The following is a 72,089-nucleotide window of genomic DNA, read 5'->3' on the forward strand; positions in this document are numbered from 1 at the left end:
GTTTCTAAAAGAAATATTAATGATTTTCTTGCTAAAAAATTCAGTTACTTGCATATTGGTCTTGTTCAAGTTGCTGTTAAACCACTTACTAGAAAAGGAATTAATGCTTCTGTTCTCATGTGTTTAAGAGATGCTAGATTCAAGAACTTTTCTAATAGCATACTTGGCATGATTACTGCATCCTTGTATGATGGTCCTGTTTATTTTAACTGTTATCCTGGTATTTCTCTTGCTTTGGATGATCCTAATATTGTTAAAGCTTTGACATTAAAAGTGATAACATTAATCTTAAACAAGAATTATTATTGTTAAGAATTGATAAAAACCTTGATAAACATCAATCTAATAATGAACAAGATGAGCACAAAGATGGAGATGAATCCAGCGAACAGGCTCTTCTTTCTAATAAAGGTATTACTGATGTTTTCACTGATTCTCAGATTAATCTTGTTAAAAATACACACACACACACACACACAAATATATACATATATACATAATTATATATGTATATATTTATATACACACACATATATATATATATACATATATACATATATATACACATATTTACATATTTATAAATATATATATATATATATATAAATATATATATATATATATATATATATATATAGATTTGGGATAGACTATGAATAACCCAAAAAAAAAAGTATCAATTAACTTTAATATCCTAAAGTTTTCTTCTCTGAGGTATATATATATATATATATATATATTTATATATTTATATAAATATTAATATTAATATATACACAAATAAATATATGTGTATATATTTATATATATATATATATATAGATATATAAATAAATAAATATATATTTATATATATATATATATACATATTTATAAATAAATAAATATATATAAATATATATATATATATATATATATATATATTTATTTATTTATATGTAGGGTAGAAAGTGAATGGCACCGCATCAACGTGATTTAAGGATTTGGGATAGACTATGAATAACCCAAAAAAATGTATCAATTAACTTTAATATCCTTAGCTTGTTTTAAATCAAAATATTTTTCTATTTATATTTGTTTGTTTGCATGTAAAATGTGGTTAAACTTATAAAATATTTTCTATTGACCCTAAAATGTTTTGTAAAAAATTATAAAACGTTTTATCTCTAAAATTTGGTAAAATATTTTACAAAACACACCGTTGCTAAGTCGTTGGTCTAGTTGCTGAAACCGCTGCTCAAAAGGCAAGTGCCGGCAAGTCATCAGAGATGGCGGTTTCAACAGTCTAGTCAATTTATTGCTAAAAGTATTGTAGATAAAGGTAAAACTTAGTTAAAATAAAACAGTAAGACCCATGAATAGTATTAAAAAGTGTAGTAGGACTCATGAATAATAGCCAAAATAAGTTGAATAGTGAAATAATTTTCATTTATAATTTGTATCTAAACGGAGGCTAATTGTCCCTAAACATATGTGTATTTTTATGGTATTTATATTCAATATAAAGATATATGAAAAATTTGAAAAGTTTATTTCGAACTAGTTTGGAGAGAAACTTTGTTCACTAAAGTTAATTATCATATAACAAAAAGCTACCAAAAAAAAAAAAACTTAACACAACCATTTCAAGCCGTAGAAGTAAACATTTCTTGAAGGGTAAAAAAAATTAGCAATAAGAATAATAAATCAATGAACAAAAGAGCATTCACATCTATCTCCTCAGATTTTTAGTTAAACTAATCTAAAAAACTCTAATTTTTATAGTTTAGCTATCCATGTTTTTTATACATAGACATTAGACTTAATACTCTATTTCTTACTTCATTTAAATAACTATTTTGCTCTCTCCTCTCAACATATATAGCCACCACCGCACACCACCACCATCCACCAAAGACAACACCACCATCAATCCAAGGTTAAACCCGAGCACAACTACCACCACTCAACCACCGCCACCACCACCACCAAAGACAACACAACCACACCAAATTAGACAATTAGATCTATCCATCATGGCATAACACCACCTCTGCCAGACCAAAATCAAAAACCCAAGATCAAACCATCATGACATTGCACCACCACCACCAAAAACACCATGCTAAAAACTGTTAGGTTCTAAATGTTTAGAACAATTGGCAAATCGTGAACACAAACTTGTCTAGATATAGATCTTATAGTCTATAGGTATTATTAAACAATGTTCAAGGTGATTCAAGTTAAGATTCAAGAACATGCAAGCTGTAGAAATAAGATTTCATAATCTACCTGGCTCGATCAATCGAAGAACAGACTCGACCGATCGAAACACGTATCTGCAGATTTTTAAGTCAGCCCAAACAGTAGTTCAAGCCCATTAAGGATTAGGGTTTCAGATCTATTTCTTCTAGTATATAAAGGAAACCCTAAGCACGTTTGTAAAAGGCTTTTGAAAGAAATTAGATTGCATCTTGTGCCTCTTTTGTAGATCTAGGATTTTGTACCCAAAAGCTCTCTAAGGTCTTTGTTGAGTTGTGTGTTGAATCTTTTGTGAAATCTGAGAGGTGTTTACCTTCATACACACACATAGAGCTATCAAGATCAAGATTTGCATCAAGAATTTGATGGTGGTTTTAGTTACTGCATAAAGAATTTAAAGAAGATCCAAAACCTTTGAGTGGAGTCTCAAAGTCACAAATAAGAGAACTTGTGGTTGCTGTAGATCAAAGAAAGAAGTAGTCCATGGACTCAGAGCTATCATGGGGTCGTGGTAGTAAGTTTTCTTCTCGAGGTAGCAATAAGATGTTAGTGGTCTAAGTTCTATTGCACAAATTTCAATTCTTTCATAGTGGATCTGGTTTACCTTGAGGATAGCTAGGTTAAATCCTCCCCAGGATTTTTACCGGTTTGGTTTTCCTAGGTCATCATATTGTTTTGTTATTTATTTTTCCGCTGCTTTACATGATATGATTGTAATTGTTTTAACCTAGATCTGAATAATAAACCTAAGTATTCACTTGATTAATAAATTAGGTTAAACAACTTGTGTTTTAAGGGGTCTAAAAACGTACAAAAACTATAATAAAAAATTAAAAAAAAAAAAAAAAAAACCAAAGAACATTGTGAAACAGATGGATTAAAGCTGAATCTCAACAGAGCTTTAGATCTAGTGAAGGTCTAACTTACCGGAGAATCAGATCGATTCATCAGATCCAACAACAATCTGACTCATCGGAGCAGCAGTAAAATTTTCTCCACTTCTCACTGGTACACATAGATATGGGAGAGAGAGAGTTGAAGCAGAAAAATTATTTGAAAAAATAAAATTTTGACTTTGGCAAGGAAAGCGGTGTGTCACTGTAAATAGGTATACTAATGTGAATGCCCTAATTCATTAAATGTAAGCTAGGTTAATCAAGTTCTTATAATGCACAGTGATGATAGTGTACATCAAGGCCTCCTACTATTAAAATATGTGTATTTTAATACGCATAAAATTTCCAATTCAAGAACCTAGATACTGTGTTGAAAAGCATCTTACTATTCTAGACTGCAATAATTTTTTTTTTTTTTTTGGTATCCTTCCAACTTTAGAAGAGAATATTGTAGTTTCCAAACTCCCAAAAGTAATATATATTTCAATAGTTAATCTTATCAAAAAAAATAAACAAATTCAATAGTTAATAGATCAAACTATTGCAAAGCTGACCATTTTCCAACCAAACAATTCTTCTTTGAACTTGGTTCGCAATATTATCACGGCATTGATATAATTCCCCAGGTACAAAACGTTGTCCATCTTCTTCATTTATTTTATTAATTTTACTATTTTCAAGTTCAAGCCACCACCGTCAATTTTGTTCTTCCAGTTTTCAATCATAGAAAATTGCTTCATCCAGAGAAGACCCCTTCCTCCTCAACTTGCATTGCATGTTTCATCTAATAAGAAATTGGGTGGCTGAATTTAGGCACAACTTTTTTGGCTGATTATGAAGCCGTCACTAATGTTCATTGAATCTAAGAGACGCAAATACAAAGCCAAATAGCTCTAATAAAAGCCTTCATTCTATGATTCTATTATTTGGATCAACCACCGACATCCAAGGATACATAGAGTAAAAGAAAGAAATACGTTTGCACAAAGACAGATATAAGATTAAGAGAGCTTAGCACGGTGACTATACTAATGCTCTTAGATCAACACATTTGTTAGCATGGTGACTCTTATTTAAATCATCTTATCATTTTCTGTTTAGGAAGAAAAAAAAAAAGGGAAATTGCTCATTGTATTTGCTCTATTTGTTTTGAAGTAAAATATTTTATTTTACTTGCAAAAACTTTTACATGTAAAACATTTCCAGTAAAATATTTTCAAGTTTCTTGGTATAATATGTAAAAAAAATTTAAAACAAACAACCAAAATCAGCGGCTCAGCCACAAATGCCAAAGGTTCGGTCACCAAACCGTCATTTTGGTATATTGCCCACTGCTTTCAAAGCATCTTTCCACACTTGCACATTCTCTTTGTTAACCTTGGCATCTTTTTCATGCTTTGCAAAGGCTTTAATAAGAGGACCTGTTTGGTTTTGTACATGAGAGGAATCCACATGGTAAAAGATTGGTAAAACTATCAACCCAGCCTCTATTATGCATACAACAATCTTTGCTAGTTCAATTGAGCACTGCTTTGAAGAATGATAGTTTTTTGAGAGAACAATGATTGCATACTTGGACTCTTTTATTGCTTTCAAGAGCTCTAGAGAAATATATTTTCCTCGCTCAAGTTTCTCATCATCTGTGAAGGTGACAATACTCTTTTGTTCTAAAGTAGTATAGAGACAATCTATAAAATTCTTGCTGGTGTCAATACTGCAAAAACTGAGGAAGACATCATATTTCCAAGGAGGAAAGGAAGCTGTTTGAGTGACGCCCATGGAAGGAATTGAAAATTTACTAGCTTGTAAAACGATGTACCTAGCTGAGAGAGTTTTGCAGACTAAGAGAAATATAGGAACAACGTAACAGACTTCGGTTTCTATATATAGTTGAAATTGCAGGTGTGACTGAAAAAGTTCAAAAGTCCGTTGAAATAACGCTGGAAGCTTTTTTTTTTTTTTTTTTCTACGTTGTGTTTTGAATTGCACTGTGAGACAGACTAATAGGCACCGACGACAATCACAGGTAAAATTTCATTAATTTGCTACTAAAGTTGGTGTGCAAGTGGCCCTATGACCTTTCTTCTTCAGATCTCTTCCTGACCAGATAAGTCAACAGCTACGTAACTTTTGTCAACAACTACTTCCCGTCCCAACAACTCATTTTCTACACGGCTTTAATTCTATCTTGTATTTTAACGGCATGCTAGAATCACTCGTTTTAAAGAAGAATTGAGAATCTGAGATGGTCTTTCTACGATGAGAGAAGTAATAAAAGCTAGTAATAAATATATAAAAGGTTATGTTAATGTATGCCCTTAGGTAGGGCACACACTAATCATCTACTAAAATTTTATGGAGAGTTGAAAAAGCTATTAAAAAAGTTAGTAATTTTTTTATTTTCTCATAAAAAGTTTCTGAAAATGAATGATTAAAGTATATCCTAAGAGCACATGGTAGTGAAGCCCATAAATAAATATCAATTTGATTTGAAAGTTGTGCAATCCAACATAAGCTGGTTGATTCAAAATTTCAAACCAAAACATAAGTCGGTTGTTTCTATAAATTTTTTTTTTTTTTTTAAAAGGTTCAAACCAAAAAAAAGGAAAAAAGAAAAGAAAAGAAAAAACCAACTTTAATTAACCAATGTACATGTACTTAGGTACTCATTAACTGGAGTTACCGGACAGTTTGTACCCATGATTTATATGAAACTTCTGAGATCAAACAAAGCCATGCTTTTTTTAGTAATTTCCAAAAAATATAAAAGGCTTGTTTAAAGTTATAAAAGAGTATTGTTTTTGTTTTTTAATGGAATAAAGGGAGATATAAGCCACTCACTGCACTTCTAGGTAGGGGTGTTCACCAAACCATAAAAACCGCACCAAAATCACTCGCAAAATGGCATAACCGCACAAAAACCGTAAGTAACAGTGCACCACATTGCATGGTGTAATGCAATTTGTGATTTTATAATAAGAAAACTGCACAAACAACACCGCACTGCACCCTCTCTATATATTAATATATTTATTTTTAATATTAAATATATTATTAATAGTTTAATAACCCTAGTTTTCAAACAAAAAAAAAAGTTTAATAACCCTAACAAGTGTAGATTAGGAAAGCCAACTGCCAACCCAAAATAAAGAAAAACTAACTCAATAGTTTAAAACTTGACCCAAAACAAAAGGAAAAATCAGTTTTAGATGGGCAAGAAAATCCCAAAATTTAAAAAATATACCAATTTCAAACCACATCTTATACACCGCACCGCACCGCACCGCACATGTGATCGTAAAAATGAAGTGCGGAGTGGTTATAGTTTTGGCTAAACTCTAAACAGCACCACACTACACATGTGACCGCAAAAATAAGGTGTGGTGCGGTTATGATTTTGGCTAAACCGCATCGCAAAGTGCGGTGCTAAAAATGACCTAAAATTGCACCGCACCATGAACACCCCTACTTCTAGGTATTTCCACGATTGAAAAATGTTTCAATCCTGAATTGGGATGAATGAAAAGTATTGATATATATATATTTTTTTAAAAGCCTCCTAAGTCTAAACTTGCATTGAAGTTTGAAGTTTTATATGAAGCTTCAAGGGTTTTTATTAATGTGTGCCCTTTGAACATACATTATTAATGTATGCCATTTTAGAAAACTTTTTTTGAAAAAATTAAAAAAAAAATTACTAATTTTTTTGATAGTTTTTTCAATTTCCCATAAAATATTTCTAAAAATTGATAATTAATACGTGCTACATACATTAACCGACCCAGGTTTCAAAGCTTCAACTTTCAATGGTCCACTGTTAGACTTAGGGGTGTCCAATCGGCCTGCCGACCCGCCCAACCTGCCTGCATCTAACCCACTGCCACCCAATCCGAAGACTCCGGCAGTTGAACGCGGGTTCCGAACTCTCTAACCCGACCCCAATGGGTTGGTTGTCAGTTTTCCATTTCAAAACCCGTGAAACTCGACCCAAACGGAAAGCTTTAACATTTTCGGTGATGTATTAAGCATTTCAAACCAAATTCAGCGAGATCTCATCAGGATCTAGTCCAGATCCGATGAGATCTCGTCGTTATCTGACAAAATCTAGGCCAGATCTCGACGGATCCAACCAAATCTTGCTGGATCCGGCCAAATATTGGCCCCGATGATAAAACCTGAGACTGACTCGATCAAACCCAAAACCGACGAGACCTAAACTGAAAAATCTAACCAGATCGTCCGGGTCGGTTTCGGGTCATACTTTCATCCACCTGAATCATTCGAGTCGAGTCTGGGTTGGGCACAAACACAACCCGGTCCAACCCGTGGACAGCCCTAGTTAGACTTAGGAGGTAGGACTTTCAATTTCGTCCCAATAAAGTCTACAGAGGACAAAACCATGTTGATAAGATGGATAGCTATTTAGAAACGCTCAGAATGTAGCATTGTTCAACGGTTATGACTTATGAGACTTGTAGAAGTGATGGGTGATTAGCAGGTTTGGTTAAGTATATATTTTAACTGGGGCTTAAGTAGCTAGGTAGGTAATTTCTTTTGTCAGCTATGAATTTAAGTGGTGAAGCTCTGTACTATACAAACACTTCCACCATATGTAGCATCTACAAGAATCCACATCCAATATTTAGCTCTATCTTAAGAGAAGATCGATGCATTGCAAGCATTGTAAGATTGTCCACATCTACAGTTGTGTTAATTACATAACATAAAATAAAAATATCTCAGGAGGTAGTCTTGAGACTCTTTTTAACACTGATAACAATAAAACACAAACTCCTACATTTGGTGGTTCTCGAAAGTGAAACATAAAGAATTTTTTTTTTTTTTGAAAACTTGGTAAAAATTCTAATACATAATATCTAATACACATTGAATTTTCTCAAAGGAGAAACATGTAGCTAACTTTTTCAATGCCATAAAAGGTTAGGGATTGCAAGACATTCACCCTGCATGTTTTCCCTGCCCCACCAAGTGGATAGGTTGGGGACAGTGGTTGATTTTATAATCAAGCCAGGTTCGAGTCATGTACACAAAATGATCCACAGATTTAATAGCTAACAACTTCATGATTCACACCAGTATCAGGAAGCATCCTTTAAAAATATATTAAAATAAAATAAAAGGATATTTTAGATACTTCTGTTTGTTTATAAAGAAACCTGGAAGGCTTATTGTAGTGCAGAATGTGTTTGATCAGATGCATAAACCACATCTTTTCAAGGGCATTTTAGCCAACCCTCCTTAAATTATTGTCAAGAGCAGCCAATAGCAAAACTAAAACAGCTTCACTTGTGATGCCCTGTATCATTCCACCACCTTGTCCTACACCAAGATTTGTAACATAATTTTGTATGCTTCAGAAACTGAAAAACAGTCCAATTCCAAAATATCGAAACCCTCATATGCCTAAGTTTGAGGTTTAAATGTAACTTCCAAAAGCAGTCCAAATTCAATTTAAAAAAAGAGTTCAAGACCTCAATCCAACTCATTACAATATCTGTACACCATGTCATCAGCATGTAAAAAACCTAATTTGACTCTAACCACTCCATTAAAAAAAGCATATATCCTGCAAATTTAAAGATCCTTTAATTTAGCTCATACACCTAAGGTCCGAGTATATTCCTAATTCTGATATTTGTTCAGAGATATCATATTATTTCAGCAATCTCCATAACCCATGATTTAATAAACTACATTCTATTTCATTCCATTCCAACACTCCCAAATATTCAGCATATAAAGCTTAAAAATTAAAAAAAATAAATAAAAAAAATAAAAAATAAAAAACTGTAAGTTCAGTATTGGGAGACTCAAAACTTTGACTTGAGAAATAAAGAACAAGAAGCTACGACTTTACACTGTATTAACCCTTACCTGCTGAAAGGAAATCATCAGGCAATTATCCAGGACAATCATTTCACTCTCTGTGCTGCAGGAGAAGTTATCCAACTGAAACATACAATGTAAAGACCAGCACTGAGCATTTCTCCTAAGAATCTAATGATGCTGCTAGATATGCAAAAAACATAGTTCATGCTCTGACAATGGGTTACTCCAGGTAATATCTTTGCCTGTATGTCTAGAAGCACACAAAATTTGTACATGACACATGTTTTTACCAAAACATACCACCGCGGGGGGTGGTGGGGGGAGAGAGAGTTGAAGGATTGAATTTTAGAGTAGACAATTTAGCATGACTCAATTGCATTTGACCAAAAAAAAATAAAATAAAAGAATAAATAAAAACTTACATAATTGTGCTAGAAATTACTTTTCTATTAGTCATGCAGTAATAGAAAAACAAAAAAAAACTAGTTAACGTCACCATTAAATATATTTTCCAATGATTCTGGATGACTAAGCACAAAATTTGGTAACATTTTACAAAGATAACCAGGCTGCACAGAAAGACCCCATTCTTAATACCAAGGGAAGAAGTCACTACAAAAAAAATGCCTATTAGCGACCAAAAATTTATGACGGACCCAAAAAGCCCTCTCAAAAAATCTTATTTGTGATGGCAAAATAAAGTCATCGCAAATACTTGATAAAATGTGAAATATTTGTGACCAACAAAAAAAGCCGTCGCAATTATGTGTTATAACCGTCACAAATGCTAATATTTTGGAGGGAAATTTTCCCTCCATATTATTTGCGAGGGACAATTAAAACCTCTCGCAAAAAGTGTATTATTTGTGACGGTTAAAAAAATACCATCACTAATACTAAATTATTTGCGAGGGCTAAGATTGACCTTCACAAATAATTATTAAAATGTAAAAAATTTTGGAGGGAAATGTTCCCACCAAATTATTTCCGAGGGACAATAAAAATTCCTTGCAAAAAGTTTATTTTTTGTGTGAGTTAAAAATATACCCTCACTAATACTAAATTATTTGCGAGGGCCACAATTAGCCTTCGCAAATAATCATGAAATTATTAATTTTCTTTGGAGATAAGAGTTATTTTAAAATTCCAAGAATATAATGATTGGTGAAACATAAAGTGATAGGAAATTTGTATTCAAAATTATGCCTATTAAAATTCATAATATCTTGTTTTTCATCTCTGGTTTTCAATTAGGCCACCAACTTATAAATGGTTTGCTCAAATTCTTTGAAACCTTTGGACTCAACTTGACTTTGAACTTCATAATTCTAATTTATCCATCATTTTCTATCTGTGTAATTAACTGCTACAAGAACTACATGATCACTTCTTTGGAAAGTTGCATGAACTAGACTACAGAGAAAATGTAATTTACGTATCCACAACACATAGCAATTAGTGAATTCCAATCACTCAGTACTAGGAAATAAAAAAAAAAAAAAAAAAAAAAATCAGTTTTAAAATCAATGCAAGGCAATTAAGTGGTGAGAATTGGAGGCAGTAATTTAGACTTGGATCCAAGAACTTTAGCCTTTGTGTCTGGGGAGAATTCTGTCTCAGGTAGCACTTTAACCTCTCCTTTTTTAGTGATATGAATGGGATAACTGAGCAAATGACCTGGCAAGTCATGGTTCAAGCTCAGACAGAATAAAAATAGATAATATAATCATATATTAAACTCAATGGGGTTAATGAGAGCACTCTATACTAGGTAATAACCTTAGAGAATTAAGAAAGAGAGCAAGAGAGATAACTGCCCGTACCTTATCTGTGACTAAATTTCTATTTCAATAAGCATCCTTAGTATTATGCACATGGATAACTAATCTAGATGAAGCCAAATACGGTGATGGAGTTGAGCCTGTAAGCCTTTGAAATCACTCGATTATCATATTCTCAACACCACTCCTTCTCCAATCTATATCATCATCCTCATTTTCTTCTTGCAGCACATTTGCATTACAATGTAAATTGTCTTCTTCTTGGTATGGCTCTTCTTCATCTGATGGCATTTCATAAAGGTTTCGTGGTTTGGTTTCAATCACAACATTCCATGTGGGATCTTTTATTCCATTAACATAGTAAACTTGAGTTGCTTGACTTGCTAATACAAATGGCTCTACGGTTTTCAACTTTCGTGATGTATTAACAATAGTGGTTCCGTGCCGATCTCTCTTATAACCAATTCCTTCACGAGATACATCATACCAATCACATTTAAACAACACAACTTTGTTCCCTTCAGTATATTGAAGTTCAACAATGTCTGTTAGTTGTCCATAATAAGGCACATTGCAACTTTGATCCTCCCCTCTCACCATAACTCCATTATTTTGTGTTCTTTTACTTTCATCGCATTGATTTGTATGAAATCTAAACCCGTTAACATTGTAACCACGATAAAAAACAGCCCTTTTCTCAGGACCCCGAGCTAATGAAAGCATATGCCCATCAACTTGCTTTGTATTATATAAGTCGGTGATCTACAATAAAACCTAAATAAGGTTAAACTCAAGTTGTAGTAATTAAAATATAAACAAACATACATTTTCAAAATAAACCACTATCTTACTCTTTTTTCAAACCACGCAATAAATTCTTGTTTATGCACCTTGTCAATGTCAAGAACACCTCCATTTGTAAGGATGTTCTTATGTTCTCTGCACACAGTTAAATATTCTAATCAGTTTTAATATCATATCATGAGAATATCAAAAAAGTAATTTTTGTGAAGATCATCTTACTCAACAAATCGGTCAGCTTCGACACAATTTTGAAGAACATAAAATGTTGCTGCATTGTGAAGATCATCATTCAACTCACACCTTATTGCTTTCCCTAAATGTCGTCCAGGTGTTGAGAATATGGACAATTGAGAAGTATTTGCACATGCGGAAGTACCTCCATCATAATTTCGCTCTACCCGATTAAATTTGGTTTCTATTCCATGTAAATAGCGAGAACAAAATGTTAGACATTCATCTGCTAAATACTTTTCTGCAATAGACCCTTCTGCGTGTGCCTTATTACGGACATAATTCTTAAGCTTGCGCAAATACCTATATTTGAAGGCATAATATGAAATTTTATCAAAAATAAAATATTAGTGTGCAATTGTAATTTAGATTATAATGAAATTTTGTAAACTTTACCTCTCAACTGGATACATCCATCTGTATTGCACTGGACCTGCAACTTTAGCTTCCCAAGATAGGTGAATGGCCAAGTGAACCATTACATCAAAGAAAGAAGGTGGAAAAATTTGTTCTAATTTGCAGAGGGTTATTGCAATTTGGGTTTCAAGACGATCCAAATCATCCACTCGTAACACTTTAGAACACAATTCTTTGAAAAAGTTACTTAACTCAGTCAAAGCATCAGATACGTTTTTAGGTAAAAAGTCACGCACTGCAAGTGGGAGTAATCTTTCTAGGAAAACATGACAATCATGAGTCTTCATACCAGAAATTTTTCTCTCCTCAATATTCACACATCGAGATAAATTTGCAGAATAGCCATCTGGAAATTTAAGATTTTTTAGCCATAAGCATATGGCCCTTTTCTCATCATTTGACAGTGTATAGCAAGCTGGGGGTAGCTCTATCTTCCCATTAACCTCTATGGGGTGGAGCGTATGTCGTATACCCATTTCTTTTAGATCAAGACGAGTGCTTAAAGAATCCTTCGTCTTATCTTTAATATTCATAATTGTCCCAATCACATTGTCAAATATATTTTTTTCAACATGCATCACATCCAAATTGTGACGTAACAAAAGTGTTCTCCAATATGGCAATTCAAAAAAAATGCTATGCTTCTTCCAATTATGAAACTGCCCATGCCCTTCTAGAAATTGCTTTTTCTGGCCTTTCCCAAATATAATTGGCTTTAATGGACGAATTTGTTTTAACACATCATCACCAGATAACCGTTTGGGTGCTGTCTTCCTTTCTTTTTTACCATTAAATTGTGACTTCTTATTACGCCATTTGTGGTCTAAGGCCAAAAAACGACGATGTCCCATATAACATATCTTATATCCATTTCGTAACCTGCAATGAGTAGTTTCATTATGACAACAAGGACACGCCAAATTTCCCTTTGTACTCCAACCAGAAATAACAGCATATGCAGGAAAGTCATGGATAGTCCACAACACTGCTGCTCTCATCTGAAAGTTCTCCTTTGTTGAAGCATCATATGTACACACCCCATCTTCCCACAATTCTTTCAGCTCATTAATCAACGGCCTCAAGAATACATCAATGTCATTCCCAGGACCCTTTGGACCTGGTATAAGTAATGACATCAATGAGTAAGGCTCTTTCATGCACATCCAAGGGGGAAGATTATATGGAAATAAGATAATAGGCCAGACACTGTATTTAATACTCATATTTCCAAATGGGTTAAACCCATCTGTAGCTAGTCCAAGCCTAACATTACGGGGATCCATTGCGAATGACTCATGAATTTGGTCAAATTTTTTCCAAGCTTCACAATCTGCTGGATGTCGTAACACTCCATCATTAACACGTTTTTCATGGTGCCATTTCACATCCGCAGCAGTCTTTGTTGACATAAACAATCGTTGTAACCTTGATTTAAGTGGAAAATACCGCAAAACTTTCCATGGTACCTTTTTATTTTTCATGAATTAGAAAGCAAATTAGGTTGCAATATATATAAGACAGCAGAAATAAAATAAAAAATAAAATAAAAAATCAAACATTTACATCTTTTTTTTTTTTTATAATCTGGATCAACACTGAGCAAATAAAAAAAAAAGTTGGGCCTTAACCTCCACCCAGTTCTTATGGAGAGAGGAGGTTCCATTTGAAAAACAGGTCATTGTCACCTATTTCCAATACTCATGCTGAGAAACAGAAATCAGTATGCCTTTCAAACATGTTGGTCTTTCTACATAGAAATCACTAGTATAAATTCATAGACATGAGAGAGAGAGAGAGAGAGTATTATCCCCAATCATAATACTTTCGCTTGGCAAACAGAAAAATCCCCAATCATATGTTCGATATTACACAAAGTTTCCCATGTTATTAATCAGTTATCAACTAGACATCATCCGCAGCATTAATGCATTATTATCACTACTATTACACATCCTTAACTTTCAAGGCAATATTTCTTCCACTTAAGAAGTTTTCTTTTCAAAGGAAATCAAAAAAGATTCTAAGTATGATGAGTTCCAATGAGTAAACCCTGTATCCTCGGCAAATAACATGAATAACAATTCTGGTCATGAACATGAGTGGTGATTTCTTTCGTTACCAGCCTCCGATCAACAGATTCAACACACATAGATGTTTTGAGTACCATGTCAAACTCATTTAAGCTGATAGCATACAATGTCACTAACTCAACCATCAATTGTGACAAAATCATAACTTACCTTAAATATATAAACCTCTAAAACATTGTCTAAGCTTGTGCAAAATTTAAAATTGGTACCCAACAAATTATTGCAAGAAAATTTAAGTCACATATATGGCCACAAGTAATCAGGCATATCAATTGGCAGCTCAGATTTCAACAATCATAAATAAATAAACAAATAAGAAAGAAGGAAACAGTCAATTATTAATAGAGTAATAATTTGGATCATGTTAAAGCTGCCAAAAGGAGGAGACAGGGATCAAAAGATATTATGATGATGATAAAAACAGAAGGAAAAAAGCTAACATCAAAACTCTTCTATTTCTTAAAGTAGCAGATAAGAAAGAGGGATTAAACTGATGGCAACTTCATGTGCAATCGTTTCACAAAGAACATCAGGCGAAAGGACATATAGTTAGTTTATAATTCCGTTTTTAGCCACCTGCAATTTTTCCAGCTCAATTCCTCCTATCCGTCATTAAACAATAAGCATTTAATCATAACACAATGTATTAACAGTACTTAAAATACATAAATTTGCATATTGTCAGACTGATCATTCACATCTAAAAATTTTATTCAATTGAAAAAATATTTACTAGATATCTAACTGAAACAAAAACAAAGAGATACATAACAATCATATGCAATCTACTTCTTCAAACTATATCTCATATTTCCCGTAAAGATACAGTAATTTTTGAATGTAACAGACCCATGTTCCTTCTTAAACTCTTCTAGCTTTTGGCGAAGGCGACGAAGAATTTCAGGTAACACACGTCTTGGGTTTTCCCGTAACTCATCACCTTTGACATTACAGTGTGTCTCAATGCATTTAATATGCTTTGTATTAAAGTAGTAGTCTTCCACTATGATAGGCTCCTCCAATGACTTACCCTGTATCTCATTCATTAACCACTCTGCACACTCTATTGTTGATCTTATAGGTGTTAGGAACCTATCCCGATCATATTTCAGGTCTTCAAAATCCTCACAAACTTTCTGCTCCTTGCTTTTTTTTATTCTTTTTATAGAGTAATCCAAATTGGCGCACACCAAAGTGCCATTCGAAATCCAGTAACTAGGTGTAGCTTTTGTACACTTAGAGAGGTCAGGTTCATGGTCTTCATCATCCTTAGTTATAAGCTTTTGCCTCTGTTGGCCTTTATGAGATGGTTTTGCTTTTTCACCACTACCACCACCAGCAGCAGACATATGAGAGCCTTTACACTTTTTTTGCGCCAAGTCCAATGAATTCTCACATAATGCTGGAACAGCATGAGCAGGAGCGAGAAATCCACAAAAATTATCATCCCTCACATACTTTTGCCACTGTTGGCCTTTACGAGACGATTTCACTTCATCACCAATACCACAACCAGTAGACAAATGAGACCCTTTACGCTTTTTTTGGCCTGAGCCCAATGAACTCTCACATAATACACCAGCAGGAGGAGCAGGAAACCCACCCAAATTCTCACAATATTTGATAAAATTATGCAATTCATCCACGAAACCCAGAGGACAGCTTCCAAGAACACTATCAAGTCCTATATGTCCAGAAGTGTAGCAGTGAATACGCTCCAAAAAGTAGTTGTAATGATAATCCGACCCACGTAAACAGCTTTGAATCTTCTTGAACAGAGAATTTCCTTGCTGGGACAAAGCTTGCAAGTCAAAAGAACATGACTTATTGGTAGTGGTTTCATTAGGAACCGAATTTGAAACAAAGCTAAAGAATTCATGGAACAGATCAGGGTGGTCCTTGAAAAGATCGTGGATCTTTTTACAAAGCCGACTCATATCCTGTTGCCCTTTACCCTTACCCTTATGGAATGATGTGAGCAAAACCAAGAACGACTCATAAATGCTATCGTCATCTGCGAACCGAGCTCGAACCTTATTAATCAACGAACTTGCTTTCCGAAGCCAGAAATCCAATTCGTTTTTCATGTTTGATTAGCAATAATACACATTGCCAACAGGTCAGTTATAATCACAAAAAAGAAAAAAAGAAAAAAAATGGAAGCCTTAGAGCACAGGGAAAGAGAGAGAGTCTCAGAAAGTGAAAGAAAGATTGCAATTGATAGGATATGAGAATTAGGGTTAGAGGTAATAGTGAAATATATAAAAGAAATTTGGAAGTCTTGGAGCACAAGGAAAGAGAGTGAGAGTCGAAGTTTGGCAACCTTAACCTTAACCGCCTTAAGCTGATTAGTGAAAATTTGAAATCGGAAACGGAAGTCGTTACTTAAGACCATGTAAACTTCCTTTTTTTGGGGGGAGATAGACTAAATTATAGTGTTTTGAGTTTTCCGTTAACCATAAAATAGTCTAGATATTTGTCACCGTTAAGGTTTAGATAAATGTGGTTTTTATTTATATAAAATTAAAATTATGCCCTTCAAAAATATTTCTAGAAAATAACATAAAATAATGGAAAAAATACATGAAATAAGAGGTAAGTTATTAAAACTGAGGTTATGAATTGACGAGTTTAATTTTGAACTTATTTTTTATATAAATTTTTTTTACATTTTATATAATTTTTTTAAGTATTTTAAATATTATAATTTTTATTAACATTTTCAAAAGCACCTGTGTATTTCATGATTTTGAAAACATTCTTTTTTAGATTAACACAAGTGAGAGGAAATGTAGTTTTGATATAACGGCACACTACAAATTTCACTAAAAAAATTAGTAAACTTTTATACATAAAACATACTTTCTTAAGCAGTGTGAAACAGTTATTCTTTTTTTTTTTTTTTTTATTAGAAACAAACACACAAGGGAGATTAGAAAAGAGGGCAATTTTCATTTTTATGGTCGAACCAAGGTTAATAATACAAATAAATATACTCATTTTTATTTATTTTTATGTTATCCCATATGTACAAATAAATATACTCATTTTTATAAATTAAAGCTTTTTATGTTATCCCATATTAAAAAAAAAAATCCCGAATTTTATATTATTTTAAAAAATACATAGTCCAATTTGTTTTCTGGGTTTATTTCTTTAACAACGGAAATGAAAGCAAGAGGGGGAGGGGGGGGGGGGGGGGGAGAGAACACTGGTGTGCATTTTTATAAACTTGTACTCCTATAAGGAAACAAACTAATATTTATAGTAATATGAGTGGCCAAGAACCAAAATTTGAATTACATGAGGATGCCTTAAAATTTGTGTGAAATGATAATTGGACGGATTATTAATGAGCTGCAACTTTTTCAAAGGAATCCAAGCAACGTCATTCAAAATATCATCTATCCATTAGGGCTCATGCCCCCCGCGATTCTAACAAAGAGCTTCGTTTCCCATGAGTGGAACCTACCAATCTTCGAAGTAGTAAGAACTACCCACAAAACTTACAAGATTCCACTTCCTTAACTCGTCTCGAGAAATTGAAAAACCTAATAGTTTAGAAAGAGGAACTACACAAACTTGGAATTGGTAGGCTCAGGGAGCTCAATCCAAGTAGTCCAAGCCTAATGAGTATGGCACAAAACTAGACTTCTTGGTTAACTTGAAGATATTTTTCTAAACTCAAGGCTAGTTAGCCAATCAAGTCCTTAATCATGCCTCTTTCGTCAAGGAAAAGACTAGAAAAACAAAAATCTCACAACTATTGCCACAACTTGCGACATGTCGAGTTATGAATGGTAGAGGTCAAATGGTAAATCCACATCTCTACCACTCATAACTCGCCAAATGGAAAGTTATGACAAAAATTGTGAAATTTTTTGTGTCTCTAACATTACTCCTTTGGTCAAAACTGTGTAGTGCAATTGAATTACACCTAGAACAGTCAAACCTCTTGTCTGAGGTGGTCTGCTTTAGCCCAAACCCCGAAGGTTGCACAGAGGTTAGCTACCAACCTTGTTTGCCTAGAAAGGAAAATTTACGATAGACCATCACCCTTACATTTATCATGACTCACTTACCATTGTTTGTATTTACTAAAAACCATGATAGGGACCTTACTCCTAACAACTATAAGGAAGACTTCTTAATATTAGATCCCTTTATCCAACTAAAGGGTTGGTGTGTTGTGAAGTTCTCCATCTAATTGAATGGTAAAATAGCCACCAAAATCCATTAGGGGAACCCTAGAAATATCCCATAAATCAGACAGAAAGACATTTGCTCTCTATTCTCTACTTTCATTCATTTTTTCTTGAAGCTTATTTTGTGTTCTTTTCACTCACTAGCCTATTGGAGTGCCTTCCACCCACCCATTGATTGGTTTCTAAGAACCCTTATTGTGGTTCCTTTTTCTATTTCACCCATATGCTTTAATGATCTAGGAAATATAAATTGTTAACAGCAATATAATTTAGATTATGAATGTATTACTTGTGGGAATTCACAAATATTTTATCATTTTGACTAATTTAAGTGCATAATCAATCATGCCATGTGTTATTAAATCTATTTTATTATTTGGTTGCATTTTGTTTCAATTCTTGCCAAAGTAATATTCCAAATAAATTGTTTTTTTTTTTTTTTGGTTAAAAAGTATTCCTAATTAATTATTAATGACATAAATTTTGGAAAAATAAATATATATAATTTTACATAAATAGTAAATTTATATCTATAGGTAATTAATACATAAAATAAATTAATTTACCTCTTTAACAAATGGTAATGAATTAAAAGCAAAAACATGGTTGGTTTTTAAATTTTAGAACATGAGTGATTTTACTCCCTAAAATTTAAATTAGGGATGGCAATGGGCAAGGTGCATTTGGATCATGGTTGCCTTGTCCCAACTTTAAGGTGAGGAAAATCCGTAAGGGTCAAGAGCAGGGAAATTACTAGAGTTCAAGGCAAGTTTGAAGGTATTTTACTAACCTTAATGAGATGTTTCCAACATTAATGAGATAAAAAATAAAATAGAAAGAAAAAAGACAGCACTAAGAATTATTAATGAGAAGGATAGGCAAGCATTTTGACAATTTTAATATAGAATGTGTATAGAAAACTAAATTATAACTAGGGTATGTATGCAAAAAATAAATTATATGTATGAATAATTCAAATATATATTAAATAAAATATATCTATATACATTTGGGATGGGACCAGCCAAGTAAAACTCATTCTTCCCCTATCACCTTTTTGAGCGAGGAAAATTCGCTAAGGACAAGGCGGTTCAAGTAGGATAGGGTGATTTTGTCCTCCCTAATTTAAAGTGATTGCTTTTAATGACTTACAAAACATGAACCGACGGAAACTAACAAATTATCATTATTCCAAAGAATCCAAACACAATAAATATTTTATATATATCTATATATATATATATATATTTCAAAACACTACGCTAAACCCATTCGTTGAAGTGAGTTTTTAATAGAAAGAAAGCATTGAGTATTGGATTGGGCTAGACTTACAAGAGAAAAGGGAAAGTCGGTGTGAATAGTGAGGGCCGGCCCATGATCCATGATCCATGATCTTATGTCTTCCATTTATGGCGGCAAAGCAATCAGAGTCCCAAACCTCTCTCGAAGCCATCCACAGCCCCACTCGTCGCTCCACCACCACCGCAAACAAGACCAATGACGATGAGCTCCCTTCTCTTCCTTCCTCTTCCAAAGCCTGACTCTCATCGCTCCGAAACCCAACCATGGCGATTGGATTCTGTTGATGAGGAGGAAGAGGTGGTTGGGCCGCCGAGACCGCCGCCGGGGCTGAGTTTCGGTGATTCGGATTCAGAGGAAGAAGAAAAAGAGAATCGGTATCGGATTTCGCTTAGTAATGATATTGTACCCAAAGCCCACACCAAGGTATCACTCTCTCTGTAACTTTTTTTTTTTTGGTTTTGAAAAATGGCTATAAATTAGTGATTTTACTTTAAAAAAAGAGTAAGGCCACGTGTTCACTAATTAAATTCTTGATAGGGTCCATTATGAATATGAGAGGATCCAGAGTACCTAACAATTTTTCCAATATTTGTTACATTTTTAACAATATCTAAGTTGACAGTTTTTTATTGGTTTTTCTCTAGGCTATTGTACATCACTTTATTATCTATCATTATTAATTCATTACTGACTTACCACAAAATAATTTGTGACACTATATTTTAGAGTTATTGAATTTGCAGTTATGTACTGTTATTTTTATTCTTGAGTTTCATATGTTAAATAGTTGGGATAATGTGTGGTTATGGCTAAATGGAACAATCTGCTTACGGTGTTAGGTATTATGTTTATGCCTCAAACTTGAAATAGAAAGGAACAATCTGAGTATAGATCAATTGTATGTTAAGCTAGCACTAGTATTTTCCATTATAATTTTATAATGGAAAGAATAAACATGCTAGCAATTATCTACTCTTTTCTGCACAATAGATGAAATCTTCAGACTCTGAATTTATCTTCTCAACTGATCTTTGCCAGTTTTCTGATGGACAGTTTTATCTGTTTACCTGACCATGAAAATAATGAAACTAAAAGAATTTGGGACACTGTCAAATTGGATTTTCCTGCTTTAGGTTAGTTTCATTCACATTCTCTTATACAACTCCTTTGTTTCACCCTCTCTGTGTTTCTTTGTATGTGTTTGCATGCAAGTCAGCATATGTGTGTTTTAGGTTCTTATTGTTTCGTCCGTATTTTTAAAAGTTAATACTGAACAATATATGGTCAATTCAACCAAACATAATTTAGTATTACAAATAAATGAAGATTGACCCTTTAAAATGGTTGTATGAGATATACAGACCTGTATGTTTTTCATGTCTGTTCCCTTCTGCTAACAGATTTTGAAAGTGTATTATCTTCATTTCTCTTATAATTATCCTTGTTTGCGTTGTTTTTGGAGGTTCAAAATTCCATTAAATGGAGATAAACTGTAAAATTCCTATGATATATAGAAATACAATGTAATTGATGCATGTTAAATATTAGATTTAAATGTAAACAAACTTATTAAAAGCTCATTGTCACCACCACCGTCTTATGGTTAGTTGGAATAGACAGCAAATGGTCATTCAATGGTATGTGTAGGTTCGTTTTTTCCCCCCTTAATTTTAAATGTAAAAAAGCATATCCATGTCTAATATGTGTTAGTGATGGGGCCATCAATGAGCTCTAACTCAAATGACCTCCTCCTCTTGCAAGAGCAAAGTGGGGAGTGAGGTAGTGATTCCAAAACAAATTGCATACATAAGTAACTTACCAGTAATACACACACAAACACAAAAATTCAGTGATAGGTTCTTTATACATCACATTGAGATGAATACATAATATATACATATAATAAATGGAAATTGGAAGGTTGCTACTAACACCCTAGCAAATATTTAGACCGCAAATTACAAATATTATGACTTAATCACTTTTAACCTAAACTAGCATTTACATCAAATGTAAGTGATTATCCGATTTCATATAGAGCAATATGAAATGCAGAATAAAAATGCAAACCACAGGAAAACACCAAATTTATTTTCAAAAAGGAAACCCCAACCACCTAGGCAGAAAAACCTCTTCACAGCACCATTGTCAAATTTCCACTAATGAATAGTTGTAATACACAGTTACAATAAATACTCAAGCCCTCCAAGCTCTTACTAATAACTGACTTTGTCAAGTACTTTGTTCACCTAGTCTTTGGAGTCCACGGGTTTAGTGGCCAATGGTAAACCCAGTCCTCTTGGGTTTGTGGTTTTGCTCCAAATGTTTTTTACACCAATCAACTCTCTAACACTCAAATATGGTGAAGAATGTGATGGTTAAAATCTCCTTTCTAGGATACGTCAATGGTAAGAGGAAAAGAGAAGAGAGAATGAACCCTCCTTGCTCTGTTTCCCACATCCTATTTCCAAAATGTGCGAGTCTTGGATTATATGACTGAGCTGGCCAAGATAAAAATTAATTTGCTGGAATTCTTTCTCTGAGCTAGTCGCAAGTAAGTCATGAGTTGCACAGTAAAAAAGATTCCTCTTTTATCTGCAGCGTGTCTATGTTGCAATCAGGGCAGGCCATGAGTTCTTCTTTCTAGCATCTTTAACCAGCACTAAAGTACATCTACAAATTTGAACATAGGAATAGAAAATTTCTCTGGAGGAAGTAATTACAAAATAGTTTGTCACAATTTTACACAGGTGTTCTCATCTTCTAAGTGTTGACCCTGCATCCTTCCTAACTTCTATTATAGATATGTATACTCTCTCTCTCTTTTCACCATTTGTAATTCTTTACTATTTTGCATGTATAAAAGAAAAGAAATAAAAATATAACAATTCCAAAAGGTAGCAGCTATTTACATCTTTAAAAAAAAAAAAATTGATAACTAATAAACTTCATTGAAAGCAGCTGCTTACTTCTTAATAACAATGACTTTATCTCTAGTTTGAGACCATGACTACTGAAATGAAAACAATAGCAAAGCACCATACACATCTTTAAGGTATATAATTGTATTTTGACCTGATTGTATTTTAAATTTCTAATACAATTTTTCATTACTTATCAAAATGGAAAAAAGTGCATAATACTTTCATGGCACAAACACCAAAGAAAGGAAAATATGAAGATTGTCTTGGTGAGGGGCGATGGCTAGCCTTTCAGGATGGAGAAGCACTTTTGTTTGCCTACTTCTTGCCTGAAACTGGGATGCACTTTACAAGACAACCAATTGGCCATGACAAAGCTGCAAGCCCAATGCAAGCACCCCATTGGCCCCAATTAAGTCTCTCAGTATTGGCAAACTTCTTCAGAAACTCCACCATCACCAGTTGAAGAACTATGGTGATACCAATAATGGCTAAAAACAGCTTATTTTTAAGTATCCCTTTGAATATGTTCTTCTTTTCCAATTTTCTTGCATTAAATTCATTGAAAACTTGGCAAAGGACAAAAGTATTGAAAATAAGGGTGTTCTTAACATTCTCATTTACACCAAATATGAATTTTCCCCTAAATTGTAAAAACAATAAGGTGGTTACCTGATACATGGCTTGAGCCATGAGATTCCTCCACATAATTTTGGTTATAAGTGGCTCTGATCGACCAACTGATGGCTTTGACATAAGATCATTAGTGGGTTTCTCTGTTGCTAATGCTAAAGCTCCCAATGTGTCCATTATTAGATTCACCCATAATAGTTGAACTGCAGTTAGTGGGACCTTACCAGAAGAAATAGCTGCAACAAGGTTGATGACAAGGGCAGCAACGTTCACTGTAAGCTGAAATTGAAGAAACTTTTGAATGTTGGTATATACAGCCCTTCCCCACCTCAATACTGTCACTACAGAAGTAAAATTATCATCCAAGATGACTATATCTGAACTTTCTTTGGCCACTTCAGTTCCCTGGATTCCCATTGAAAGTCCAATGTCTGCTTCCTTTAGAGCAGGTGCATCATTGGTTCCATCACCTGTGACTGCAACAACATGACCTTTCTGCTTCAAGCATTGAACCATCAGAAGCTTGTCAAAAGGGGATGACCTCGCCATTACATGGATTTTATCAACCTTTTCCATTCTCTCTTCGGGTGAGTAATTCCTGAATTGTACCCCTTCAATTACAGCATCATCATCCAAATCTTCATCAGGATTGAGAATCTTGCATTCAAAAGCTATAGCCTTTGCTGTGTGCACATTGTCACCAGTTATCATTTTGATATTCACCCCAGCAGCTCTACAAGACTCCACAGCAGTACTGACTCCTGGTCGACATGGATCCTTCAAGCCAACTAAGCCTAATAATGTCAGTCCATTTTCTTCAAGCTTCTCAAGAACTTGTCCACTTTCTTCTGCGACTTCTTTGTGGGCAAAGGCAATGCATCGTAGACTATTTTGTGCCATATTCTTAATTATAGTCCCAAATTGCAACCTTTCTTCCTCATCCATTACATTTAGCACCCCTGCTCTATCATAATAAGTTGAACACGTAGCCAATATCATTTCGGCAGCTCCCTTCCAATGAGTATGAATGGTCTTTTCATTGTTTCTCTTCACTAAAACCCCACTTCTCTTTTTCGCCGAATTGAATGCCTCTACATGGATTATGTGATAATCTTGCTTTACTTCTTCAATACTCATACCCAAATTAAATACAGCCCAAGAAAGAATTGCTTTCTCAGTTGGGCTACCTGAAATCTCTAGAACTAATGTAGAATTTGGTTTGTAAATTGTACCAGTTGTGTTTAAGCCAACTGCTTGTTGTAGTAGTTTGAGTATATTACCTGTCAAATTCGGATAATTGTCATCTTCTACGGCCTCCTTTCCGAGCCAAAATTTTGTAACTTTCATTTCGTTTAGTGTAAGGGTGCCCGTTTTGTCTGTGCAAATTGTTGTGGCCGAGCCCATTGTCTCACAAGAAGATAATTTTCTGACCATAGCATGATCAGCCATCATGCACTTCATAGAATAAGCTAGAGTTAGAGTAACAGCCAGAGGCAAACCTTCCGGAATAGCCACTACAATAATAGTGACAGCCGCTGACACAATGCTCACCACAGCATTCATCACATCATCAAACTTGGTCTTACTGCCATTGAATTCCTTGTTTCCCTTGTCATCTCTGGTGTTTCCTGTGAAATACCGAATGAGCATAACAACAAGAACAAGTGCAGCCACCACCAGCCCAACTTTCCCAATATAAGAAGCTAACTTGTTGAGGCGTGCTTGCAGTGGCGTCTCCTCATTTGAGTCACGGTTTATTGAACTCATCATCTGGCCCCACAGAGTGTTCATGCCCACAGAAGTAACAAGCATGAAACCAAAGCCATCTGTGACCTTTGTGCCTGATAACATAAAGGGATTCCCTTCATCAATCTGAATGTGATCACTTTCACCAGTCATGCTAGACTCATCCAGCTTCAAGGAATGCCCTTCCAAGAACAACCCGTCTGCGGGAATCTGATCACCAATCTTTAAGCACACAATATCGCCCACAACAACATAAAATATTGATATAGGTTGGCGCCTCCCATCTCTCACAACTTCCACTTTTACATCACTGCTCTTTGTTGAGAGCTTCTGAAATTGCCTAGATTGCTTGAAATCACTCACTGCTGAAACAGAAACGACCAAAACCACAGCAACAATGATACTCCCGCCATCATACCAACCATCTTTCCAGCCATGTTGCTTGATACCAAAGGCAAGAGACAGCACAGCACATGCCAAAAGTATTAAAATAGTTGTATCTTTCAGTGCCTCATACACAAATCTGAGAAACTTTTTTGCTGGTGGTTTTTGGTATTTATTGGCACCAAAAACATTCTGTCTATGAATAAGATCAGCCTCATCACCATGGATACCACTTTTTACATTAGTTTCAAGAATTAAAGCGACTTCTTTAACCCCACCAAACTGACTCAAAGACTCAAAGTTTTTGTCCCTTACAGTGTCACTAAGCTTTTTTGTATCGACAGTGAGCAACGAAGAAATGGATTTACAATGCATGTCAATGGCAACGTAAGAGAGGGTGCGCAAGAGAGGGCCATCTTTGTCAAAAGCTTTCTTGTTCAAAGAAGCAAGAACTCTGGTGATGTATATGACAGTGAAAGCCAACCGCCATCTCCGCTTGTGGGTCTTGGAGACTGACCAGTCTTCTTCATCGCATATGGCTATCTCGTCAGGTTTTCGAAACCTCAAAGTAGACATGGCCATGGAGTCTAGTAAGTAGAGAGAGAAGGAAAGTGCAAACAGAGGCTAAAAAGCACAAAGAGAATTTAGCCGTTTATGGAAAAAATAATTATCAAAGTGCAAAGAGAGTCGCAATGTGTTTTGGGATGTATAAAAAATCACGAGTGATGCTTATAACAATTTCTTTTGTATGTGTGGTTGTTATTAGGTTTGAAGAACTTATGAATTATGATAGAAGAAATGTCTACTAATGCTACAAATATGGTCCAAGTCTGAGAATAACTTAACTATAACTTAACTTCTCCAGAGGGGAAAAGGAACAAAATTAAAGCATCGACTTGGAGTACAAGACTTTCATAGAATATATATATAGTTATTTATAATTCAATAGTTATAATAGGAAATAGAGATTTGAACTTTAAATGTCTCTATTAAAAATACCAGGAAGTGCCAATTAGTTGAGGTACACAGTTCTTGGCAACTTATTCCTAGTTATAACTTATAACCAAGGAAAAATGCCTATTTTGTTTTGTTCTAAAGTAAGAGATAAATTCCTTAACGCGTTAATATTCCTTAGTATGCTTTCTCTTATATTCCACCAATCTCACTACAATATGATTTCAGGGAACTTGCTTCAAAGCAAAAGGCCGTCTTTTGGAATCATTCACTTATAGAGGGCAAATGACAGCCACTTTTTTAGATTTTCTAGCTTTGTGATCGCTAGTTTAGACTTGTTTGGGAAAACAATGTAGGGCCGACCCAATGCATTTTGGGGTCTTAAGGAAAAAAAATTTAAGTAGGCTTTTTCTTATATTTAAACATTAATTAAATAAAAATTTATTTAACTTTTTATTATGAGCATTGAAATTAACAAATTTGAATGAAAAAAAAAATATATTGATTCTTATTTCTTCAAGATAAAGAGAGAAGGGATGAGTTTGTTCACCTTTCATGTATTTGAAAGATTGAAATTTTTTGCTTTTAAACTGTGACAAATAGAGTAAAACACATTATTATAGTGCACAGCATTAGAAGAGGGGATAATTTCTTTAAAGTAATTTTTGTTGAGTTAACATTTTCAGCCTAAATTTACCTAAATTAACTTTTTATAGTATGAGATAGATAAATAACGCATTCTATTGGCTATTAAAGGAGACCTTAAAAAAATTTCAATTGAGAGGTCTTATTATTATTATTATTATTATTATTATTATTTTCTATATTGTAATTAGATAGATAAACATAATATTTACTATTATATAAAAGGAGCATTCTTCCATTTGAGGTCTTAGGCTATTGCCTATATTGGCTGGCTAAAAGGTTAAGCCTGAGAGAGTATATAATTCATACAGCATTAAGTGCAAACTACTAAGTTTAATGTGAAGAACGACTTTCACAATTGAATATAAGTTGTTGAAATAGCAATCACTAGCTTAGGTTATATATGTCTCTTAAAAATAAATTAAAAATTAAATATTTTTTAGAATACTAAATTTTTTTAACACACACACGGGAAGATGGGAGAATGTCTTAAAGAAACTAACAGTAGTGTATATCTAAAAAGGCCTAACTCTTAGATACACAGCACATTCAGAGCTTGGACTATAATACTTTTTTCTCATTTTAAAATAATAATAATAATTATATGAGTTCACCCAGTAGGTGGAGAAAATATACTTTAATGTCAAATTATTTGGTAAGCACTCTTAATTAAAATATCTTGCTATAATCACAAAAGGTCACAGTGAGATTCGTGCATTCTTTTATGCCACAATTTCCTGTTTTCATAACATTTTTTTTTTTTAAAGAGTAGTACTACGTATACAACATTTTCATAACATTTTCACAATAATTTTTTTTTTTTTTTTTTGTGAGAAGGTTCACAACAAATCCAGTTGACAGGTTGTTGCAGATTTTTAATTTAAATCCACCACTGAAATTACTTTCTTATGCACCAGTAACTACAAATAACAACTTGTCACATAAAATTGTTGTGAAAATATTGTAGACATATCATTTCTCTTTTTGAAAAACCTTTTCCATAAATAAATTAAAATTAAAAAAAAAAATAAAAAATAAAAAATAAAAAAAAGTAATCTCCAGCTTCACATTGTAGGGCATAAATTCCTTCACTTTATGTCATACATTTTCAAAAGAAGACATGCTATAATATAAAACTGCATGAGTAGATTTTGATATATTTTGATAAATAAGAAAGTTAAATCCAACATGATAATCTTCTTTGATACTTCATCATTGTGTTTTCACACTGTAAATCAAAATGTTGAGCATGCATTTATATTCCAGCATATAGGTAATTAATTAATCAATCCGGAGTAATTAATTAAGCCTCATCAGCCAATCCATTAATAATGATGACATTGAAAGGCAATGCCCAGTCCATATTGCAATTCAAGTACTTGAGCTCCAAGAAAAGAATTACGCACGTCAATCAGTCAATGTTTGTATATATAGGAATAGGACCTGTTGTGTTGACTTATCTCCAAGAATCATGCTCACAAAATAAAGTATGGATTTCTATCACTTGTTATGCAAGATTAAAGGCGGTTTGCATGGCTTTAACTTGATCCGAAAGTAACTTCTTTTGACTTTAAGGCACTCCGCTTGAATTCAGTGTATCATTTGAATAGAATTAAGAAGGAAGAAGACCTTTCCTCTCTGTAAAGCTTTTTACTTAAGCCTTGCAATTTCTCTCTCTCTTTCGCGTGGAATTCGTAGTCATCTCTCTTTCGGTTTCAGCTACAGAAGAAACAAAGGAACGAAAGAGAGATGACTACGAATTCCACCAAAAATAAAGAAGGAAGAAGACCTTTCCTCTCTGTAAAGCTTTTTACTTAAGCCTCTTGCAATTTCTCTTCTCTTTCGGTTACAGAAGAAACAAAGGAACGAAAGAGAGATGACTACGAATTCCACCAAAAAGCCATTATCAAAGTCAGGATCCTAAGTAGAACCTAAAAGAAATAGGTGGAATTCATCCATGGATAGTGACTTAATTTATAAGTTGAATAATTATATAAATTATGAATTCATCCATAAAAAATAAAAATAAAAAAGAAAAAGAAACAAAGATTTGCATCGATGTGAAGTAATTTGTATATTATACATAAGTAAATTCCCTTTTTTTCCCTCTAATATACAAACAACAAAAACTAATATCTAACACAAGCAACTCTGAAATAATTAGATTTTGTCAATATGATCAACTGATACATGAAATTGAAGATTTAAGATTATCAAAGTTCAAATCCCTTATGTTTGCAATATATATTCATGCTTACAATGATCAAAATTCATATGGAACACTTAGAATGATGATAAAATAAAATAAAATAAAATAATTAGTTTTTAGTAGGATCGTAAGATCATACGATCCTACAAAGTGGATCGTGATTTTGACAACATGCCCACCCATTTACATGCTGGGACACCACTCCAAGTCTCCAACCCAAAAGATTAGACCAAATGAACTTGGGTCTATGAATTTGAACTTGTCACTTTTCTTCATTTTACCTTACCTGGGACTCAATATGCACGTGTACATGAGCAGGAATAGGAACCAAAAAAAAAAAAAAAACAAGCTAGTTCGACAGGAGAAAAACCTTCGAGAGACATTACTTTAGGCCCTCTGGATGGATGGAAATCCACCTTATAGGCATTAAGTCTTTCTTTGATGTAGGAGCAATCCTATGAGTTACTTGATTTGATAGGCATGATATTGTTAGTGAGCTGCAGAATGTCATTACTTAAAAGTTCTGATTTCCCTTGAACAATGAGCATTATAAGAAGCTTTATTATGACTTTCTTGGTCTAAGGAGTGCATGACTAGCATATTGAAGTGTACGTAGTAGAAAAACAGGTTCATCCATTGCCAATGCTTTCGACACTAACACTGAAGCACCATAAAGAGTGTAATTTGGGACCAAATCTGGGAGTGTCATACATCTACACGTGAGAGGCACTACAAAAAAGATTGCTATTTGCGACAAAACTTTTTCGACGACTACAAAAAGCCGTTGGAAAAACTAGCTTTTTCGATGGCAAGTCTCTTTCGTCGACAATTACTCGTCAAATATTAAAACATTTGTGACAGCAAAATAAGTCTGTCGAAAATGCCTATTATATTTGTCGAAAATATGATTTTTTTTGGAGGGAAGTGTTCCCGCCTTACTTTTTGTAATGGAATAAAAATATTTGTCGCTAATAAAGTATTATTTATGACGACCGGAGAAAAACCGTCGGAACTATTAACACTTGTGACGGCTTTCATGCATCGAAAATACCAAAAATATATTTTTTATGGTGTTAGTATTTGTGACAAACATTCTTCCATCGTAAATATAAAAGAGAATATTAGCGATAGACATAAAGCCATCAAAAATGGTAAAATATTTTGGAGGGAAAATCCCCCCCCCCTTAGTTTTCACATTTGTGATGACATTTATCCATCACAATTATTATTTTTTATTTTTCTAATTGAGTTTGTATTTGCGACGAACATGTTGACCGTCGTAAATAGTTAATTTGTTTTAAAAGAAAGAATGTATTAGTGATGGACTTGGATCCCTCGCAATAAATAAGATTTGCGATGTACCTAAGCTGTCGACAATGATAATTTTTTCAAAGGGGGAATTCATGCCCTTATTTTTCATGTGTTTAACTCTTTTTTTTTTTTTTTCACTATATATTGCATTTGTTATTTGCAACGAACATGTTGGTTGTCGTTAATAGTTAAAATTTTCTTAAGAAAAGAAAGTACTAGTGACGGTAAGGTAAATCCGTCACAATAAAGATTATTTCCAACATACATATGGCCATAAAAAATGGTTATTTTCTTTGAATGGTGAATTTTCCTCAATCTTAATTTTAAAAGCTGCTTAAAAACATCTTTCTAGACCCTCCAAGTACTTAAGGGCTATTTTGGTCATTTTAGAGGTAAAAGGTATTTTGATCATCTTAAAGGTTTGAGGGGCACTTTGGTCATTTTGTAGGTTTTGGGTTGTGTTTTGGTTATTTTAGAAGTTTATGGGTATTTCAGTCATCTCCTAGCTTTGATGTTGTATTTCAGCCATTTTGGATGGTCGGATTGTGTCAATAGGGTTAATCAAAGTTTTCCATTAGGTGGGTACAACAATATGTGTCCATCATGCAACCAGATAGAGATCCAAAATTTGACCATTGGATTGGAAGAAAGTGGTGAAATATTTGTGTTTGTAAATTACAATGACAATCAGATGGCCAGATTGTGAGAACAGAGTAGTCAAATCTTGCAAAAATTCGTCAAAGACTATTAAACTTGTTCAATCTTTGGTCAAACTTCAAAGTTGGTTCTAGGACCACTAGATTTGATCAAATTAGGTTGATCAGGGAGGATTTAATTGGGTTTTGGGTATTAGTTAGTGTTTTAAGGTTTTCTAGATTTTCATGTTTTTATCAGTTTCAAATTTTAAAATAGCAAAACAAGGTAGTCAAAAGTCACATACAAATTCATTATGGTCATTTTGTAGATTTTCGGTTGTGTTTTTTAGATCATTTTCTCAATTCTTAGTAATGTTTATAGAGTATATAACTATCTTGAAAGAGTATTGAATATTTTTAGTGATTGAAGTTTCATGATAGGTGGATACAACAACACACTTTCATCTTATGCCATAATCCGATTTAAAATTTGACCATTGGATTGAAAGAGTGTGATAAAATATTTGTTTTGATGAACTTTGAGCTCAATCAAATGGTTGGATTGTGAGAACGTGACCAATCAAAATTTCTTGATGTGTTGGTACAATGACACATGTCCATAATGTTCTAGACATAAATCCAAAATCTAACCGTTGGATTGGAATAATGTAATGATATATTGGTGTTTGTAAAGTATGACAAAAATCAAACAGTCGGATTGTGAAAAATGAGTAGTCAAAGTTTGCAAAACTTGGTCAAAATTAGTCAATATTTGGTCAAACATGGTCAACATTGAAGTTGGGTCTATGACCCATTGGAAAACTGAAAAATTGTGGGTACATAGTAAGTAATCCCTTCGCTACATCCACATCTTCATTTTTTAAATCATCCACAAGTCACATTCAAATTCAAGCTTTGGACAATGTGAAGAATGTCTCTCATCTCTCTTCCTATTTTAAATTGAGATATTGAATAAATAAACAATCTATCTTCTTTTATCAAAAAAGAAATCTTGATGTAAAAAAAAAAAAATGCAAGAAGTGAGATTTCATAGTGTTTCTATCTTTTATTAACAATAATAATAATAATAATAATAAAAAGTGATATTTCAAAGTGACAACAACAACAACAACAACAACAAAAAAGTAGTGGCGTGGTTGTCATAAATTAAATAAATAGTTTTGTTATAAAAATAAATAAATAAATAAAGTTATATTGATTTAAAACAAACCCAGCCATGCCCCTTATTATTATTATTTTTTTATAAAAAAGAAAACCCCACAATATCTTTTTTACCTTAAAAAAAAAAAAAAAAAAAAAAAAAAAAGAAAAAAGAAAAAAGAAAAAGAGGAAAAGACAAAACCCTAGCACTCTCCCTCTCCCTTTCACTAAAAAACCAGCGCCCCCACCCTTTTTTTTTTTTTTTTCAATCCCCTGCCTCCCTTGCCCCCTCACTCAATTAACACACCTATTTCACTATTCACTAAAAAACAAGCGCCCCCACCTTTTTTTTTTTTCTTTTCAATCCCCTGCCCTCCCTTGCCCCCTCACTAAATTAACACACCTATTTCACTAAAAAAAAAAAAAAAAAAAAACCCCTTATCTCCATCTACTGTTCATTCTCACTCTTTCTCCCAATCATAATCAAACCCAAAAAGTTGGTCTTCTTAGATCCTTATCTTTGGATTTTTTTTTTTTCTTTTTTGTTAATGTATTGTGGTTTGGTAAATTTATTTGCTTGTTTATTTCATTTATCTAAATTTTGAGTTTGGTTTAGATATACCTCTTTCATAATATATCATCTAGTATTGTAGGCAAAGTTCTTGATAGTTTGGTACAAGACCATAGTGTAATGTTTATGTGTATTGGTGGCCTCAACTAATCTATTTCACTATTCACTAAAAAACACCTATTTCACTATTCACTCAATTAACACACCTATTTCACTATTCACTAAAAAACAAGCGCCCGCACCTTTTTTTTTTCTTTTCAATCCCCTGCCCTCCCTTGCCCCCTCACTAAATTAACACACCTATTTCACTAAAAAAAAAAAAAAAAAAAAAAAAAAAAAAAAAAAAAAAAAAAAAAAAACCCCTTATCTCCATCTACTGTTCATTCTCACTCTTTCTCCCAATCATAATCAAATCCAAAAGGTTGGTCTTCTTAGATCCTTATCTTTGGATTTTTTTTTTTTTCTTTTTTGTTAATGTATTGTGGTTTAGTAAATTTATTTGCTTGTTTATTTCATTTATCTAAATTTTGGGTTTGGTTTAGATATACCTCTTTCATAATATATCATCTAGTATTGTAGGCAAAGTTCTTGATAGTTTGGTACAAGCCCATAGTGTAATGTTTGTGTGTATTGGTGGCCTCAACCAATCTATTTCACTATTCACTAAAAAACACCTATTTCGCTATTCACTCAATTAACACACCTATTTCACTATTCACTAAAAAACAAGCGCCCCCACCTTTTTTTTTTCTTTTCAATCCCCTGCTCTCCCTTGCCCCCTCACTAAATTAACACACCTATTTCACTAAAAAAAAAAAAAAAAAACCCTTATCTCCATCTACTGTTCATTCTCACTCTTTCTCCCAATCATAATCAAACCCAAAAGGTTGATCTTCTTAGATCCTTATCTTTGGATTTTTTTTTTCTTTTTTGTTAATGTATTGTGGTTTAGTAAATTTATTTGCTTGTTTATTTCATTTATCTAAAATTTGGGTTTGGTTTAGATATACCTCTTTCATAATATATCATCTAGTATTGTAGGCAAAGTTCTTGATAGTTTGGTACTAGCCCATAGTGTAATGTTTGTGTGTATTGGTGGCCTCAACCAATCTGTTGATTCATGGGAAGCGTTTTTCACTTGATAATAGTGTTTTGTTCAATTTGTGTTTTAACCTTTTAGAGTTTTCCCTGTTTGAGTTTGCCTCTTCTTTGTTAGTAAAGTTCCAAGTAAAGACAAAAGTAGCTTATAGTTATATAATAGGATTGGTGATTATATTATTCTTTTATTATTTATATTCAATATATATTGATAGATCATATTAGACTAAAGAATAAATGTAGTTCAAACACACACACACGTGTATATATAACAATCTCTAAAGTTATATTATTTTATTTATATTTATATTAAAAATGAAAAATACCAAAGTTCTAAATTTTTTTTCCAATATTTTCTATAAATTAACTTATGATATGATAAGTGGTTATTGGAGGGAACAATCAGTCAATTGAAAGAGGTGATAGCTTTTATTATAGAAAATATTTTGAAATCGATGGGCTTTAATTATATGCAAGAAACTACTACACATAAATATTTTCTCAGTATAATCAACATTAAATTTTTTTTTGCTATTTTATTTAGGTTGTCGAAATAAGTGATAAATATGCTCATTATAATTTTCAATTAATTGTTATTGTTGGTACATATGTGATTTCATGTGACTTGTTGTGGTGATGGATATATTGTTAAGGGTGATGGTGATGTACTATTAATATGGTTATTGGTGGTAGATGTATTCTTTTAAGTTCTCATTAACTAGAACACTACAATGTTCTTATATATTTATTCAGTTTAATTTAAAATATTGCAGACCAATGCTAGAGGAGGAGATCACAATGTAAATAATGACACAAGATGACTATGAGGAGGAAGATGACTCTTAGATGGAGGACGACACTAACTCAGATGATAATTGATCTTCCAATATTTATGCTTTCAAGTTTAGTAAAGGATATAATATAGCCTTCGTGTATTATTGAACAACATGCTATTTTGTAGACCTTTTAATATTTTCATTTTTAATGCACTTATTAGTTTTGAACAATTATGGATTTGTGTTTGTTATTTGAATGGAGAAACTTTTATGAACAATTATGGATTTGTGTTTGTAATTTATATATTAATTATTCCATATACAGAAATATTTGATATTATCAAATAAAATAAAAATATCATAAATTTTTTTTCGACAGAGCTATTTTTTTGTAAATAATGTATGAGTGACGAGATAAATGGTTTTTCATAACGGCTAAAGTTCGTCAAAAAAAAGTAATTGGTTGCATTGATGTTATATTTTCAATGAAAAACTAGGTATTTACGATGACTTTTAGTCGTCGAAAAAATACAATAATGACGGTCATTGTTCATCGTAAAAGGTATTTGGTCGACCAACTTCCTTGTTTGAAGTTCTATTTTTGACGACAAGGCAAGTATTTATGATGACTTTTAGTTGTCGAAAAAAATACATTAACGACAGCCTTAGTTCGTCGCAAACTCTATTTGGTCGTCCAACTTCCTCGTATGAAGTTGAATTTGCGACGGCAATTATTAAGTACTTACGACGAAGTTTTGCTGTCGAAAATAAGTGTTAGCGACGGCCTTGTCGGCAATATAGTATTACCGACAAAGCTTTTGCTGACGGACGTCGACGGCTTTTTGTGCTTTTGTGATGAACTTTGACCATCGCAAATAAGCTTATTTTTTGTAGTGAGGGTTTTTTCCCGTCTCTAGGTTTTCTTTGGAAACCATAGAACGGTGAAATATTTTCCTATCTTCAGATAGGCATCTTCCCCTCTGGTGGCTTCCCCTTCATCCTCTCCCTCCTGCACAATCCTACATCTCTCACTATGGAAGATATTACAAGTAAATGGTATAGAATATCATTAAATCAAACTGAAAACTAAACTGTTTCCCTCACTCCCACAGTCGCGAGGAACAGTAAGGTCCTAGTGGCAAAGTTCTTTACAAGAGACGGATTAATATGGAGGCAATCCTACACACGCTAAAGAGTATGTGGAAGACTGAAAAGAGTTTTGACATTCATTATCTCGGCTCTAATATGGTCTTGATCCTCTTCGATGAAGAATGTGACCTCGACCACATTCTGATGCGTGGCCCATGGTCTTTTGACAAGTATCTACTTGGCTTATATAAGGTAGAGCGCAACAAATCAGTGAAGAATGCATAGAAGTTTTTGGGTTTAGATACACGACCTTCCAATTCAACACACGAACAAAGTGAATGCAAAGGCTATTGGTAACTCAGTGGGTTTCATTGAACAGGTGGATGCTTCTCCAATGGGGGATTGCCCGGGTAGATGTCTCCGCATTCGTATTAACATTGATATTGGTCAAACTTTATGTCAAGGTATCAAGGTAAACATTGGAGAATCATCTCCCCAATGGGTTTCCTTCCAATATGAGCGTATGCCAATATTTTGTTACTGGTGCCGATTGTTAAATCATGATGAAAGGGATTGCAAACTTTGGGTCCGTAGTAAGGACACCCTACAGAAGGAAGACCAGCAATACGGTGTGTGGTTGAAAGCCAATTTAGAACGGCCCCAACAACACTCTGTCATTGCTCCCCAAATGCCAGTTAGTCGAGAACCCATTATCCAGGAAGCCTAAGCCAATGTGGCAGCCACCACCACTGGTGCTGGCGAATCTACCACCACAGTCAACAAAGTACGGAAACATCCATAAACCTCGGAAGTTAATGCTAGCCAACATGCCCTGACACGTATGTAGACATTAAATGACCCTGATCTTTTCTGTTCACATCTTGATGGGATAGACCAAGCATTGAATATCCCTCCGCAAAATCAACCGTTACCTTCAACTAACACTCTTTCACTTGCTAGACAAGAACTCCTAACAACTGGCATGCCACAACCAGACATGGAAACATTGAATTCAGCGAAACAGTTTCATGTGAAGCCGCCTCAATTCACTACGCTCAAGACCGATATGGAAGTAGCTAAAACATCAAACAAGGTCAAAGTTGTTGGGCTAAGTCATGGGCCCGCTATTACTGCGCCAACCATCAAGACCCAATTGAAAGGTACATCAACAAGAAAAGGTTCAGCCCAACGCATAACTTCCCCCATGGAAACAGACATATCCCGTTTGGGCTCAAGGCGCAAACCCAGTGGAAGCACATTTGAAGCAGTTCTGAACCCAGATAAGAAACAAAAGGTGGATGAAGACACTATGGCCTTAAGCAAGCTCTTTGCTAAACAATTAGGATCAGCAGTGGCTGCTACGCAACACCGCTGGGTCCAATGAGTACCATCAACTGGAACTATCGGGAGCTTCGGAACCCTTGCACAGTTCGTGCTCTCAAGCGAGCATTACAGAAGGAAGCACCCCAATTCATCTTTTTGATGGAGACGAAGCTGTCACAAGAAGCAATGAAGTACAAACAGAAAGAACTAGAATACACACAAGGCTTAGCAATCTCTAGCCATGGTCAGAGCGAGGGCCTAGCACTTCTATGGAAACCGGACTCGAAGGTAGCAGTTCAAGGTTTCATGCTAGCACATCGATGCTCATGTCACATGCACCATTACAAGATTAACATGGAGATTAACGACCTTTTACGAACAACCAAACACAAGTAGGCGTGAAGAAACATGGTCTATCCTTGAATCTCTTGGACATTTCAACCACCTCTCTTGGCTATGTATTGGGACTACAATGAGATTATCAGTCAAGCAGAAACATCGGGATGTCATATTCATCCAGCCAGGCAACTTGACCGATTCCACCAAGTCATAAATCACTATTGTAACACCCCGACCCAATTTTTATAATTAAGCTATGTTTAAGTAGTTAAGTATTATTAATATTTTAAGCCACTTACTTAAAAAAATTAATATAAGAGTATTTAATAAACATATTATTTTATAATGTCATTAAATAAGAATTGTAAAGATTATAAATAATTGAAATGACTATTTGTATTATAAATATATACTTAGCATGTACAAAAATATATTAAGTGGGTTAAGTTATTACATACATAGTTGGTATTTTAATTAAGTATGATGAATGAGATAGTATGGTAGAAATTTCACCCACATGCAACCAATGGGAATTCAACACGTAATGCCAAAGTTTCATGCATGTTGACAACCCAAAGACCAAGACTTGGTTGGCCATGCAATCACCAAGCTCCACCTTATTTCTTCCTTGACTTTGTCAGGACAAACATCCAAGAATCCTCTCCATTTCCACAGGTCCATGCAAAATCAGAATTCTCACCTCTAACTTTACTCTCTTTTCTCTTAAGGAATGTGCTAGGAACTCTCTTAAGTTCCTTTTGTCAAACCCATGGGTCCACACTTTGAAAGAAAGACAAGACTCCATCCTATTTCTTCTTCATACTCTGTCAAAGTAATTAGAACATATATCATCTTTTAATATGATGGATATAACTTTATAAAGGTAAGGATGTATATATAAATATATATATATATATATATATATGTATGTATATGCAAAGTGATATTATTCTTGTAGAAAAGTGTGAGTGTGAATGCAAGAAATTATTTTGTAGGAAAGTTTGAGTGTGAATGCAAGAAAGTTGAAAAGTGGGTGTGATTTTTCTTTCCCTAGCCATACACGTATCCACCCCAAATTTTCCACATCTCTTATCTCTTTTGCTGCCCCAAAAGTCTTCTCCTTGCCTTATTTTCTTGGCTGCATCAGATCAAAATTTCAGCCCCTCTTTCCCTACTCTTTTCCTTGTTCTTTGTTTCTTTCTTCTCCCCTTCTTACATGGCAGCCCTCCCTCTCTCACCAAAGCAAAATATCCCTCTCTAAAGAAGAAATTAAAGAGTTAACACTAAAATTTCAGCTTCAAATTGTTGGGGGTAAGTAATCAAAACTTCATTTATTTATTTTTACTTCTTTATCCTCTATCCTGATTTTAGAGGCTGAACTATGATTCTGTGTTAGTGATCGAAAGTTTGATGATATTTTGATAAATTGAATGCTTATTAACATATTTTAATATGTATACTATAGGTATAAAAATACCCAAATGAAATTAAGGCCTATTGCTAATTTTATGATGATTATGTAAGAATATGTACTGAAGCTGTCTCTGTGACAGATTTGATGTTTACAACAAGAAAAATATGTATTAAATCATATTCTATGAATTAGGATGCTAGGAGTAGTTTTTATGAATTCTAAGACACACATGGTTGTTATGGAAGTGGTCTCACAGAATTTGGATGAACATAAAAATAATGGTTTAATTTTTTAAGTTGCAAGAAAATCTGTCAGGACAGATTTGAGTATGCTGTCTTGTGTGATTTTTAGTAAATCATGGGTTTATTCTTTGACTCCGAAATTTTTATGGTAGATACTGAACATACAAGGGAGTGGTTCTGTAAAATTTCATAACAATTGGATGTGCCTGAACAGCCCGTTTATATTTTACAAATGAGGCATATGCTGCTGGAATAAAACAGTGAACAGAAAGGGACATGCCTAACTTTGAGGATTTAATTCCAAAGTTAGGGTGAATTTTTTGAGATATAATTTAATATGCTTATCTTTTGGTATGTCTCAATCATAGATTAATTTTTGTGTAACTTGTTTTGAAGTTTAGTACTCAAAGGACGGGTTCTAAACCATGAGACAGTGGTATTTATGAAGCTGTTTTGTCCGGCGTGTTGTATGTTACCATATGAATGTATATAAATGTACATAGTTACATGACCATGCTTAAAGGATTTTATATTTATGCATGCATTATTGCCCTAACCACAAAGCGCCTTTTGAAATAAAGTTGGCTCTTCTAAAGATATGGGATTAATATAAGAATGTTGGTTTCTCTAGGATTTTGTACCTGTTGTTTGATGAATGCATTTTTGTTTGTGAGAACCTCGTTGAGGTGGGATTAGGATTTCCTTGATTCTAAGAGATAGGCTTTGAGATGAATGTGTAAGTCTATGACAAAGAAATTATGGATAGTAATAAGCTTCGATTTATGGTTTAGGTGTTACCAGTATCTAAGTCTAAGCTCCTTCAACTATAGGCTCTCAGTTCCTCTGCTTTCAAGTAAGGGATAAGTTATATGGGCATTTGGTAAGTCATGAGGTTATTTTAAAGTATATTATGCATTAAAATGTTTTTGATTAGAGATATGACATGTAATCATTATTCTGACAAAGACATGTTCGTGAGCTTTCGAAAAACTTATGTATATGATTTAAGCATATTGATGCCATTACTAATTTCCACGAACATGATGTTTAATGAAAAGAATGGAAATGCTATTATTATGAGATGTTATGCAAAATAAGAAATTTCAGTATAATGTAAAGTAGGAAATGTTTTCAGGTTATGTCCTCTGGTAATCTGAACTCTGTCAGCAAGGGTTAATTACTGTCTTTCCATGGAAAATGTTATATGATTGGCCATTAAGTGGGACTGGCTCTGCTGTACCCGCCCCTTGTTAGTTACGGCCAACTTGTGGGGGAAACCAACCTACTCCCATGGTTGGAAGATATGTATTATGATGTGATCCTGGGAATACCTGGTATTGTGGAGAATGCTGGATGCTTAGCACCGTGGTGCTAGAAGCCTCCCAAATAAGTACAAACTTATTAGATATAGGCTATCCAATAAGTTATTTATGAACAGTTATATTATATTATTAATCATGAGAGAATGATTTTGTTTAAATGCATTATGAAAAGTTAAAAGCTCTCATGAAAAGAAGTTTCTGATAAAAAGAAAAGTTGTTCATTAAAGATAAAAGTTTCTGAAGTTCTGTTGTACTATAAAAATAAAGTTTCTGATGAAAGTACAAGTTTACGTTTAAAAGTTATCAGATATATGTTTTTATGAAACGTTAAGTTTTATGACCATGAAAAATATAGCATTTTATGAGAAGAAGTTTATAAAGAAAAGTTTTCTTATTAGTCAAGATATTTCTAGTTTAATACAAAGTTGCCCATTATCTGATTTAAGTTAAAATAATTATTTTGTAATGAGAATATATATATGGCGACTTTGTAGGAAATGAAAGAAATTTAATCCGAAAGGTTTTGGTAATATTAAACCGATAAGAAAAATGAGAGCAATTATTTTCTATGAAGAGTGTATAAGCTATTATTATGAATAGTATAAAATACTATGCATGAAAAGATGTTCTCCTGTTCGAATATTCATAGAATGAAATGATTTGATTTACATGCATCCTTATTGAATTCTCATATATCTTACATTTACTGAGCTGTGTAGCTCACCCCTTCCACTCTTTCAGTTAGCAGGTTTTATTTTGGAGCAGAGGGAGCCTTAGTCAAGTTTTGGAAGGAGCTGGTTTTAGTTTTATATGTATAGATCCTAAATTTAGCAATATGATGTTTAGATTTGTAGTATTGTGTATTTTAGGATCTAATGAAAGTGTATACCTTAAAGTATTAAGAGATGTATTATGTGAAATTCTGAATTTGAACAATTGGTGGATTATGTCAATTTTTGAGTACAATGTAGATGCTCTGAATATTAAGCGAAAAGTTATATCATTTAAGTAAGGAAACAAGGATGAAAAGTAAGAGGGAAGCTGTTGGTAAAAGTTTTGTAAAAGTTAAGTTGGTTCTTGTTAATATCAGGTTTAGGCTTGATATTAGCATGCCGGTCATGGTCACAAATCCGGGTATCGGGTTTGGGTCGTGACAACTATGGCTTCCATGGCTTGGGATTTGTTGGCTCCCCTTTCACCTAGTAAAAAAACAATGGATCACAAGGCCATTTATGCATTCGTCTAAATAGAGCACTTGCGACTACTACATGGAAACGGCTATTCCAAGGGACCGTTGTTCATCATCTCTCATCTTCAACCTCAGACCATTGCATGCTTTCTCTTCGCATTTGAAACTATCGTCATCACCGAAGGCCATACAAGAAAATCTTCAAGTTTGAAGAAATGTGGTTACGAGACCCTCGTTGTGCAAAGGTGGTGGAAGATTCTTGGCATTAAGATCTATATAAACCTGATGGGCATACGATGACAAATTGCCTTGAGAGCTGTAAAGATAGGCTGCTGGCTTGGAACAAATCTGAGTTTGGACACGTGGAACAAAGGATTGATAGTTTGTAGAAAAGACTACAAGCGCTGGACTTGTTGCCCAGTAACTTGGCAACTGACACTAAAATTAGAGGAAGTCTATAATGCACTGAATGTTTGGTTGGATGCTGAGAACACCATGTAGAAACAACGCTCAAGGAATTTTTGGCTCACAGAAGGGGATCAAAATACAAGTTTTTTTCACACAAAGGCTATCAATCGCAAACAACACAGTACTATTCATGGCTTATGCGATGCAAATGGGGATTGGCAAAAGAATGACTTCCAGATTGAACAGATCACAGTGGACTATTTCTCCAATATTTTTTGCTCAAAGGGCCCCACGAATGCAACCACTTTGATAGATGCTATAGACCCAGTTGTCTCTACTGACATAAAAAACTTCTTGACCCAAGAATTCATAGCTGAAGAAGTCCACGGAGCTCTAAAGCAAATGCACCCAAAAAAATCTCCCAGCCCTGATGGTATGCCTCCTCTATTTTATCAACACTTTTGGTCTTTGGTTGCTGATTGTGTTACAAATACTATACTCAATTTTCTTAATCATGGCATTGTGCCCCCCCCCCCCCACCAAAGTTTAACAAAACCCATATTGTGCTCATCCCAAAAGTAAAAAACCCAAAAAAGATTACCCAATACCGACCCATCAGTCTTAGCAATGTTGTGTCTAGATTAGCCTCAAAAGTTTTAGCCAATCGATTAAAATGCTTTCTTCCCAACATAATAAGTGAAAATCAAAGTGCTTTTATGTCCAACTGTCTCATTATTGATAATGTGCTTGTAGCTTTTGAAACTATGCACTACATCAAACAAAAAAAGACTGGCAGATTTGGGGAAATGGCTTTAAAACTTTTAATATGAGTAAAGCTTTTGATCGGTTGAATGGGGCTACTTAAAAAAAAATTATGTACAAGATGGGCTTCCATGATACTTGGGTAAAGATGGTTATGAGATGTGTTACTTCAGTTACTTATTCCATAAAAACTAATGGATAGCCTCATGGCCATATTACTCCTACTAGGGGTATTTGCCAAGGCGACCCCCTCTCCCCTTTTTTGTTTCTATTTTATGCAAAAGGACTATCAGCTCTGCTTAGAAAATCAATGGAAAGGGGCCTTTTGACTGGTGTGGCAGCTTGTCCAAAGGGTCCAAAAATCTCACATCTCTTCTTTGCAGATGATAGCCTTATTTTTTGCTATAGAGCAACAATTGAAGAATGCTACACCCTAGAGGAAATTCTGGAAATTTATGAAAACTCATCAGCCCAATAGCTAAACCTTGAAAAGATTGCATTATTCTTTAGTCGCAATACTTCACAAGACATCCAAGACACCATAAAAAATTGTTTTAGGGCTGAGATCATCAAACAACATTAGACCTATTTGGGATTGCCATCTTTGGTGGGTAAAAACAAATGTAATACATTTCAGCATCTAAAAGAGAGGTTGGACAATAAGCTTTCTGGTTGGAAGGAGAAATTATTATCCCATGCAAGCAAAGAAATTCTCATAAAAGCAGTGGCTCAAGCTATCCCTACATATACCATGAGTGTCTTCTTACTTCCAACTACATTGTTTTTTTTTTTTATAAGTAAAAAGTTTATTGATATCAAAAAAAGTGGAACACCCTAGTACACAGGGAGTGTACAAGGGGTCGAATAATCAAGAACAAAAATTGCAAGAATCTAAGAAATCAAGAAAGGATGAGAAAGATTGGTTCCGTAAGGCAGCCAACCAGTCCATTAAAGTTCGAAAGAAAAAAATCGGACCAGGCCGGCCGGTTCAACTAGGAACCGAACACTAATTCGGTCCGGTTATTGTTAAAAACCAAAAAAAGAAGAAAAAATGTTAAAAACTGGAAACCGTCGGTTGAACCGGCGAAACCGAAAACTGGTACAGTTAAACCGATTTTTAGTGGTTCTTCATTAAAACTTCAAATGTTGTGTTAAAAAAAATTTAATTAATTAATTTTAAAAAAAAAAAAAAAGAGAGAGAGAGAGAAAGAGAGACTTTGTTTCAAATTTGAGAGGAGAGATTTTGATTTTGAAAATACTCTCAAGCTTGAAGTGGTGAAGCCTAAGACACCAACAGTGACCTTAAAAACATCAGATCTTCCATCTTTTTATTGAGGAAAGAGCCCAAAAATGAAGCAAATTTACAATGATTTGATCTTTCTACTTCAGCCTTTGTTTGTTGCTCTTGCACAGTTACATTGCACTTGCACATACCCATGCTGATGAGAGAGACAGAAAGAGGGAGAGAATATTGAAGAGGGAAATGAAAATTTAGAAAAAAGTAGCATAGGAAAGAAACTAAGTTCAGACCTCAGAGTTGTTGTTTGAAAGTTTGAATAAGCCGTTAGAACGTGTGGATAATAGTAGAGTTTCAAAATGTGTGGTGGGTGTGATATACACGTGTAAGTGTAGTATAGGTGGGAAAAAAATCAAGTAGGCAATGATATTGTTACCGTTGGTGACTTACTTTTTGTTATTTGACAAATTAAAAAATAACTAAAAATGGTTAGTAATTGTTACAATTTACCTTTTTATGGTTTTTTTTTTTTTTTGAATTTTGAATTTTGTTAAGTGGTGTCCAAAAGTTGGTAAGTTAATATTTAATTTTTTACTATTATTTAATTTTTTTAGTTAAAATAACTAGTTATAAAATTATTTATTTATTTTTCTAATTAATAATTATTTATTTATTATTTATGACATCATCGGTTCGACCTCCGATCAAACCTCGGTCGTACCATAAAACCGGTAAACACTCCCTATTCCGGTTCTTTCACCGTACCGGTTTTTAAAACCATAAGAAAAATAACTTCAAGTCTAATATGGATCTCTCCTTATCTTCAAAGCACCGACTATTTCTTTCCCTCCAAAGGCACCACAATAAGCAATGGGGAACCATCAACCATATATACCCATTTCGATTGACGGCCAAAACTGCCTTTCCAACATGCTAGAAGCCCCACTACAGATTGCGGCATAACCCAACTCACTCCAAACAACCTGAACACCATTGCCCACATATCCATAGCAACCGGACAATGAAGAAAAAGATGATCAACCGATTCACCATTACACTTGCACATATAGCACCAATCCAATATCCAATCCTTCCTTCTTCATAAATTGTCAATCGTTAAGCATTTCCCTAAAGCAGCGGTCTAAATAAAGAAAGCTACTCGAGAAGGAATCTTCTGTTTCCAAATGCTTTTCCAAGGAAAGCAATAGTCATTAGAGCCCACTAAGAGATTGTAATAACCCTTAACTGTGAAGCCCTTCTGTCTATCAAATTTCTAACACATCTTATCCTCACCAAGCCCTCCCACCGATGCACCATATATGGTATCCATGAAACCAGCCAATGCCTCTAGCTCTCGAGCATGCACACCCCTAAAAAAAACTTACATCCCAAAATAGGATTCCGTTATCAAACTTGATAACCTCAAGCACACTAACCTCTTGATCTCGGCAAAAACTAAACAATTTAGGATAGCTGACTGCAAGAGATGTTTCACCACACCAACGGTCTTACCAAAATTTCACCCTAGACCCATCCCCAATCTCATATAGAATGTGGCGAGAGAAAGAAGGCCATCCCCGACTAATATTTTTCCACAAGCCAACACCATATGGACCATTAGTAGGCCTAGTACACCAACTACCCCATCCACAGCCATATTTCACAACTATCACTTGCCTCCAAAGGGCAGCCCTCTCCATCCAACTGCATTGTGTGATGATATGACTAGCATGGTGGGCCGGTTTTGGTGGGGACAAAAAAATGGGAAAAACAAGACAGCTTAGATTAGCATGGTGCGCCTTTCCAACTACATTGTGTGATGATATGACTAGCATGGTGCGCCGGTTTTGGTAGGGGCAAAAAAAATGGGAAAAACAAGACAGCTTGGATTAGTTGGGATAAAATTTGTGTTCTTAAAACAGAAGGAGGTTTGGGATTCCGCAACCTGAAGGCATTCAATCTAGCTCTCTTAGCAAAACAAGGGTGATGCCTACAAGCACACACTTCCTCCTTAGTCTATAGGGTTTTCAAAGCCAGATACTTTCCTGATGGAGACTTCATTATAGCTTCTCTGGGATCATCACCATCTTATGCTTGGAGAAGCATCTTGACTGCACAACAGATTGTCCAATGGGGGTACCGATGGCAGGTTGGTAATGTTGACTCCGTCTCGGTTTGGACAGACAAGTGGCTACCCACTAGCTCTACTTTCCGCATTACTTCGCAACCTCGTCCCTTGCCTACAAGCTCACGGGTTAGCTCCTTAATTGATCATGAGACTTGGCAATGGAGGATAAGCTTCATAAAAGAAATTTTCCCACCCCATGATGCCTAAGCCATCCTCAGTATACCACTCAGCCATACACTTCCACCCGATCGTATCGTCTAGGCTTATACGCCGAGAGGCCTTTTTTTCGTTAGCAGTGCATATAAGGTTGCACTCTCCATTTCTGGTAGCACATTTGCCTCCCACGGTGGCCCCTCAAATAAAAATACAAGTGTATTTTGGAGGACACTCTGGCGCTTACATATCCCAAACAAGATTCGGTCTTTTGCATGGAGGGCATGTAAGAATGTCTTGCCAACAAAGACAAATCTCCGTAGTAGGAAAATCATCGATGACCCAACCTACAAAATCTGTGGTGTGGAAGCTGAAACTAGCGAACATGCACTATGGGACTGCCCAAATGCTCGTGAAGTCTGGGTCACTTCTAGCATTCCAATCCAACACCATGGGCTACAGTTTGACGCCTTCATAGACCTCATATGGCATTTGATGTTAGTCCAACACGTTGGAGATTAACTCCTAGGCATCATTATTACTCTGGCTTGGAGCATTTGGCACAATAGGAACGCAGCTAGAATAGGTGGAGCTCGGCAAACATGCACTAGTATTATTCAAAAGGCAATTCTTCTCCTTGAAGAATATCAAATTGCAAACCACAAGATCAAGCTACCCATTGCCCCACACAATGTCACTTGGTCCCCACCAAGCAACTCGGGGTACAAAATAAACATCAACAGTGCTATCTTCAAACAGTTGCAGGCTACAGGTATTGGGGTAATAGCTTGAGATCATGAGGGTCAAGTCCTTGCAGCCATGAGTAAGAAGTTATGGGTGCCACTCGGTCCGCTAGAGGCAAAAGCCAAAGCAATGGAGGAAAGTATTATATTCGCACGAGACATGGGGCTCCAGGAAGTTATTCTTGAATGCGACTCAGAACTGGTTTTTGGGGCTCTCAATGGTACATCTACTCCGTCGCTAGCTATCTCAAACATCATCTCATCATGTCTCACATGGCTACAAGATTTTAAAGCGATATAGTTCTCACATGTTAGATGCCAAGGTAATAGGCTAGCACACATTTTGGCACAATTTGCCAAAAATTTAGATTTGTTTGTAACTTGGATAGAGGAAACTCCGAACATTATTGAGGCTGCTATGTCTCAAGATGTATCTTCTTTCTTTTCAATTTAATAAAGTTAACGTATTTCTTATCCAAAAAAAAAAAACACTGAATTAGTCATAATTTAGAAGTCCTTAACAGCCACCAATTTTTTCCATTATGATCTTTAATCACATATGAAATAGCACCAATCTTTTCTTGTAGAATCAAAGGCTGCATCTGTGGCCACTTTGAGCTAATTTAATGAGGGAAGCTGCCACTGATGTCTCGAGGGGAGCTGGAATTTCTTGTTGTGGAATGTGTAGAAGTTTAGGATCTTGCGGAATACGTTAAAATAATGTAGAACGGAAAGCATGATAGGGGCTAGTTCTAACTTAATAAAACCCTTAAATCCAAAAGGGATTCCTTGAATCCACAAGGAAATGTCTAGAATCCACTAGAAAAAGAGAAAAACCTCTCTTAAAAATATATTGATACCCTACCATAATACAATCCTAATTTGACAAGAAAAGTATTAAATACACCTAAAATCAAGGAAATAATAACCATATATCTAAAATTACATAAAAATTAAAAAAAAAATTAATAGACCATAAAAATTATTCCTCATATTTTGTCCTACATAAGACCCCTTCATTTGAATGAAACTTGACCTTGAGTTTTCGTCTGAAAATTGAAACCTTCCTCTTCAGATAAACATATATTTCAAATACTTCAATTACTTGATCCAACTTTGAAACTCGTATCCTTGAGATATTGTAGCATTAAATTTCTTCTCATTGGCCTTCAATTTATTTACAACTTCAATTAAAAATGAATTGAAGACAATCAAAATTTTCTACTCTTAAAAAATCAATATATTGAGTTGTAGTGGTCTTTAGAAAATCAATTGGATCTTGGGAATTTTGGGTTATGGGCTAACCATCACATTTGACTTCAATTGGATCTTCCACATCTCATAATTTTTTACATTCTCCTCAATTAACTAAATTTTCTTCTCTTTGCCTCTTCATTAATTTCTTGAGAAAGTATTATCTCCATGCTTCAATTTGTCAAATATGTTGTAAGACTTGATATTTTTCAAGCACTTCAAGATTTTCCTCAAAATTTGGTTTTATATTGTTGATTCCCAATGTTCTTTTCTTGATGGTTGAATGCAAAGTTTATCAATATAATTCTAAGTCTTAATTTTTCCATAAATAATCTTTCTATGTATATGACAAAATTACATCATAATTCAAGAGAAAAATTCAATTGCAAGCATCTTTTTCATCCTTAGCCAGGAAAGAATTTTGTTTTTACCTCGTTGGATTCTATGAAATTATTTTTGTTCCCACTGATCAGGCATACTAACTAAGTTTATACAAAGCAAGTTTAACCTTTCTCTCGTCAAGAACATCCATATAATCAAAGAAATCCTCCAAATCAAGTATCCAATCAACAAAATATTCCTTATAAAAATATTCCATTAAATTTTAGAGTTGTTGGGAAGCATTGGAAGAAGCCAAGGATGGTGGATGCAACATGGAGCTTGTTGCGGGATCCGGAGAGCTAGACAAGACACGGTTCTAAGAAGTCTTGTTGAAGTAGGAGCTTGGAGGCTTAGGTACAGTGAGTAGATTATGCTTGGAGGGTCTCTTGCTAACCCATGTATTTCAACTGATTGTCTAGTAAATCGATTACCGCTTGGAGGGCGGTGGAGAGGTTTTTCGCTGAGTTCTTTGATTTCCTCTTCGATAACACATCAGCATGTTATCTGTGTTTGCATTCTTCTTCCCTACACTTTTACATTTTATTTTACTGCTGTGATTATATGAATATGTGTTAGAATAGCTTGTTTATTCATCCGCTCACATTTACATTATTCTGCACTTAGAATTAAGTAAGTGTAAAATCTATCGAGCTGTAACTTTTATTTGGGGGTCTAAACAGCTCTTGTGTTTTTTAATACATTTTCGAGCTTTCAATGAGGACTAAGGACAACCAGCTACCCTAACCACGTGGATGTTTGTGGACCAAACCTTGTAAATCGAGTCTCTAAGACTCAATTACTCTTTTTAAAAACCGAGTCTCTGAGGCTCGATATCTAGCTGGAGTCCACATGGATGCAGGTGAGCATATAAATCGAGTATTTAAGGGTCGAGATATAAATTGAGTCTCTAAGACGCAATTTCCAGGTGGACGTCACGTGGAAAAGCGCCAAGTCAAACCTATTCAGAACATGAAAATCAAGCCTCAAAGACTTGGTTTAGAAGCCCTAAATCGAGTCTCTTAGACTCGAGATGTTAATAATATATATACTTTCAAAACTTTGCCTACTAACTATATTGTTTGGCAAGCAGGGTTAATTCCCAATTTTCGCTAGAAAATGTCAGAATGGTGTGGGCCTGCCCATCATGATCCATCCAATGTAGAAGAAGAAACAATAGCTGCAAAGTCGAGAGAAGTCAAATGAAAATGGAAGACGAGGCTGAGATTTACAACAGAGTCCAAGCCCAATTCCCTCTTTCATTTAGCAAGCAATCAAAGCCCCTAACCTCTCTCGAAGCCATCCACAACACCACTCGTCGCTCCTCCTCCACCACCGCCACCACAAACAAGACTGATGAGCTGCCTTCTCTTTCTTCCTCTTCCAAAGATTGGATCTCATCGATTTGAAACCCTAACTCTAACTCTTCTACTAATGAAGATGAAGCCGATTTGATTGGCCCTCCTAGACCGCCTCTCGATGACAAGGATGAAGATGTTGGGCCGCCGAAGTCGTCTGTGGCCCAATTGGAGTCTATTGATGATAAGGAGGAGGAAGAGATGGTTGGGCCGCTGAGATTGCCGCCTAGAATGAGTTTTGGCGATTCAGAGGAAGAAAATAAAGATTTAAAAAAAAAAAAAAAAAAACATAAATAGTTAATCTACCATTTTGAACAAATGGCAATGAATTTAAGGCAAAATACATGGTTAGTACTTAAAATTTAGAACACAAGCGCTTTTACTCCCCAAAGATTAAAATAGAGATGACAATTGGGTAGAATGTGATTATTAATGAGAAGGATAAACAAGCATTTTAACCATCTTAATATAGAATGTGTATAGAAAACTAAGGGCCCGTTTGGTAAGAGATTTCTAATAACATTGTTGTTGTTTCGTGGAAATATATGTGAGTTAAAAAATATGTAAAAATACGTATAATGTTGTTTAAACACTGAAAACTGTTGTTTAAAAAATAGTACCAAACACCCCCTAAATTATAACTAGGGTATGTATACAAAAGTTAAATTATATGTATGAATAATTCAAATATATATTAAATAAAATATATCTATATACATTCAGGGTGGGGCCGGACAAGTAAAACTCATTTTTGCCCTGTCACCTCTTTGAGCGAGGAAAATTCACAGAGGACGAGGGTGTGGGATAGGGTGATTTTGGCATCCCCAATTTAAAGTGGTTGCTTTTAATGACTTACAAAACATGAAAAGACTAAAAACTAAAAAGTTATCATTATTCCAAAGAATCCAAACAAAATATATATATATATATATATATATATATTTCAGAACACTACACTAAACACACTAGAGATTAAAAATGATTACATTAAGTTTATTAGAAACGTGATTCTTAATTTTTTTTTTTTTTAAGTTTATTGGAAATGTAAAGTGATCACCTTAGGTTGCCTAATAAAATCCCTAAAATAAAAATAAAATAATTTGCTTAATAGAAACTTCTACCTTTAATTAAAAAAGAAAAAGAAAAAAAGTAATGGGCTAAATTGAAGTGAGTTTTAAATAGAAAGAGAGCAGAGTATTGGGTTGGGCTAGACTTACAATAGAAAAGGGAAAGTCAGTGTGAATAGTGCGGGTCGGCCCATGATCCATGATCCAAAGCAATCAAAATCCCAAACCTCTCTCGAAGCTATCCACAGCACCACTCGTCGCTCCACCACTACTGGAAACAAGGCCGATGAGCTTCCTTCTCTTTCTTCCTCTTCCAAAGCCTGACTCTCATCGCTCCGAAACCCAACCATGGCGATTGGATTCAGTTGATGAGGAGGAGGAAGAGGTGGTTGGGCCGCCGAGACCACCGCCGGGGCTGAGTTTCGGTGATTCGGATTCAGAGGAAGAAGAAAAAGAGAATCGGTATCGGATTCCGCTTAGTAATGAGATTGTGCTCAAAGCCCACACCAAGGTATCACTCTCTCTCTTTCTGTAACTTTTTTTTTTCTTTTTGGTCCAGGACACAGTACATCACTTTATTATCTATCTTTATTCATTACTGTCTTACCACAATATGTACTGTTATTTATATTCTTGAGTTTCATATGTTAGATAGTTGGGATAATGTGTGATTATTTACGGCTAAAAGGAACAATCTGCTTAGTGCACAGCTAAAGATAGCTGTGCACTGTAGCTGAGAAGCTAAAATTTTTCGCTTTAACTCTACTGCTGCAACCCTCTTTTTTGTGTTTTGGTGGAGTTAAAATAGCTATATAGCTATTTAACTGCACTGCTGGGTGTTAGTGTTAGGTATTATGTTTATGTCTCAACTTGCAATATAAAGGAACAATCTGAGTATAGATCAATTGTACTTTAAGGTAGCACTAGTATTTTCCATTATAATAATGGAAAGAATAAACATGCTATCAATTATCTATTATTTTCTGCACCATAGATGAAACTTCAAAGCCTTAAAATAATTCTTTGATCGTTTCAACAAAATATGCAAGTTATTGGAGGAATGTCCATCTCAAAGATTACTTCTCTTTTCAAATGTCATAATTATTTTGCTATTTTCCTATAAAGTTTTACCAGATTTGAGTCAGAAATCACACACACGCAGCTAGCCCTTTTCTTCAACATGCAGTGGTATGAACTTGCAAGGATGATATGATTACAAAATCACTTCTTTTGGTCTAATGTTACAGCCGTGGTTGATATACAGTACTAATCTGTTATGATCTAAAAAATATGCTAGCAATTTATGCAACGAATCTAAACACCACTCGCTACCAAAACTCTGAATTGTCTCTTCAACTGATCTTTGCCAGTTTACTGTGTATAATACATCGCTGAGTGGCACTGTTTTTTTTTTAAAAAAAAAATTAAAAAAAAAAAAGGGTTTCTGATGTACAGTTTCATCTGTTTACCTAACCATGAAAATAATGAAATTAAAAGCATTTGGGACTCTTTCATATTAGATTTTCCTGCTACCTTTGTTTCACCCTCTCTGTGTTTCTCTGTATGTGTTTGCATGCAAGTCAGCGTATGTGTGTTTTAGGTTCTTATTGTTTCGTCCGTATTTTTAAAAGTTAATACCGAACAATATATGGTCAATTCAACCAAACATAATTTAGTATTACAAATAAATGAAGATTGACCCTTTAAAATGGTCGTAATGAGATATACAGACATGTATGTTTTTCATGTCTGTTCCCTTCTGCTAACAGATCTTGAAAGTGTATTATCTTCATTTCTCTTATAATTATCCTTGTTTGCATTGTTTTTGGAGTTTCAAAAATCCATAGAGATAAACTGTAAAATTCCTATGATAAATAGAAATACAATGTAATTGATGCATGTTAAATATTAGATTTAAATGTAAGCAAACTTATTAAGAGCTCATTGTCACCACCACCATCTTATGGTTAGTTGGAATAGACACCAAATGGTCATTCAATGGTATGTGTAGGTTCGTTTTTTTTCCCTTAATTTTAAATGTTAATAAGCATATCCATGTCTAATATGTGTTAGTGATGGGGTCATCAATGAGCTCTAACTCAAATGACCTCCTCCTCTTGTAAAAGCAAAGTGGGGAGTGAGGTTGTGGATTCAAAACAAATTGCATACATATGTAACTTACCAGTAATACACACATACAAACACACACATCAGTGATAGGTTCTTTATACATCACATTGAGATGAATACATAATATATACATATAATAGATGGAAATTGGAAGGTTGCTACTAACACCCTAGCAAATATTTAGACCGCAAATTACAAATATTACGACTTAATCACTTTTAACCTAAACTAGCATTTACATCAAATGTAAGTGATTATCCAATTTCATATAGAGCAATATGAAATGCAGAATAAAAATGCAAACCACACTAAAAACACCAAATGTATTTTCAAAGAGGAAACCCCAACCACCCAGGCAGAAAACCCTCTTCGCAAAACCATTGTCAAATTTCCTCTAATAAATAGTTGTAGTACAACGTTACAATAAAGACCCTCTAAGCCTAAGCTACCTAAAATACTCAAGCCCTCCCAGCTTCTACTAACAACTGACTTCGTCATGTACTTTGTTCACCTAGTCTTCGGAGTCCACGGGTTTAGTGGCCAACGGTAAACCGAGTCCTCTTGGGTTTGTGTTTTTGCTTCAAATGTTTTCTACACCAATCAACTCTCTAACACTCAAATATGTTGAAGAATGTGATGGTTAAAATCTCCTTTCTAAGATACGTCAATGGTAAGAGGAAAAGAGAAGAGAGAATGAAGCCTCGTTGCTCTGTTTCCCACATCCTACTTCCAGAATGTGCAAGTCTTGGATTATATGACTGAGCTGGCCAAGATAAAAATTAATGTGCTGGAATTCTTTCTCTGAGCTAGTTGCAAGTAAGTCATGAGTTGCACAGTAAAAAAGATTCCTCTTTTATCTGCAGCGTGTCTATGTCGCGATCAGGCAGGCTGCAAGTTCTTCTTTCTAGCATCTTTATCCAACACTTAAGTACATCTACGAATTTGAACATAGGAATAGAAAATTTCTCTGGAGGAAGTAAATACAAAATAGTTTGTCACAATTTTACATGGGTGTTCTCATCTTCTGAGTGTTTTGACCCTGCATCTTTCCTGACTTCTATTATAGATATGTATCCACTCTCTCTCTTTTCATCGTTTGTAATTCTTTACTATATTTGCATGTATAAAAGAAAAGAAAGAAAAAAATATAACTATTCCAAAAGGTAGCAGCTGCTTACATCTTTTCTTTTTCTTTTTCTTTTTCTTTTTTTTTCTTTTTTTTTTAAGTAATAAACTTCATTGAAAGCAGCTGTTTACTTCTTAATACAATGACTTTATCTCAAGTTTGAGACCATGACTACTGAAATGAATACAATAGCAAAGCACCATACACGTCTTTAAGGTATATAATTGTATTTTGACATGATTGTATTTTAAATTTCTGATACAATTTTTCATTACTTATCAAAAAGAAAAAAAGTGCCTAATACTTTCATGGCACAAACGCCAAAGAAAGGAAAATATGAAGAATGTCTTGGTGAGGGGCGTTGGCTAGTCTTTCAGAATGGAAAAGCACTTTTTTTTTTTTTTTTTTTTTTTTTGATAAACTTCAATTGCATTAAACATCAGAAGAAACAAAGGGTCGGTAATCCGCCTTACAAACAAACTCTATAACTGGCGGAAGATTACCAGAATTGAAAGAAAAGGACCGAAGGGAGGTTAAAGCAAATTTAGCAACCTCATGAGCTGCAGCATTACATAACCTCCTAACCCAACAAAACCAAATTTAGCAACCTCATGAGCTGCAGCATTAGATAACCTCCTAACCCAACAAAACATAACAAATGGAAAACAAGCAGAAATATTAAAGATGTTTGCCTACTTCTTGCCTGAAACTGGGATGCACTTTACAAGACAACCAATCGGCCATGACAAAGCTGCAAGCCCAATGCAAGCACCCCATTGGCCCCAATTAAGTCTCTCAGTATTGGCAAACTTCTTCAAAAACTCCACCATCACCAGTTGAAGACCTATGGTGATCCCAATAATGGCTAAAAACAGCTTATTTTTAAGTATCCCTTTGAATATGTTCTTCCTATCCAATTTTCTTGCATTAAATTCATTGAAAACTTGGCAAAGGACAAAAGTATTGAAAATGAGGGTGTTCTTAACATTCTCATTTACACAAAACATGAATTTTCCCTTAAATTGTAAAACCAATAAGGTGGTTACCTGATACATGGCTTGTGCCATGAGATTCCTCCACATAATTTTGGTTATAAGTGGCTCTGATCGACCAACCGATGGCTTTGACATAAGATCATTAGTGGGTTTCTCTGTAGCTAATGCTAAAGCACCCAATGTGTCCATTATTAGATTCACCCATAATAGTTGAACTGTAGTTAGTGGGACCTTACCAGAAGAAACAGCTGCAACAAAATTGATGACAAGGGCGGCCACGTTCACTGTGAGCTGAAATTGAAGAAACTTTTGAATGTTGGTATATACAGCCCTTCCCCACCTCAATACTGTCACCACAGAAGTAAAATTATCATCCAAGATGACTATATCTGAACTTTCTTTTGCCACTTCAGTTCCCTGGATTCCCATTGAAAGTCCAATGTCTGCTTCCTTTAGAGCAGGTGCATCATTGGTTCCATCACCTGTGACTGCAACAACATGACCTTTCTGCTTCAAGCATTGAACCATCAGAAGCTTGTCAAAAGGGGATGACCTCGCCATTACATGGATTTTATCAACCTTTTCCATTCTCTCTTCGGGTGAGTAATTCCTGAATTGTACCCCTTCAATTACAGCATCATCATCCAAATCTTCATCAGGATTGAGAATCTTGCATTCAAAAGCTATAGCCTTTGCTGTGTGCACATTGTCACCAGTTATCATTTTGATATTCACCCCAGCAGCTCTACAAGACTCCACAGCAATACTGACTCCTGGTCGACATGGATCCTTCAAGCCAACTAAGCCTAATAATGTTAGTCCATTTTCTTCAAGCTTCTGAAGAACTTGTCCACTTTCTTCAGCGACTTCTTTGTGGGCAAAGGCAATGCATCGTAAACTATTTTGTGCCATATTCTTAATAATAGTCCCAAATTGCAACCTTTCTTCCTCATCCATTACATTTAGCACCCCTGCTCTATCATAATAAGTTGAACACGTAGCCAATATCATTTCAGCAGCTCCCTTCCAATGAGTATGAATGGTCTTTTCATTGTTTCTCTTCACTAAAACCCCGCTTCTCTTTTTCACCGAATTGAATGCCTCTACATGGATTATGTGATAATCTTGCTTTACTTCTTCAATACTCATACCCAAATTAAATACAGCCCAAGAAAGAATTGCTTTTTCAGTTGGGCTACCTGAAATCTCAGGAACTAATGTAGAATTTGGTTTGTAAACTGTACCAGTTGTGTTTAAGCCGGCTGCTTGTTGTAGTAGTTTGAGTATATTACCTGTCAAATTCGGATAATTGTCATCTTCTAAGGCCTCCTTTCCAAGCCAAAATTTCATAACTTTCATTTCGTTTAGTGTAAGGGTGCCCGTTTTGTCTGTGCAAATTGTTGTGGCCGAGCCCATCGTCTCACAAGAAGATAGTTTTCTGACCAAAGCATGATCAGCCATCATGCACTTCATAGAATAAGCTAGAGTTAGAGTAACAGCCAGAGGCAAACCTTCCGGAATGGCCACTACAATAATAGTGACAGCCGCTGACACAATGCTCACCACAGCATTCATCACATCATCAAACTTGGTCTTACTGCCATTGAATTCCTTGTTTCCCTTGTTATCTCTGGTGTTTCCTGTGAAATACCGAATGAGCATAACCACAAGAACAAGTGCAGCCACCACCAGCCCAACTTTCCCAATATAAGAAGCTAACTTGTTGAGGCGTACTTGCAGTGGCGTCTCCTCATTTGAGTCACGGTTTATTGAACTCATCATCTTGCCCCACAGAGTGTTCATGCCCACAGAAGTAACAAGCATGAACCCAAAGCCATCTGTGACCTTTGTGCCTGATAACATAAAGGGATTCCCTTCATCAATCTGAATGTGATCACTTTCACCAGTCATGCTAGACTCATCCAGCTTCAAGGAATGCCCTTCCAAGAACAACCCGTCTGCAGGAATCTGATCACCAATCTTTAAGCACACAATATCGCCCACAACAACATCAAATATCGATATAGGTTGGCGCCTCCCATCTCTCACAACTTCCACTTTTACATCACTGCTCTTTGTTGAGAGCTTCTGAAATTGCCTAGATTGCTTGAAGTCACTCACTGCTGAAACAGCAACGACCAAAAACACAGCAACAATGATACTCCCGCCATCATACCAACCATCTTTCCAGCCATGTTGCTTGATACCAAAGGCAAGAGAGAGTAAAGCACATGCCAAAAGTATTAAAATAGTTGTATCTTTAAGTGCCTCATACACAAAACTGAGAAACCTTTTTGCTGGTGGTTTTTGGTATTTATTGGCACCAAAAACATTCTGTCTATGAATAAGATCAGCCTCATCACCATGGATACCACTTTTTACATTAGTTTCAAGAATCAAAGCAACTTCTTTAACCCCACCAAACTGACTCAAAGACTCAAAGTTTTTGTCCCTTACAGTGTCACTAAGCTTTTTTGTATCAACAGTGAGCAACGAAGAAATGGATTTACAATGCATGTCAATGGCAACGTAAGAGAGGGTGCGCAAGAGAGGGCCATCTTTGTCAAAAACTTTCTTGTTCAAAGAAGCAAGAACTCTAGTGATGTATATGACCGTGAAAGCCAACCGCCATCTCCGCTTGTGGGTCTTGGGGACTGACCAGTTTTCTTCATCAGATATGGCTATCTCGTCAGGTTTTCGAAACCTTAAAGTAGACATGGCCATGGAGTATAGTAAGTAGAGAGAGAAGGAGAGCGCAAATAGAGGCTAAAAAGCACAAAGAGAGTTTGGCCGTTTATGGAAAAAATAACTATCAAAGTGAAAAGAGAGAAGCAATGTGTTTTGGGATGTATAAAAAATCATGAGTATTGCTTATAACAATTTCATTTGTATGTGTGGTTGTTATTAGGTTTGAAGAACTTATGAATTACGATAGAAGAAATGTCTACTAATGCTACTATATATGGTCCAAGTCTGAGAATTACTTTGCTATAACTTAAACTTCTCCAAAGAGGAAAAGGAACAAAATTTTTTTTTTTTTTTTTGACCAAAGAAAAGGAACAAAATTAAAGCACCGACTTAGAGTACAAGACTTTCATAGAATATTTATATTTATTTATAATTCGATAGTTATAATAGAAAAGAGGGATTTGAACTTTAATTGTCTCTATTAAAATTACCAGGAAATGCCAATTAGTTGAAGTACACAGTTCTTGGCAAGTTATTCCTAGTTATAACTTATAACCAAGGAAAAATGCCTATTTTGTTTTGTTCAAAAGTAAGAGATAAATTCCTTAACATGTTAATATTCCTTAGTATGCTTTCTCTTATATTCCACCAATCTCACTACAATATGATTTAAGGAATGTTGTTTCGAAGCAAAAGGCCGCCTTTTGGAATCATTCACTTATAGATGGCAAATGTCAGCCATATTTTTAGATTGTCTTGCTTTGTGATCGCTAGTTTAGACTTGTTTGGGAAAACAGTGTAGGGCCGACCCTATGCATTTTGGGGTCTAAGGCAAAAAATTTTAAGTAAGCTTTTTCTTATATTTAAACATTAATTAAATAAAATTTTATTTAACTTTTTATTATGAGCATTGAAATTAACAAATTTGTATGAAAAAAAAAATTATCGATTCTTATTTCTTCAAGATAAAGAGAGAAGGGAAGAGTTCGTTCACCTTTCATGTATTTGAAAGATTGAAATTTTTTGCTTTTAAACTATGACAAATAGAATAAAACACATTATTATAGTGCACAACATTAGAAGAGGGAATAATTTCTTTAAAGTAATTTTTGTTGAGTTAAAATTTTCAGCCTTAACTTACCTAATTTAACTTTTTATAGTATGAGATAGATAAATAATGCATTCTATTGGCTAATAAAGGAGACCTTAAAAAAATTTCAATTGAGAGGTCTTATTATTATTATTATTTTCTATATTGTAATTAGACAGATAAACATAATTATTACTATTATATAAAAGGTCATGCTAACGAGTGCCCTTAGGGCACTCGTTAACAATCCATTTTAGGAAAGTTTTTACATCACTTTTATGGGAAATGAAAAACGCTGTCAAAACATTAATTGTTTTTTTTTCTTTTCCAATAAAAACTTTATTTAACTGGATTGTTAACAAGTACCCTAAGGGCACTCATTAGCATTTCCCTTATAAGAGGCATTCTTTCATTTGAGGTCTTAGGCTATTGCCTATATTGGCTGGCTAAAAGGTTAAGCCTGAGAGAATATATAATTGATACAGCATTAATTGCAAACTACTAAGTTTAATGTGAAGAACAACTTTCACAATTGAAATATAAGTTGTTGAAATAGCAATCACTAGCTTAGGTTATATATGTTTCTTAAAAATAAATAAATAAATAAAGCTTAGGTTATATATGGTTTTTTTTAGTGAACTACTTTATCTTTGTCTTGAGCTTGGGGTTTTCTTTTTTTTCTTTTTTTCTTTTTTTATAATATTAAATATTTTTAACACACACAGGAAGATGGGAGAAAGTCTTAAAGAAACTAACAGTAGTATATATCCAAAAGGGCTTAACTCTTAGATACACAGCACATTCATTCATTCAGAGCTTAGACTATAATACTTTTTTTCTCATTCTAAAATAATAATAATTATTATATGAGTTCACCCAATAGGTGGAGAAAATATACTTTAATGTCAAATTATTTGGTAAGCACTCTTAATTAAAATATCTTGCTAATCACAAAAGGTCACAGTGAGATTCGTGCATTCTTTTATGCCACAATTTCATGTTTTCTACTAACCTTTTTTCTTTTCTTTTTTAAGAAAAGTACTACATCCACAACATTTTCACAATAAATCATTTTCTTTTCTTTTTTGAGAAGGTTGACAACAAATCCAGTTGGCAAATTGTTGCAAATTTTTAATTTAAATCCACCACTGAAATTACTTTCTTATACACTAGTTATGTACTAGTAACTGCAAATAACAACTTATCACATAAAATTTGTTGTGAAAATATTGTGGACATATCATTTCTCTTTTTGAAAAAACTTTTCTATAAATAATAAAAAAATTAAAAAATTAATCTCCAGTTTCACATTGTAGGGCATAAATTCCTTCACTTTATATCATACATTTTCAAAAGAAGATATGCTATAATATAAAACTGAATGAGTAGATATATTTTGATAAATAAGAAAGTTAAATCCAACATGATAATCTTCTTTGATACTTCATCATTGTGTTAATTATCACATTGTAGATCCAAATGTTTAGCATGCATTTATATTCCAGCATATAAGTAATTAATTAGTCAATCCAGAGTACTTAATTAAGCCCCATCAGCCAATCCATTAATAATGATGACATCGAAAGGCAATGTCCAGTCCATATCGCAATTCAACTTGAGCTCCAAGAAGCTCGCACGTCAATCAATCAATATTTGAATATATAGGAGTCGGGCCTGTTGTGTTGACTTAACTTGAACTCTCCAAGAAACACGCACACATTAAATAATAATAATAAATTTGGATTTCTATCGCTTGTTATGCAAGATTTAAGGCGGCTTGCATGGATTTAACTTGATCCGTAAGTAATTTCTTTTGACTTCAAGGCACTCCGCTTGAATCCAGTGTATCTTTATAAAGAATAAAGAAGGAAGAAGACCTTTCCTATCTGTAAAGCTTTTAAATTAAGCTTTGCAATTTCTCTTCTCTTTCGGTTACAGAAGAAACAAAGGAACGAAAGAGAGATGTGACTACGAATTCCACCAAAAAGCCATTGTCAAAGTCGGGATGCTATGTGAATATAAAAGAAATAGGCGGAATCATGGTCCTACTATTTTCTGATTTAAAGCAAAAAAAAAAAAAAAAAAAAACATGGATAGTGACTTTATAGGTTGAATAATTATATAAAGGGTAAATTCCACAAACCTACCCTGAGGTTTGTCATAATATCCAACTAGGTCCAACACAATTTAAAACCTACCAATTTCATCTTAAAAGACCATTTTGTCCCTAATTTTTATTATCTCTTCTTTCTCTCTCCTGTCTCGTTACTCTCCCTCTCTATCAACTCTCTTCTCTGAGTTCTCTTTCTTAGAACTCTCTCTCTAAGAGCATCCACAGCAGTGGAGCTAAAAATTTAGCTTTTTAGCTCCACCAAAAGTTACTTTATCTATTTTACCTACATACATTCTGCAGCAGTGGATCTATTTTAGCTTTTAACACAATAAAATAATATAAACATCACAATAAAATAATATATCCACTACAATAAAATAATATATCTTATACAATAAACAACAACCACAACCACCTTCAACCGTCACCGCCACCGCTGCCACCACCGTCGCCGCCATCGCCGACGACTTTTTTTCCACCGCCGTTGTCGCCGTCGCCGCCGCCGCCACCGCCACCGACGACTCTTTTTCCGCCGCCGCCGCCACCACGTGATAACAAATAATCGTCTAGTGTTATATTTTTTTTAAACCCCAAATTATACTCATACATTTTTTTTTTTTAGTAAAACTATTTTTCAATTATCATGATAACGTATTATCGTCTCAATTATCCGGAAGCAACCTTGAAATAATGTGAACTATGAAATGAAGGAACTTTATAATGTAGTCCATAGATTTATAAGAAAACATAGAAAATAAAATACATATTATAGCAAGAACAATGTAGTCCATAGATTTGCTCACATACATAATTCAAACCAAATTACACTCACTTCCTCTCTGCTCTCTCTGTCTCACACTCACTTCCTCTCTACTCAAAACAAACCATTTCTCTGTATGCCAATACTATAACCCATTCTTATTTATTTGATTTTTTTTTTCCATCTTTGTTTTGTGTGTTTTTCCAAATTACAGAAATCACATAATCCAGAAATCACATAATCCACACAAATTACAGAAATCACATAATCCAAACAAGAAATTTCTGCATATAGAAAATTCTCAATTCAGAGCCCACATAATCCACACAACCAATCCCTGCAAACAGAAAATTCCCAATACAGAGTGCATAGAATCCACACAACAAAATAACAGAAAATTTCCAAAACACAAAATTTCCAATACAGAGACCACATAATCCACACAACCAATTCCTGCAAACAGAAAATTCCCAATACAGAGAGCACAGAATCCACGCAACAAAATAACAGAAAATTCCCAAACAAAAAATCCCAAATACAGAGACCACAAAATCACAATAACCCAGAAAAATTAAGCTATGAAAAATTCACTACAAAAGAAAAGAGAGAGCACTGACCTGAAGTGGATCGGCTGGGACGGCGACGGCGACGGCGATGGCGTGGGCTGGGCTTAGACGGCGATGGCGTGGAGAGCTTGCGACGGCGACGGATGGCGACGGTGATGAGTGAGGGAGATGAGCTGGAGTGCGATGAGTGAGGGAGATGCGGCGACGGACGGCGTGGGCTGGGCTGGTCTGGGACGGCAACGGCGTGGGCTGGTTTGGGCTGGACGGCGACAGATGGCGTGGGCTGGGCTGGTCTGTGGCGGCGACGGTGATGAGTGAGGCAGGAGTGATTTAGGAGATGAGAGTGAGGGAGAAGAAGCTTGAGAGCGACGGTGAAGGACTGAAGGAGATAGAAAATAAAAGAATGAAAAAAAAGGGGAAGGAGTGATTATTTTAATCGGGCGGCTGCTTAAAAAATTTTTTTTTTTTAGATGAGTGCTACAGTGCACATCTATCTATAGATGTGCACTGTAGCAAATCAGCCAAATATTTTGGCTTTGGCTCCACTGCTGTGAGCTTGTTTTGCAATATTGGTGGAGCTAAAATAGCATTATAGCTTTTTAGCTCCACTGCTGCAAATGCTCTAACCGGTGAAACCCATGAGTTTTGGTCACCGGAAACACCACCTAGCAAAGGACTTCCCGATTCCCACCGCAGGGTTGAGTCGTTTGACGCCATCAGTGCTATTTAATGGACTCTCGTCCCTCTCAAATCGAAACCCACGCGGTGGTGATGGTGCTTCAATCTGGTCACCGACGAAACCCATAAGCTCGGTCATCCGTGTTAGCAACACCACCATGCAAGGGTCTTCTCAATTCCCATCAAGTTTGATGCCATCAACAGACTCTCGCCCCTCTCTCTCTTATCAGAACCCATGTGGTGGTGGTGGTGGTGATGGTGCTTCGATCTAGATCTCTCCATTGTCTTTGCAGCGGCGGCATGGATCTCGGCATGGGCTTTAGATTTCAAATTTGGGCAGTGTTCTTCAGGGGATGATGACCCAATCTTGTGGTGTGTTTTTTTTTTTTTTTTTTTTTTTTTTTTTTTTTTTTTTTTTTTTTTTTCTGGTTTCTATTTTGATGTTTACAATGGGGTCTTGGGTGGTTTTGTATTGATTTTCTGTGTTGTGTTTGGTTGGGATTTTTTCTGGTTTTTGGGGATTTTTGTTGGGTTTTTCTGGAGATTTCAATGGGGTTTACAAGCGGATTAATGGGTTTTGAAAGAGTGATTTTTATGTGCTTTTTTGTAGCATTTTCAGGGGACCTTCAGTGGGATTTTGGTATTGTTCTTTTGGATTCAAAGATTTGGGTTGGGTATTTTCGGTCAGAGAGAGGTTTGAGAGTGAGAGAGACGAGAGAGAATAGAGAGTTTGTATGTTTAGGGGCAAAGTTGTCTTTTTAGGACCAAATCGGTGGGTTTTAAAATGTTCTGGACCTAACTGGTATTATCACAAACCTCAAGGTAGGTTTGTGGAATTTACTCTTATATAAATTATGAATTCATCTATATATATATATATATATAAAATACAAAGATTTGCATCAATGTGAAGTAATTTGTATATTATACATAAGTTAATTCCCATTTTTTCCCCTCTAATATACAAACAACAAAAACTAATAACTAACACTAGCAACTCTGAAACAATTAGATTATGTCAATATGACCAACTGATACATGAAATTGAAGCTTTAAGATTATCAAAGTTCAGGAATGCACAGTTGACCGGGAGTGGCGATATTCATGGAAAGGAGCCAAATCTGGATTTTCTTGATGAGGAGATTCAAAAATCACAGCCGAAAATTGCGGGCCCTCCTGATTTGAATAATCAAACCAAAAATAGAGAGCTTGACCTGGAGATGGATATGGAAAGTGCTTTTCACATGGAAAACTTGCATGCAGTAGTAGACGCTGACTCATCAAGTGGGGCCATAGGAGAGAATGCTTTGCATGGCACTATTCAACACATGGACACTAGCAAAGGCACGCTTCCTACGAAGACTGGCAGTAGGAAAAAAACCACGCGGCCCACCAAAACTAAGCCCTCGGCACATGTAGAAACTCCTTTATCTAAAGTGGGTCACAAAAGGAAGAATGTAGACCTGTGGCAAGACAACACAGAATTAGATGTTGACACTAAGAAACGAGCCAAGACAGAAAAGGCAGTTGATGCTCTCTCGCCTACAACGGTGGAGGCTGGAGACCAACTCCGCCGAGCCCAATGATTGTGATAAACTGGAACTGTCGGGGCCTTGGAAATCGACCAGCAGTTCAAGTGCTCGCCGACTTGGTGAGAAGGAAAGCGCCCACAATTTTGTTTCTCATGGAGACAAAATTGACTGTGAGAGAAATGATACCGATTCGAGATGAACTAAACTTCCAATCCATGCTGGCTGTCTCGTGTGATGGAAGGAAGGGTGGTCTGGCTCTTCTGTGGAAAAATGAAATTGAGGTCCATCATCAGACTTCCTCGCCTAACCATATTGATGTGCATATTGTTTCCCATGTGCGAGACTGATGGAGATTGACTAGTGTGTACGACCACCCAGAAGATCAGCGAAAAACAGAAACTTGGAGATTACTCTATCACCTCCATGCATGAGCTTCTCTACATTGGTTGTGCATCGGAGATTTCAATGAAATCCTTGTCTCTAGGGAAAAAAATGGTGGCACCTCCAAACCGTCAGGCCCCATGTAGATGTTCCATGATGCTTTGCACGATTGTGGATTGACTGACCTTGGGTATCAAGGGTACCCCTTCACATGGCACAACGGTAGGCAAGGGCATGCCTTTGTTGAAGTGCGACTAGACAGAGCATGTGCAAATACAGAGTGGAGAGAACGATTCCCCATGGCCAAAATCACCCACCTCCAACTCTCTTACTCAGACCAAGACCCCATTACGCTGTCCACCACGGCTGCCACGAATCAACAACGACAATGGAAAAAACTACAGCGCTTTAAGGAACGTTGGGTCTCTAAAAACGAATGTGAAGAAAGAGTTCAGTCTTCATGTACCCGAACCCAAGTAAATGGGAGCCCAATGTTTTTCCTAGTTGAAAAAATAGAGGCCTGTCGTATGAAGCTCATTAATTGGAGCAAAGTGGCATTTGGGAACACTCGCACTCGCCTAAATGAAAACAACAGGAGTTACAAGAACTCATGGGGGTTGACTATGGTAATAACCTGCAATGGATTAATGCAGTGAAAAGAGAAGTGAATGAGCTCCTACACCACGAGGAAGTTGTAAGGACTGAATTTGGATTGGACCCAGTATAGGATTGGGTTTTAGCCCAACAAGTCCAAACAATGAATTTGTAGAGCATGGGTGAAAGAATTAGTTCTACTCCAGAAGAAAGACAAGAAAAGTTGCTGATTAAAGATCATTAAACACAAATAAGATAAGAAAATCTACCCTTGCCACGGCCTGAAGAGCAATGTTATAATGTCTTGTTGATGAACAAAGTTACAAGAGTTCAAAGTATTATTACAATGATTTCTTGATTTTTCCGATCCCTTTTCTTTAGGCCATCTTCCCATGCTATATACTGCAATCTTGGTATCATCTCTACCATACACGTGTAGGTTAGATTCTAGGAACCCCTTCTTGTCCCATCCATCACCTCCCAGAACCATCAACTAGTAGCTGTAAGGCTACTTGACCACTATTCAAGTATCACCTCCACATTAATGCGACCAGAGAGTTAGTTAGGAGGCATTTAATGTGGAGGTAGCAGCTTTTGAAGATATTTGTTGCCTTCCTTTGCTCATCCCTTATCCAATGTCCAACTCCTAGTTGTGATGCAACCTTGAAGAATGTCTAGGATGATAAGATGTTCTTACTAACTATCTCTGCTTGTAACTTCTGCGCCACTATAAATAGCTTTTCAAATCAATTCTTTTTCCTACTTTCAACAATCACACAGTCCTAGAGCTTATACACTGAACCTGTCACTCTCTCTCACTTCCCTGTGCGTCTACAAATACTAAAAATTTGTCCGTGGATCTTCTTTTCAAACCTGTAAGTTTCCTTGAACCCTCTTAGTTTTTGTTTCAAACTTGTTAATTTTTCTTCAAAACTTCTTAGAAAATGGGTAAGTTCAAGCGTTTAGTTGAGTCTGATGAGGGTATGGAAAGGTTTAGGGCTAAGTACAAGATCCCACCAACAGTGGGCATGAAATACGCTGCCCAGGGAGAATGGGTAGATGCTAGGAAAACAGGAGAGGTGATCATCCCCATGATCGCCTTCATAGAGGGAGGGATGACCATTCCCATAGATACCATCACTAGGAACTATCTTAGGTTCTTTAGGCTATCTCCCACACAATGCGCCCCAAATATGTTTAGGGTATCAGGCAGTATAGAAGCACTAAATGAGAGAATGAATTTAAATTTGCTCATCATGATGTGAATTGGGTATACAACCTACATCATTTGACGGGACAAGGATATTACCTTAATTCAAGGTATCCCGAAGTAAAGTTAATCCAGTGTCTCCCTACATCAAACAAAGGCTTAAAGGAAGACTTTTTAATCTTTTCTGGGGAATGGCATGATGGGCTACCCTGTCCAACTAAGGAGGGAGAACCAGGTGGGGGTATAGCCCTAAATTTATGTGTCTTGGCTTGTGTTTCTCTTTTATTACCCACTATCTCTGCTTCTAACAAAATTTTCCTTCCATTTTAATGATTTTGCAAATAAACGTTCATCCAGTGCCTCCCTACATCAAACAAAGGCTTAAAGGAAGACTTTTTAATCTTTTCTGGGGAATGGCATGATGGGCTACCCTGTCCAACTAAGGAGGGAGAACCAGGTGGGGGTATAGCCCTAAATTTATGTGTCTTGGCTTGTGTTTCTCTTTTATTACCCACTATCTCTACTTCTAACAAAATTTTCCTTCCATTTTAATGATTTTGCAAATAAACGTTCAACCAAACCTTAACTCAGCTTAGTCAACAAAAAGAGCCTAGATAGAATTTTACAGTCTGAGGTGTACGTAAACAAAGCCAACGGTCAACTACGAGCAACGCACCTAATTCTTGGGTACACACCCATTTCTCTTGCATTTCAAGCCCCCCAGTACGTGATAAAGGCCAACGATCCTCGACTTCACCATATTAGTATTACCTACGAAGGATTCATCGTTCCAGAGGGTATTCCCATTCCTGAAGGTACACCCCTTACTCGACCACTCTTTGTAGCCACCCCTTCAGTAGGAGCATCCTCATCCCAACTCGTTCTTGAGGAAGAGGAAGAAGAAGAAAAAGAAAAAGAAGAAGAAAAAAGTCTAGAGGAGATCGTAGATTTGTCAGACTCCTCAGAGGAATTTGAAGTGTTTAACCAAGCTCCATCTCCCGAGGGTATATCTGCTGACGTTGACTTCCAGCATCAAGCAGAAGTTACCACTTCAGACGAAATGGGTATCCAGAGGACATCCCAAAAGAGTTTGATGGAATTAATAGAATTCCAGCCCGGAAAGGGTGCACTGGGGAAATCCGCACAGCCAAAGCTTTCTTCTCCTCCTCCCAAATCTCCTCTTCCTCCTCCTCAGCCATCTCTGTCATCCAGACTTGATCCTGCTGATCTGAAAAGAAAGAGAGAGCAGAAGGGAAAAAATGTAGTGGATGCTGGGAGGTCTCGTCCTGCTCATGAAGATGAGACCCAGAGAGCTACAAAGCAGAAAATGACTAGCCATACATCGCTGAGAGGTGTAGAAAGGGGAGATAATCAGCCTCCAGAGCCTCAGGCTTGGCCTCCAACACCCATGCTCAATGGTGAACCCTTGAGGGATGATGCAGCACTCAGGGATTTCAATAGGGGTATTGGATGCCATGTTGCCTCAGCCTTGGAGGGGGCTCTGTTGCTCCTAAATGATATGGCTGAGCTGTGAAATATCAGGAGAAATGAAGTTTTCCTCAACCTCAAAAGATATTTGGACATGGGATGAGAAGGCAAAAGTAGAGGCCAAGAGGGCTAGGGATGAGGCTGAGCAGCATGGTTACGTCGTCAGCGTAGCCAAGCCCGAGGATACCCTCCGGGCAAAGGTCCCAGTCGTATGTCGAATCTATTGTGCTCAAACTTGGGAGAAAGCTCTCAACCAAGCCGGGGTTGAGGCTTCTTTTGAGCTGAGACGGCCAGAAAACATCTACTTCCCACCAACCATACGAGCCTCGGACCTTCCTTCCACTCAAGGTGAGGTGGCCTCTACAGTTGCTGACCCGATCGAGGAAGCACAATCTCAGGACCCTCTTCCTCCCAATTAGCAGGAGCAATCAAAGGAACCTGAAGTTTCAAAGGAAAAATCCTCGGACAAAGCCGCAGAGGTTCCATAAGATGGGGCAGCTTCCTAAGGTTTTGAACAGGCCTTAGCTTCAATTACTATGCCTGCCAAGGGAGCCCCCAAAGAGAAGGAAAAAACGATTCCTACTAAAGCGGATAAACCAGCTAACAAGACTTCCAAGAACAAGCTTCAGATAAAATTGAAATATTGAATCTTCATTTTGTAATGTAATTATGATTTCTATAATGGAATTTGTTTTTTCCAAGACATGTTTTAATGAAATATACATTTTTACTTTCTGAAATTTGTATGAGTTGTTATTTATTTTATTTTTATTTTATTTGTTTTATTATTTATATATATATATATATTTATATTTATATAAATTTATATATTTAAGTAATTTTCATTTTGACTGTCCTTTGTTTGAATATAATCATATGCCAGGAAAGTACAAAGTTACTTACACAAGAGAAAAACAAAATTTACACATATTTTTAATTGGTAATCAGGGTGGATTGTAACCATTGAATCCGTAGTACTATTAAGACACATTTTGAATCTATCAATTCTAACAAGTTTAACCTCAAGAAAATGTTCTAATGTTTGATCAAATAAGGCTAAGTCCAGGGCACCCCAAAATACTTTAAGTGATGCTCATGGGCTTACTACAGTCTATATCTTTATTAGGTGATAACAAACCTTGTGATCCGAGAAAGGGAATCAGGGGTTTATTTCCTTTAAATGTTTAAGTTCATGTTGGACTAGCATTTTAATAGGTACTATAGTGCATTAATTTCCATTAAGTCTGTGGTCCGAGGATCCTAATATGACTTAATTTCTATTTAATACTTCAACAGATGTCAAATGGTATTAATTTCCACCAAGTCTGTAGTCCGAGGAACCTGACATGACTTAGCTTTTGTTTAATACTTCAATAGATGTCAAAGGGTATTAATTTCCACCAAGTCTGTGGTCCGAAGAACCTGACATGACTTAGCTTCTGTTTAATACTTCAATAGATGTCAATTAATTTCCACCAAGTCTATGGTCCGAGGAACCTGACATGACTTAGCTTCTGTTTAATACTTCAATAGATGTCAAAGGGTATTACTTTCCACCAAATCTGTGGTCCGAGGAACCTGACATGACTTAGCTTCTGTTTAATACTTCAATAGATAGGGGAACACATGATACATGATTGGGACGAATTAAAGAAGAACTAAACAAGGCTATTTTTATTAATAATAATACTTCTTTAGGTTGTTTACATTCCAAGAATAGAGTACAATTTTTTCCTCTAGATCCTCCAAATAGTACGCACCTATTCCTGCCACCGAAGTGATTCGATACGGCCCTTCCTGGTTAGGCCCTAATTTTCCCCAAGCTGGATTCTTGGTAGTCCCCAAAACTTTTCTCAACACCCAAATCTCCTGGGGGTAACGGTCCTAGCTTTACATTGGTATCATAACCTTGCTTGAGCTTGTGCTAGTAGTAGGCCAAGTAGACCATTGCATTCTCTCTTCGCTCTTCAATCAAGTCTAGACTTTTTTCCAACAACCCATCATTATCGTCCGAGGTAAATGCATTTGTTCTCAACGTCGGGAAACCTGTTTCCAGAGGGATTACAGCCTCGGCCCCATATGTCATTGAGAAAGGGGTCTCTCTTGTTGATCGTTGAGGCGTTGTTCGATACGTCCAAAGGACATGTGGTAATTCCTCCACCAATTTTCCCTTTGCATCGTCCAACCTCTTTTTAAGTTCATTCACTATAACCTTGTTGACAGCTTCAGCTTGCCAATTTCCTTGCGAATAGGCTGGAGTGAAATATCTATTCTTTATCCCCAGATCAGAACAGTACTGCCTAAAGGCTTTGCTATCAAATTGAAGGTCATTATCCGAGATGAGGGTATGGGGGACCCCGAATCGGGTAACGATATTCTTCCAAATAAACCTTTTGACATCCACATCTCTAATATTAGCTAAAGGTTCAGCTTCGACCCATTTGGTGAAATAATCTGTGCTGACCAGTGGATACTTTTTATTTCCTAGTGCTTTAGGGAAAGGGCCTATGATATCTGCACCCCATTGAGCAAAAGGCCAAAGGATGGAAAGAGGATTAAGAACTCCTCCAGGTTGGTGAATGTTTGGCGCGAATCTCTGACACTGATCACATTTTCTAACATATTCTTGTGTTTCATTTTGCATGCCCGGCCACCAGTATCCTTGAGTAATGGCCTGGTGAGATAAAGATCTTCCTCCTGTGTGACTTCCACAAATTCCTTCATGTAGTTCTTCTAGGAGTGATTCTGATGCATCGGGATGTACACAAAGCAGATATGGTCCAGAAAAAGAACATTTGTACAACTTTTTGTCCTCGGACATCCAAAATCAAGAAGCTTTCCTCCGTACTTTCTCAGCTTCTGACTTCTCCTCAAGCAATATACCCCTTTCAAAGAATAGCAATATAGGATCCATCCAACTCGGCCCTAATTTGATTTGATGGACCTGGAGCAAGTCTCTCTTTATTGGGGTATGGGTACATAAGTCTTCGACAAGTATCATTCGGGGCAAATCCTGTGCTGAGGAGGTGGCAAGGGTAGCCAAGGAGTCTACATGGGTATTTCCACTTCTGGGGACATGCAATAAGTCAAAGAATTCAAACTTTGTTTGTATACGCCTAACTTGGCCCAAATATTCCTGCATTCTTGTATCTCGAGCTTCCAATTCCCCTTTTACCTGGCCTACGGCCAATCTTGAATCTGAGAACATTTCCATTGTCTTTCCACCCATTTTCTAAACCATCGTCATTCCCATCAACAAAACTTCATATTTTGCTTTGTTGTTTGTAGCCGAGAACCCCAACCTCAAAGATTTTTCAATGGTGATCTTCTCAGGAGATACCAAAACCAACCCCACTCCTAATCCCCGCTGGTTGCTGCTCCATCCACATATACTTTCCAGGGTGAGGGATATTGTGCGGAGATTAGGCCAACTGATTTTTCATCCATGCCATACTGCTTCATATTTATTTC

At 35.4% G+C, this 72,089-nt stretch overlaps 4 protein-coding genes and 1 long non-coding RNA gene across 9 annotated transcripts; 2 read left to right on the forward strand and 3 right to left on the reverse strand.

The window, feature by feature from the left end:
- Positions 1 to 11,628: 11,628 nt before the first annotated feature.
- Positions 11,629 to 13,596, reverse strand: LOC126698619 (uncharacterized). 2 transcript variants are annotated; one of them, XM_050395974.1, is made up of 2 exons: positions 12,200 to 13,596; positions 11,629 to 12,106 (listed from the first exon to the last, which is right to left on the reverse strand). In XM_050395974.1, exons 1-2 carry the CDS (start codon positions 13,501 to 13,503, stop codon positions 11,788 to 11,790), a joined length of 1,623 nt encoding a protein of 540 aa, XP_050251931.1. In that variant the 5' UTR covers positions 13,504 to 13,596; the 3' UTR covers positions 11,629 to 11,787. The 2 variants fall into 2 exon arrangements, with proteins under 2 accessions (XP_050251931.1, XP_050251932.1); XM_050395975.1 differs by having other exon boundaries at positions 11,801 to 11,987.
- Positions 13,597 to 22,748: 9,152 nt separating this feature from the next.
- LOC126698620 (calcium-transporting ATPase 12, plasma membrane-type-like) lies at positions 22,749 to 26,369 on the reverse strand. The gene has a single exon (XM_050395976.1). It carries the CDS (start codon positions 26,081 to 26,083, stop codon positions 23,057 to 23,059), a length of 3,027 nt encoding a protein of 1,008 aa, XP_050251933.1. The 5' UTR covers positions 26,084 to 26,369; the 3' UTR covers positions 22,749 to 23,056.
- Positions 26,370 to 38,599: 12,230 nt separating this feature from the next.
- Positions 38,600 to 41,543, forward strand: LOC126698626 (uncharacterized). Of its 2 annotated transcripts, none has more exons than XR_007646539.1 (3): positions 38,600 to 38,923; positions 40,060 to 40,148; positions 40,404 to 41,543. It is a non-coding gene; the product is annotated as an uncharacterized LOC126698626 (long non-coding RNA). The 2 variants fall into 2 exon arrangements; XR_007646540.1 differs by having other exon boundaries at positions 38,623 to 38,923; positions 41,332 to 41,543.
- A 9,888-nt stretch (positions 41,544 to 51,431) lies between these two features.
- Positions 51,432 to 58,422, forward strand: LOC126698624 (uncharacterized). Of its 3 annotated transcripts, none has more exons than XR_007646538.1 (2): positions 51,432 to 51,778; positions 58,005 to 58,422. XR_007646538.1 is itself a non-coding variant. In XM_050395986.1 (2 exons), exons 1-2 carry the CDS (start codon positions 51,467 to 51,469, stop codon positions 54,303 to 54,305), a joined length of 357 nt encoding a protein of 118 aa, XP_050251943.1. In that variant the 5' UTR covers positions 51,437 to 51,466; the 3' UTR covers positions 54,306 to 54,551. The 3 variants fall into 3 exon arrangements, 1 of the variants encoding a protein (XP_050251943.1); XR_007646537.1 differs by lacking the exon at positions 58,005 to 58,422 and adding an exon at positions 52,393 to 54,551; XM_050395986.1 differs by lacking the exon at positions 58,005 to 58,422 and adding an exon at positions 54,261 to 54,551 and having other exon boundaries at positions 51,437 to 51,778.
- LOC126698621 (calcium-transporting ATPase 12, plasma membrane-type-like) lies at positions 54,960 to 58,242 on the reverse strand. Its single transcript, XM_050395977.1, has 2 exons — positions 55,157 to 58,242; positions 54,960 to 55,100 (listed from the first exon to the last, which is right to left on the reverse strand). Exon 1 carries the CDS (start codon positions 58,240 to 58,242, stop codon positions 55,216 to 55,218), a length of 3,027 nt encoding a protein of 1,008 aa, XP_050251934.1. The 3' UTR covers positions 54,960 to 55,100; positions 55,157 to 55,215.
- Positions 58,423 to 72,089: the final 13,667 nt, after the last annotated feature.

This window comes from Quercus robur, chromosome 9 (assembly GCF_932294415.1).
Source record: "Quercus robur chromosome 9, dhQueRobu3.1, whole genome shotgun sequence".
NCBI lineage: Eukaryota > Viridiplantae > Streptophyta > Magnoliopsida > Fagales > Fagaceae > Quercus > Quercus robur.

Bases quoted from the DNA above. Each gene is read 5' to 3' on its own strand.
- LOC126698619 (XM_050395974.1), bottom strand. From the start codon at position 13,503: ATGGATCCCCGTAATGTTAGGCTTGGACTAGCTACAGATGGGTTTAAC. The intron at 12,107-12,199 runs GTAAAGTTTACA...CTTCAAATATAG, and splicing joins TGGATGTATCCAGTTGAGAG to GTATTTGCGCAAGCTTAAGA.
- LOC126698620 (XM_050395976.1), bottom strand. From the start codon at position 26,083: ATGGCCATGTCTACTTTGAGGTTTCGAAAACCTGACGAGATAGCCATA.
- LOC126698624 (XM_050395986.1), top strand. From the start codon at position 51,467: ATGATCCAAAGCAATCAAAATCCCAAACCTCTCTCGAAGCTATCCACA. The intron at 51,779-54,260 runs GTATCACTCTCT...TTTTATCTGCAG, and splicing joins TGCTCAAAGCCCACACCAAG to CGTGTCTATGTCGCGATCAG.
- LOC126698621 (XM_050395977.1), bottom strand. From the start codon at position 58,242: ATGGCCATGTCTACTTTAAGGTTTCGAAAACCTGACGAGATAGCCATA.